This window comes from Delphinus delphis, chromosome 14 (genome assembly GCF_949987515.2).
Source record: "Delphinus delphis chromosome 14, mDelDel1.2, whole genome shotgun sequence".
Lineage (NCBI taxonomy): Eukaryota > Metazoa > Chordata > Mammalia > Artiodactyla > Delphinidae > Delphinus > Delphinus delphis.
Genome location: NC_082696.1, coordinates 517,664 through 588,682, shown reverse-complemented (window position 1 = coordinate 588,682; position 71,019 = coordinate 517,664).

Sequence of the window (71,019 nt, the reverse complement as noted above, 5' to 3'; positions counted from 1 at the left end):
CCGCAGCCAAGTCCGTGCCACGTGCAGCTACGCGGCTTCAAGCGTGTCGTGGTGATGTGCTGTGGGAGCCCTCTCCCAGAGCGCCCATCTCCCTCCAGAGTTCTGGTCTTCGCCGCACCGACCACCGGTGGGCACCCTGCCGGGGGGACAGGCAGGACCAGTGCAGCTGGGGGTCCGGGGAGGCGGCTTGGGGGAGGGCAACGGTGGGGCTGCGTGAGGCCTGGGCACCCCGTCTGCCTGGAGACGCTGCGGGCCCGGCTGGAGCGGTGGACATCCCGCCTGAAAACACCAGGAACGCGAACCTTTCAGTACCATTACCAGCCGCGCCCCCGCACCCCTCCTGCGGGCCCTCCCAGAAACAGGATGGCGGTGATGGGACCACGCAGTTTAGAGCCCGAGGAGGTTCGGCAGCCTCAGCAGGCTGAGCACCTGAAGGCACGACCCCGTAACCCCAGGGACCGTCCCTGGCGCTTCGATGGCCTGGGAGGGGCCCACACCACTGCCCTCACCCTAGTAGCTCCTAAGATAACTGAATGATACTCAGACAATATTATGTTTTAATATAATGTTAAAGAATATTAATAATTAGTAATAATAAAATAGTTGGGTTTAAAGACATTTGATAGAAAACAAGAAGCACTGGAATGAAACAGGAAAGGATGATCTTAAGTGAGCGGCAGGTTGATGAAGGGCGGGTCAGGGAGCAGGGGCCCCAGGCCCTGTCGGCACTGTCCACATTCCTCAACTGCTCAAAGCATCCACCCTCTTCCCTCTCCCCAAAAGCTCAGCCCTGCAAGATGCAGCGCTGAGCTTAAGACAGGCCTGGCCCAGCTTGGTCAGTCACTGCCTGCTGGGGGTGTGAGGGGGGGGCAGTTCTGGGGTGACCCCGGGGGAGGGGCCCCAGGGAGAGGGGGCTCCCACTGTCTGGGTCACTGTCCTGATTGTGATGAGGCATCACCGTCCCTCTCTGATGCTCCCCCTTGGGGGCTGCCTCCTTGCCCATCTCCTCCACCCGGCCTTAGGGCGTCCCTCCTGCAGCCCTCAGGCCCCTTCCCTATTGAACCTGATCTTTCTAGAAGGAGGCCTTCATCCCAGAACTCAGAGGTCCTGGTGTCTCTGGGCTGTGCCTGGGTTGGGTGGAGGGAGCCTACCCTGACCTTCCCGAAGGCCAGGCCTCTCAGGCCTGTAGTCGCTGCTCAGATGGTTGGCAGGCCTTCACCAATGCTGCCCCCGAGCCTAAGGCCCCTGCCAGCTCGTGACCCTGTCCTTGGTCCTCACGTGGAGGTGAGGCTCAGCTGCGTGGAAACCTGCCTGAAAGAGATCATCCCGCTTCCGGATCTCTGTCCTGTGCCGTGACCCTTTGGTTTAGTCAGTGTCGCCCCCAGCTCTGACCGTCACAGGCAGGAGAGTATGAAAGGGTGCAGTCTTGGGACTTCCCTGGTGGCGCAGCGGTTGAGAGTCCGCCTGCCGATGCAGGGGACACGGGTTCGTGCCCCGGTCCAGGAGGATCCCACATACCGTGGAGCGGCTGGGCCGTGAGCCATGGCCGCTGAGCCTGCGCGTCCGGAGCCTGTGCCCCGCCACGGGAGAGGCCCCAACATCTCACCTCTCACGGCCCGCATACCGCAAAAAAAAAAAAAAGTAAAAAAAGAAAGGGTACAGTCTTCCCTGAAGTGTTCATGGCTGTCAGCACATCATTTATGAGACTCCTGCCTTTCTGGTGATGACAAGATGTCTCACACATACAGGATCTGTTCAGCAAGCAACACGCAAGAGGGAATTAAACCTCATTCAGAATAACACAGGCACGGGGGCTAAACTGAATGAAATGCCCACAGTGTGCTGCTTGTGTTAATCGGGGGAAACGGCAGGCTCTTCGGGGGGCGCCCAGAGCCTGGCACCCTCCCCAGCTCCCCAGCCCCCTGGAGCCCCAAGGAGGGCAGGCCCCACCCCCAGGCTCTGCCCCTCCCATTAGGCTACTCGGCTGTCCGCTCTCCTTTGACTCCAGGGGCAGGCCTTGCTCCTGCGGGGTTTTCACCAGGAAGCCTGGGCTGTGATTTCTGACCATCACCGCGGTTCCCCTTCGAAAGTCCTCCTCAACTGTACCTGGCAGCTTAGCACCAGGCGTCCCCCTGCGGTCAGGTCAGCCGAGCACGTGGGCAGGGAGGCCTCAGTCCACGTCCAGCCACAGCCTCTGAGACGCAGCATCTCCTCGTCCACTGGGTGAGGCGGCCGCACCCTCACACAGATCACGGGACAGAGGCCCGGAAGGCGGTTTGTGCCTCTGGCTATGGGTTCAGCACCTTCCCTGTCAGCACGAGCCAGCTCCAGCCAGCTCCCTCTTCTTCCAAAGTGAGCCCGGGGTGGAGGCCAGTCACAGGCCCTTGTCTGCTGTGCACTCGTAAAAAGATGAACAATTATTGCACTTGAAGGAACCCTATCATCAACCAGAGGAAAAGACTATTTTCTGTAGCACGTGGACTCAGCTCTTATGACCAAATGACTACTTAAATCTTAAAACCCTAATCATTACCGTTTGCTCCCAAAATAACTGTCTCCCGAGTCCATATTTAGAACAGAAAACACTGCACTTGGAATGCTTCCCCCGCCCCAGGCGGCGTCTCTTCCCAGAGCCCCGCATCCCTGCTGGCCACTTAACCCCTTCCTGCCTGGGAACGAGTCTCGTTGGCAATCCAGACAAGGAGACAAGAGTCCCACAGTCTAGATGAGGGCCGAGGGCCAGCTCCTCAAGCCCCGACAACGGAGGGCACCTGGGCAGACGCTGGACCTTCTCGGGCCTCGGTCCCCCACAGACAACGTGAGGGGACCCTCTGCCACTCGAGGTGCATGTGGCCTGCTGGAGGGTGAGCTCCCTGAGGGCAGGGCCAGGGCTCTGTGGCCCTGACGTGGGGGGCAGGGTCAGAGTGTCCCGCACAAAGGCCCCGCCCCCTCTGGAGCATGTTCCATGGACGTGAGAGCAGGTGAGTGTGAAGCTCCTGGCGTGAAGGGCACACACGCCCGTCCTTCTTGCCCACGGCAGCGTCGAGCGATGCCTGACACCTGACGTTTTTCCAGGAAGCAGAGCAAATGCTGACTCAGAGCAAGTGACTCAGTCTGCTCAGGAATCAGCTTCAGCGGAGGCTGCATCTTCCCGGCAACGCGGAGGAAGCCCTGGGAGAGGCCCGGGGCCCACCTAGAGCAGCGGGCGGGAGGTAGGCCTGCGGCTGCTGCCCAACCTCCCGCTGCATCGTCTCCCCACCGGCTGCAAGGATCAGGCTGACTGCCAGCCCCACGGAGAAGGCCTTCAAGAGCATGGAGGGTGTCACCCAGAGGAATCAGTGGGGACTTGGGGCCTCTCTGGCTCTTCCCACCCGTCCTGGAACATCAGGCGTCTCTATGAGTTTCCACCCTCCTCGAAACCTGGAGGGGCTGCCACTGCCCCGTGGATGTCGGTGGAGAGCTCAAGAGTCCGGGTCGGAGACGAAGAATCCTCGTGCTGAGAGGCTGGCCTTTTCTTGTCGGGCTTCCCCAAGCCCTGTCCCCATCAACGATGCAGAGGCCACACCTGCTCGTACACACCTGTAAGGAAGCTGGGTCCTTTATAACACACTTGTCCCGTCCCCTGCTCCCCAGGGAGACACAAGCCTGCCAACCCTGTTCATTACACAACTTCCTTGAAAAGCAAGGCAGTCAGAGCTTCTGCTCGCAGGACCCACCGAGAATTGTGTGTCAACACCAAGATGCCCATCAGATTGCTGTTTTCAGCACTGTGGTGAAATACGGAAAATGATCTGAAGGCACAGCAAAGGGTGCTGTGCGGTTACAGGAATTCAGTCGTGCCCTTGTGATGAACTCTTAGACACATATGTGTCATTAAAAAGCATATTGTAGAAGTATGTTTAACAGCCTGGAAGAGTAATTAAAAATATACTCTGAAGTAAAAAAATAGGTTACAAGTTTAAACAACAGGCTTCCACTTTGGAGAGAGGAGAGAGAGGAGTGTATATGCAAGCATAGGAAACAAAACAAAATGAAAACAGAAATTATTTGGGGAAATGGGTTTTGTAGCGATTTCTAGTGTTTATCTTTTGCTTATCTATATTGTATATGCTAGTAAAGTATAAGAAAATGCATCATCTCGGGAAGAACTAGGTAAACAGGTGAATGTCTTTAAAGACAGAAGGCTGTTCTCACACAAAGACTCCACGATGGCCCCAAGCAGCTGAGCACCTCACCACCTTCTGCAGCTGGTGGGCAGATTCCACGGTCCCCCCTGAAGAAATAGCTTGACAAAGAGTTGGTTACAGTTGTCAGTTACGCTGTAGTCACTCAGGAAATCCTGCTTTTTCCAGTTTTTCTTATGTTCTCTGAGACAGGCATCATCAAGGTTCTGACCTCAGAAGCACGGTCACAGCTGGCCTGTAGCCTCCGCGGAAGGTCGGCGTCTCCCGAGCTCCCCTGCCGGTTGCCCGCCTTTCTGGACAGAAACGCCGAGATTGTTCTTCCATTTCCAAGGGCTCATTGCCCAAGCGCCAACAGTTTTAGCTAATCACAGAATCATAGCCCCAGAATTCAGAAGACATTTCCCTGAAGACAGAAGGGGGGAAATAAGTACTTTATGGAGAAATCCTAGGAATATTAACAAGTGGTGGAAATACCACCCGGAATTTGACTAAGACAACTTACAGCCGCCCTGTAACTTCTGTGAAGGGTTTGGGGGGGGGGGGGAGGACAAGAAGGGAGGCCCTGATGCCCCACGTCCCACCCTCACCCTCGCTCTGTCCATCGGCCCCTCTGGCTCACCACCCTGACACTGTGCAGCCCTACCCTCCTCCCACTGAGCTGATCCAGCTCGCTCTGCTGTAAAAGTTTCCCTCCGTTCGGCTGTCACCAGCTGAGTTCAGACCATCTCAAGTCACGTCGGGGTCACAGGCACCCGCCCACCTGTGCCGCTGGCACTGAGCCCCCTCCTTCACCCACCCCACCCTGCGAGTCCAGGCCGAACTTACCTTCCGTAAGTTCGACATCGATGTATCACCTTGTCTGTCTTCTCAAAACCCTTCAGAGCTCCCCATGCCTGCCGTCACTGATGCATTTCATTCATTACCCTTCGCGTAAGGAGTATAGGACCACCTTCCACCTCTTCTGCAAGCGTCCAGGTCCGCCCCCTCTGAAGCGCCAGCGCCCCCCCCCCGCGTGTGGCTTGCCCCCCTGCTGCATGGCTGCCCCCCTCGACTCCCTCGTAGTCCTCCCTGCCCCAAGGCTGCAGCACTTGGATTCAGGAGTCATTGAATTTCGCTCCTCTTACACGTCATCTTTCCTCATTTAATGATTGCTTTCACTCCGCGTTTAGATTGTGAATTCCTTGAAGAGAAAGACATACACCTAGGAAATCTCAAAAAATACGTGTTAAGTGATTGGGCCGGGCATGAAAGGCGGGGGAGTTGCCTCAAAAGCAGCAAGGCTGGTTTACCGGCCACAGAAAGAAGTAAAAATGTAAATCATGGACAAAGCCAATTTCGTGCATAATTGCTGAGAGAATACAGTACGATATGCTGAAATATAGGTGAGTTTCTATGAGGATCGAGAGAAAGGACGAAGACGCTGGGGGAGGGACGTGGGGCATGCAGGGACCCTGGGACCACTCTCGGGTCAAGGACCCGCTTTGATCCCATTGTTCACAGGCTGCCCTCTGCCTTTGTTCCCGGGTCAATAAACAAGAGTGTGAACCGCAAAAATCCTGTCCTCCGGCCCCAGCGCTCCGGTGGGAGGGGAGCGGAAGGGCGCGGACGCCGAGAAGCTCCAGCCCGAGGCCCGGGGGCGTGGCCTCGGAAGCCGGGAGGGAGGAGCCGGGGGCCGCGGCGGGCGGGGGAGGGTCCTGGGGAGCCCCGGGCGCCGGCTGACGGGCGGCGGGCGGCCCGGGACCCGTCCCCAGCCCTGGGGCGGGAGGCGCCCACCGCGCGCAGGCCGGGGAGCGCAGAGCGGCCGCGCGCAAGGGGAGGGCCCTGGGCCCCACGCGGCGCGGCCTCGGGGTGCAGAGACCGCACTCCTGCCCGGGCCGCGGGGAGGCCTGCAGGGCCTACCGGAGGAGCCGCGACTGGGCACCCGCACGCGGAAGGCTCTTAATAACGGGCGACGGCGCGGCGGATGCGGCCGGGGCCTGAAAAGATCTCAGGGCGGTTCAAGCTTTCAAAACCCGCAAAAAACGTTCAGCTCAGCTCCCACGTGCCAGGGGAAGGCCCTCGGGGCCCCAGGTCGCCCAGAAAGGGCCGCGCCCCGAAGTGCCAGGACGCCCCACCGCGGGCTTCCGCCTCACGCCGCGGGCCGCCGCAGGGCCCTGGTGAGAGGAGAAGAGCAGCTTCGGGCAGCTGAGCCCCGCTGGCGCCGGACCCTGGACCAAACTCGCCAGGCCGCGAGCCGCCGAACCCCCGCTCTCCACGTTCTTCACTGACCTCCTGTGAGGACTAGAGAGACCGCCGCCCAGCGAGTGGAGGACCCGGGACCCAGATTCGCAAGACGCGACTCCAGAGACCAGCCCCGTGGTACCTGCTCGGGATTCCCTAACACAGATCCGCCCCTTTTTGTCCTTGAGCGTCTCGTGCCCCCAGCTTGCGAGCGCCCATGCTCCTCCCCGTGCGCGTTAAGGGTTTGCCTCCGACCAGCATGACCGGGGGGCGGGGACAGGAGCACGGCCACGGACTACCCTGCCATCGGTCAGTGACTCCGGAAATAGCTTGGACGAGGGAGGGTCACCGATGTAAGGTGCGCACGGTTCTTCAAAAAGGTAAATGGGAACAATTCCAAATATTGGCAGCGATGCGGAGCAACAGAAACTCTCACACATCTTGGTGGAACCGAATGTGATACAAGTACATTGAAGAAAAGCTCGGCAATTTCTCACAAAATACACACCTGCCCTACGACCCACAATTCCAATCCGAGATGTTTACCCAAGAGAAGGAAAAATATGTGGCCACAAAAAGACTTGTAGAAGGACGTTGTAACAGCTTTATCCACAGTAGCCGCAAACTGCAAAGAGCCCCTATGGCCATCTCTCTGCGAAGGTAAGCCGTGGTACGTCCGTGCAGCAGACACTGCCTGGCAGTGAACACGGCCGGCAGCAACGTGGAGCTCTCACACCTAAGACCACTCGCTCTGCGTTTCCACATGACTGCAAGAGAAAATGAATCTATGACGGAAAAAAGTCGAGGGGGGTTGAACAGAGATGGTCTGGGAGGGGGCATGGGGGAACTTCTGGTCAGACCGGCACTGCCCCCCTCATGTTCACCCACCTGCCCTGCAGTCATCCACGGAGCTCAGTGACTGGAGGGGAAGCCCCAAGGGGAGAGCGACTCTTGAAAAGAAAGCAGCCTGTGATACCCTGTGGCCTCTGTTGAGTTTTCAAGGTCAGCCACGGTCCCCGGGCTTGCTAAGGTGTTTCCTGCTGCGTGGGGCCGCATCTCTTTAAAACTCATGCTCTGAAACTGCTCACGGGCTGCACCCCTGTTAACTGGGTTCACTGTTCAGTTATTATAAATCGAGGGATGGAATGTCTCTGAGAAAGACCTTGTGTGCATAGGAAGTCTCAGTATTCTCAAGACATCTGTTCTTCTCAACGTGATCTCTAAATTCAGTGCAATCCAAACCAAGATCCCAGCAATTTATTTTGTGGATACTGACCAACCGATTCTAAAGTTTCTATGAAGAGGCAGAAGACCCAGACTCACCAACACTTCAGTAGTGAAGGAGAACACAGCTGGACGATTACACTGCCCCACGCAAAACTCACCGTAAATCCACAGTAATCACGAGAGTGCGGTGCCGGCAGAAGGACAGACAGATACGTCACTGAATGGAACAGAGGCTTTGTTTTCATTCATCTTTTTCTATTGCTTTTGTTGCTCTGGTCTCTGTTTCTTTGGTTTCTCTTTCAGCTTTACTAACTGCTTGCCTTCTTGTCCTTTGGATTTGCTCTATTGATTTTTTTCAAAATTGATTACTTTATATTTTTCCACCATTCCTGTTTCCAGATAAAGGTATTTACAGCAGTGCATTTCTAGGTATAACTGAAGCTGTATTCCACACTGTGTGTGTGTGTGTGTGTGTGTGTGTGTGTGTGTGTATACATATAAAATTCCCTCTCTCTCTCACACACACATTTCTAAGTCTTTCTCTTTGTGCTGCCTTGTCAGAGTTCCTCGATTTGATCTTCCGTCTGCTAACTTTCTAAGCAAGTGTTCGAGTATTTTGCTGTTCATCCCATTTGCTGTCTTTGTCACGTTTACTACCATTATTTCACCCCTAATGATTCTACTTGATTCATTTTTATGACTTCATTCCACTTATATCTTCCCTTCCCTCTTTGAGGGTATTTACTCTTTATTTTACTGCTTACCTCCTGGAGGGTCCTATGCTTTTTTTTAATAAATTTATTTATTTTATTTTATCTATTTTATTTTATTTATTTTATTTTTGGCTGCGTTGGGTCTTGGTTGCTGTGCACGGGCTTTCTCTGGTTGCCGGCGAGCGGGGGCTACTCTTCGCTGAGGTGTGCGGGCTCCTCACTGCGGTGGCTTCTCTTGTTGTGAAGCATGGGCTCTAGGCGTGTGGGCTTCAGTAGTTGTGGCACGCGGGCTCAGTAGTTGTGGCTCACGGGCTCTAGAGCGCAGGCTCAGGAGTTGTGGCGCACGGGCTTAGTTGCTCCGCGGCATGTGGGATCTTCCCGGATCAGGGCTCGAACCTGCGTCCCCTGCGTTGGCAGGCGGATTCTTACCCACTGCGCCACCAGGGAAGCCCTCCTATGCTTTTTAACTGTGAGCCTGTCTGTTCTGGCAATGTCCCACATGTACGTCTTGTTCAACTTGGCATCCGTTCCTAGTAGTTGTGCTGTGGGGAGTCCAGCTCTCTTGGCCTGTGACCTCATATTCCCTCAAGGGCATTGGCTACCCTTCAGGTGAAGCCGCTGGAGAGGAGCCAGGACCAGCCATAGACCACGCCCCCAACAAGGAGGTGAAGAAAGGAGAGGGGCTGGGTCCAGCTTAGCCACCACCTGGGCTGCCTGTCCCCCAAGGAGCTTCCTGGGTGGAGACGTGGCTTCTGAGCTCGGAAGTATCACGGCCAGGAGGTGCTCCTCCAGGCCCACGTGTCCCGCTCAGGAGGGCAGGTGGGGAGGGGAGAGGGGACTGACAGCCCCACCGCACCAGGCGTAAGCTGCCCAATTCCAAGGCAATGGAAACAGGCAGTGGTGTTCACTGGCCATTTGGGGAGGTGCCAAGGAGAATGGCCCTGCCCCCAGCCCCTCCCCAGCCACCCCAATACACGCAGCAGTGCTGTTTCCCACTGGTTTCTCACCGTCTTTTGTTCCTCACATCCATACTTTCCTTCTTATGCTTTTCAGTAGTTAAAAGTCATACTGAGTGCCATCTTCTCTGCAACAATACCAGAACCGTGCCCAGTGCAGTAAGGTCACCACATGCTGAGAGCAAACAAAAATGAAGACGAACTCAAATATACCTCTTCACACACCCCCACCTGTGCAGCGGAGTGGGGAGCAACCACCCGCTCCGTCTACCTGACTGTTCCTGAATCCCCAACCCCTGGCGCACAGACTTGAATTGACATGAAATACGTGTAGGTGTGAAGGAGCTCCTCTGTATACACTCAGGGCAGGGTCTGCAAATAGTGTTCTATCTGCAGGTGATAGTCACAAACAGGTCCTGCCCAAGAAAGGACCAGGACGTTTAGAGTCGGCAAAAAGCCATCGTGCTGGAGACTTGTTAACGTGTTACAGATTACATGGCGCATTAATTAGGGAATTTGGTTGTGGGTTGCAGAAAAACAACATAAGCCAGCCTGAGAAAGCGAGAGTAAAGGGATCTGAAGAAGAGTTAACCCCCAACGAAGGTGGGTGCGCACACAACGGTACCTGAGATGCTAATTCACCCCAGGATAGGCTGTGTGCCCGGGGCAGAAGGAACCAGCGGGAGCCTGCAGCTCCATCACACATAACTGCAAACACCAGCAGGCAGTCCTCCCTCAGGGCCCGGCTCTGCGCCTTGGCCACACCCAGGGCCTCGCTCCTCCGGCCCTGGTCCCTGCCCCGGCCGCCACACCTGAGAACAGCACAGGTGGCCGCAGTGTGCGGGGATCCTCGGGCGTGAGCCAGTGCCCGGGCTGGACCACTCCACTCTATTTCCCTGCCCTAGTGTCCCCATTGGACACTTGCTGCTGCTCCTTACTTAGTGAGCTCCCAGGCATCGCTGGGCTGGAGCCAACCCCACCAGGTACGCAGCCAGGATGGCCCAGCCCAGTGGACGGGCGACTGGGCGCGCGGACTGGCCACCCACGTGCCGTCGGTCTTCCAGCTGACCGCCCAGCGCCACGCTGCCCGCTCCTGCGAGGCGGAGGTGACGCCCCCCGGGCCTGTCCCGGCACTGCCATTTCCACGCTTGTCTTCGCAGGGAAGACGCCCACCTCCAGGACGGCAGGAGCCCAGTGGGTTTTACTGTAGAACCGCGTCCTGAGTGTTTCCTCTTGCGGGGCCCCCAAGGTCATGGTTTGGTCGGAGGGGAGGGTCCAAGTGAGAGGGCTCTGGACACGGAGTGGGGACGGCGTGTCCACCTTGGCTGTCGGGCAGCAGCCCCGCTCGGAGGGGCCTCACCGGGCGGGAGTCCGGTGGCCACCACGTGCCGAGAGCGGGGACGGGGTCCCTGCTGCTGTTGCTTGCTGACCCAGCTCCCGCCGGAGCCGACGGATCGGGACACACACAGAGCTGCAGGGATGACGGCAGCACCCGCGACACCCGGGAAGAAGCAGCGCGCGCCGGCGGTACTGCAGGAGCAGACCCGGACGCGGATGCCCTGGCACACTCCCCGCCCCACACCTGCCCCCTGCTCACCTTTTCTTTGCTCTAGAAAAGTGGAATTTAAGGTCGTTTTTATTCAACTGGCTCTAGTTGACCACTGATCACTGCCTCAGCCTGAAGTGCTGGGACCAGTCACACGTCTGACATCTCTACAGCCCGTTTTGTCTACTTTTTTGGAAGCAGGGCCTCACTTCACTAGTGCAGCAGCCCTGAGATAGCACACACCTGTCATCCTACCAGTTAGGAAGTTGAGGGCACAAACGATTTGCCCCAGGTCACGAGCAGCCGAGGGGAAAACTCAGGTAATGACGATTCAAATAAAAGCACAGGGAGCCCTGCCCACCCAAGCATCTGTCCAAGGATTGAGAGGCTCCTTCAAGACAGCGCCAGACCCACCTACAGATCAAACCTCTAGAGAACTAGAGGACGGCCGGGCTGACTTCACCCTCTGCCTGGCTGCCAGCGGGTGCGGAGAACACATCCTGTCCTCGGCTGTCGGAGGAGATGGCACATGGAGACAGTGAAACGCTCTGTATCCGTATTCGGAGACGCCTCCTATTAGACCCGCAGGAAAACCCGTAAGCACTCCTGTGACGGCGCAGCGACTTCCAACCGGAGGAGCGAGTGGTCTGCCGAGTGCGGGGAGAGTCTGCGGAAGGGCTGGTGGGGCCGGGGCTACAGGGAGCACACAGATGTGGAACCCAGCACGAATCCACACAGCGCCTGCAGCCGAGCTGCTGCTGATTACAGGGCATGCAGACTGGGCTTGCCTGTTCTCCGCCCCGCTGCCCCAAAAGGGGCAGACACAGGGCAAGAATTCCAGGCCAGCTTCCGAAGGATCCAGATTCCCCGGCGGCGGCAGCAGGGGAGAAAGGTGCATTGTGTGGGCAGAGGGGCCTGAGATAGGACCTGCTGTGTTTGCGATCAAGTGACTTAAGAGTCTGCAGGCAAATTAGAGGAAAAACTGGCTTTGTAACGTCAATTAACACACTTAGTTTGAAGGCATGGTTGAGACAAGCTAAGAGCAGGGGCAAATCCCCGTCCTCCTGGTCAGCAGGAGACGGTCGCCCACCCGGGACGACCAGGCTCCGGCACAGGTTGACTGAGGAGCTGCCATTAACAGCCCTGCAAGCAGGTGGCTGGGGAGGGGACGGTGACGAGGGGCTCCCTGCTGGGTAGCTGCCCCCGATGTGTATGGGGCCCAGCCAGAGGTGCCCGACGGCAGAGACAGGTGTGGTCACTGAAATATTACCAGCAAAGCCCATCTCTTAGAGGCCGACTTCACTGCAGAAAGTACAGTTTTGCAACGATGTTCCCATGGGTTTCACCTCTATCAGACTGAGGGTCCTCCTCCCAGGCCAGGGTCTCTTCCCTGAACACAAGCCTGTGAGGACGACCCAGAAGGCTCTGCTCTGAGCCCTGGAGATTCCTCTTTCCTGGAAATCTCAAAACAGCCAAGAGCGTTTTGTTGTGTCCTTCGAAAAAGCTGATTTTTTTCCCCAATACGGAATAATGCCTAATGTTAAACATGCTTTTGCAAACCAAGAACCCCACTCCCACCCCAGGAGCAGCAGCCTCTCCTGTCCTCCGGAGGGTCCCGACCGGGGCGCCAGGCGGGCGGCCGGTGGTGCCAGACTTGCCCGAGGCCCAAGGCCCTTGAAGGCCTGAGACCAGCATGACGCGGAGAGGCCGGGAAGCAGCCCAGGCGCGCGAGCACCCACCAGCTTAAAGCCTCTTCCGTCACTGCACCTCATTCTCGTTTGGGGGCAAAAACAGCTTCCAGCTTCAGCCACTCACCAGAGCCACAGCCTCTGAGACCTGCATCCTGGGTGAGTCGGAGCCTCTCAAGCCCCTGGTGAAGCGAACATCATGTGTGTAGACGCAGAGTAGTGGAGGCGTAGACACAACTGTGTGCTCAGGTGGGCCATCGGCCAGCAGAATCCCCGCCACGTGCACGCGTGACAGGCAGCGTCACCCACAGAGAAGCTGGTACCATGCAGACCCTGAGACGGGTGGGCACCACTGGAAACGCTCAGACACCATCATGCTGTGGCAGACGCAAGCCCCCAGTCGCCGAACCCCGGCTTGGTGGGCCTCGGAATCTGCTGGTCACCAACCCCAGGGCTCGCACCCAGGTCGAGGGAGCCCTCACAGCCGCAGCCTACACCTCCACTGCACCGGCCCCCCTGCTCTTGGCCTCCTGCAGCCCCAGCTTCTGTCCCCGAGCCTCCCAAATTCTCAAAACTCACAGTCAGCGAAGCTCCCCCATCCCGTCGCCTCCTCTCACACAACCTCCATCTGCCTTCTGGGCACCTGCCCTCTGGACTCCACCTTAAGCCAACGGTCAAGGCAAACTCCCCAGCCGCGGGGCCACGCGTGCCCGGAGCCTCCTTCCCAGGGCAGCCTCTCATCCCTCCCCACGGCCCTTCCAGCCCCCTGGATGTCCAGACGCCAATCTATGGCTCACCTGTGCCGGGCCCTCCCTCCTAACCCCGCATCCCCACATGCACCGCGCCCCACCCCTCATCCAGGGGACCCCGCACGTGGCCATCTCCCTCACCTCATCCCCAAAGCCCCCAAACTCCCCCTGAGCCCTCTGCCCCCCGCCTGCACACACGGCACTGCCCGCAGAGCCCTATGCCTGCTCACGTCCAGCTCTGCTGATTCCTGGCCCACACCCACCTCCCTCCATCACCCATCACCGTCTTCCAGTGTCATGACGTCAGGAAAGCCTTCCTGGGTCCCGGCTCCGCCCTGGGCACCATTTCCCCTCTGAGTTCCCTCTTAGGACTCCGGCATTTTGTACCTTGTAATTTGTTATTTACATACAAGTTACAACCCCGTGCAGGCAGAAGCTGGGCCTTACTCATCTTTCTAAGAGCAAAACAAACATCTGTCTAATCAAATTTAGCACCAAACCCAAAGCATTATTTTAAATCTCCTTTTAAGATGCACGCAAGCCAGTGGTCTGGGCCAGACAGGAGGTCAGAGTGGGCAGGACCCAGACAGGAGTTGGGCCAGGATTCTAGCCCAGCTTCCTGGGCCTGGTTCCACATCTGTCAGGTGTGAAGACTGGACTAAGTGGGCGTTTCCCAAGCTTGAGGTGTGAGTCACCTGGGATCTGGCTGCAATGCAGATTCTGATGAAGAAACTCTGGGGTGGGGCCTGAGACTCTGCATTTCTAATGAGCGCCCAGGTGATGGGGGTACTCCTAGTACTGGGACCACACCTTGAGTAGTGAGGAACCTTCTAGAACCTTCCAGAGCTAATGTCCCATGAGAGGCAAAAGAAAGTTGTGGCCAAGGCCTCGACTCCAGAGTTTGCATCCCAGCTCTTACGACCCGGTGACCTTGGGCAGGCCCCTTCGCACCCCTAAACCACAACGTCCTTACTGGAAACAGGGACTAACGCCCTTGGCTGCTGTGATAAATACAGAAATAACTCACATAGAGGCTGGCCCTGTGCTTGGCTGGGAAAGGCCTCTGCAGACCAGCTCTCACCTTGATTTTGGGAACTCCTCATCTCAGCAGCCTCCTTAGTCCCAGGGTGCAGACAAGGACGCCCTCCACCCCAGGGCCAGGTCTCAGGGGCCACCCGCCAGCTCACTGCCCCTCTGACCAACAGGGTGTCCGGAGTGTCCGTCCTTTCTCTAGCCCAGCTCCGAGCGCCTCCCTGCCCTCAGCATCTCTGTCCTGGGCAAGAGGCCATGAGCTGCAGGAACAGGACGTGGAGGAGAAAGTCTTCTGTTGTGTAAACACAGCCCTGGGTTTGAGGTGGATGAATTCAGCCAAAGAGCCAGCGCCATGGTCGGCGCCTTTTAGGGCAGGGCACAGAGTTTCTGCAAACCAGGCCTCTTTCCAGAGACGGCGCCTGACACCCACAGGAAAGAGAACGAAGGCTGTATTTCTGATGCAGCAACCACACACAACGAGACTCGGACTACAATGTTGGGAACTCGGCTAAAGTGCTCACAAGGTCCCTCCTGCATCCAGGCCTCGCCAGGTGCCTCTGCTGGAACAACGAGCAGGGTTTAAGCACCTAGGATTTCCCACCTGCTGTGTGCACATGCCCTGCACATCGTGCAGGTCGGGAAGCACAGACACCGCGCAGCAGTGGCCCGGCTGGAACAGGCACTCGATAAGCAAGAGTCATTAAGGACTTAGTCTGCACGGTGCTCCAGTAACACCAGTGAGTGCCTTCTGCTTACACTGGTGCTGGCGCGGTCCACACTGCTGGTCAGCTCCACTTGTGGAGACACGCAGAAGTGAGGGTGTGTTTCCGTGCAGCTGTGCGAGAGCACAGAGCACACCATTCCTGGTGAGCTAGAAGCCCACAGATTTCTGTCTGTGCCACCGGGACGTTGGTGATGTGGGATGCTGGAGGCCACCCCTCGCCCTGCAGGCAGTGGCTGTACTCAGGGCCACCAGGGCCAGCACAGCCTGTGCTGGGGCAGAGTCCCAGGTACAGCAGAAAAGCTGAGGCTACGAGGAAGGGGAGGCTGAGGCTCTCCCCAGACTGAACGACCCAGATGCTGACAGGGAGGCCGCTCCCAGGAGCGCTGCAGGCTGGAAAGGCCTCCATTCCTGAGAGAAGAGGTGCCTCCCAGGCGCCACGCCGGGAGAAGCCCTGCTCTTGGCTGTGGCCCCTGTTTTCCACTAACCGTACGTTTCCCAAGCATTTTCCACCCACACGCCCTCCGAGGATATTTCTGTCAAATGAACCTAATACTTCCTCCAGTTAACAATCCAGAACGAGGTGCCCCCGCCCTTCTGAGAGCCCACACTCCCCAGCTGCAGCCCGGGGCTTTCCAGGGTGCAGGACCCCGATGGCAGGCAGGGCTGGGCTGCTTCCACAAGATGCAGGAGGCTGCTTCCCATCAACGAGTGGGGTCCGGGAAGCCTGGAGCCGTGGGAACCGGCTGCCGGGAGGTGCCCCAGCCCCACTCAACAGAGCCCACAGGCCCTGCTGGGCATATCTCACTGCAGCCCTTGGCCCTGCCCTGTGCCCCCTCCTCGTAACCCCCATGGGGCCCCCCAGCTGGGGCTTTCGGTCTGACAGCACCGTGCAGGTGTGTGGTTGACGCTTTCGATAACAGACGACGGAACTGACCTTCCGACAGTGGGCACGACTAGGCAGTTTAACGCACGTGTAGATTTGAGTAACCGCCGTAATCAGGATCCCGACTCCCAGTGGAACCCCCTGCAGCCACGCTCCGCCTCCCCCAAAGCCCTGCCCACTGGCCTTCCCCTCTAGTCTGGTCTCGTGTCTACTTTCCTCACAAATGGAAGGACGTGGTAGGTAACCTCCAAGTCTGGATTCTTTCACTCAGCAGAACGCCTCTGCGTGGCATCCACATTGCTGCACGTGTCGGCACCGTCGGCTGAAAAAAAAACAGCGTGAGAGTTGTGAGTTAAGTTTTATTTGGGGCGAAATGAGGACTATAGCCCGGGAGACAGCATCTCCAGTAGCTCTGAGCAGCTGCTCCAAAGAGGTGGGGGAGGAGTCAGTGTATATGTGATTTTGGTGAAGAGGGGGTCTGTGCAATCAAACACACATTTCTGCAGAAGGTCACGGCTAGTCACAAGGCATAGATGTCACCATTAACGATTTTAGTGCTTTTCTACACGTGAGGAGATGCAAGAATTGAGCTCATAAAATCTTCTCCTGAAAGTATCTAACTATCTGAAGGCCTGTTCAGCCAGTTTTTCCCAGAGCACAAGTGCCTCACTCTGCTCTCCACCCTGAGCTCCTTTCAGGGGGTGTTGAAAGTCAGCGGTGGCGGCAGCTTGCGACCAAATCCTTGTAGAAGCAGAGGGCAAGCGACAATTTTTTGTTGGCAGCGTCCACTGTTCCTCACTGCTGAGTGGTGTTCATGGTGTGGATGGATCACAGTTTATCTCTTTACCCAAGGAAGAACATTTGAGTTGTTTCCAGTTTTTGTCAATTATGAATACAACTGCTGTAAACATTCACGTACAGGGGTGACCATAAGTTTTCATTTCTCCACAGTAAATACCGATTGCTGAATCATGCGGAATGGCCGCGTTAAACACTAAGAAACCACCCTTCTGTGTTCCAAAGCGGCTGATCCGTTCTGCATTCCCACCAGAGACGCGTGAATGATCCAGACCCACGTCCTCATCTGCACTTGGTGTTGCCAGTATTTTTTACTTCAGCCATTCAGATGTGTGATGGGATCTTTGCTGAATTCGTAACTTGCAAATATTTTCTGCCACTCTGTAGCTTGTCTTTTCATTCTCTTCACAGAACAAAAGTTTTTCATTTCAATAAAGTCCAATCCAATGTTTTTAAAGGATTGTGCTTTTGGTGTCATGTTTGTTCAAAAGGCTATTCTCCATTGAATTGCCTTTGAACCTCTGCCAAAGTCTCTTGGCCTTGCCTGTGTGGGTCTATTTCTGGACTATCTATTCTGTTCTGTTGATCTATATATCTATCTTTGCCAATCTCATACTAAGTTACCATAGCTTTTAAAATTGGATAGTATGATTCCTTCAACTTTATTATACTTTTTCAAAATCATTTGTCTATTCTAGTTTTCTTGTTCCATATAAATGTTAAAATTGGCTTCTCTATATCTACATGCAAAATATGTCTGGGATTTATAGTGGAATTGCATTAACCATGTAGTTAATTTGTGGAGAATTGACATGCTTACTACATTGAGTTTTCCAATTGATAAATATAGTATGTGTCTTCATTTATTTGATTTCAGTAACATTTTGTAGTTTTCAATATGCAGATCCTATACATATTTTGTTAGATCTGTGACTAAATATTTCACGTTTTGGTGATCTTATAAGTGGTATTCTTATTTTAATTTCAGTTGTCATTATTGATTTCTACTCTAGATTAGGATTTATATATATATATATATATATATATATATATATATATATATATATATATATATATACACACACACATATATACATTGACCTTGTGTCTTATAAGCTTGCTAAACTCACATATTAGTTCTAAGAGATTTTTTTCTGTGTATTTCTTGGGGTTTTATACGTAGACAGTTACATTGTCTATGAATAGGAATAGTTTTATTTCTTCTTTTCCAATCTGCATGCCTGTTCCTGCCCTGGCTAGTGCTTCCAATACAATGTTGAATAGGAGAAAGGAGAGTGGACGTCCTCATCTTCATCCCAATCTTGGGGTAAAAGCATTAATCAGTCTTTCACCATTAAGTATAAAGTTAACTGTAGGTTTGGTTGTTTGTTTTTGTTTTTTTGTATCTGCCCTTTATCAGGATGAGGAAATCCCCTACTGATCCTGGCTTACTGAGAGTTTATCATGAATGGATGCTAAATGTTGTTAAAAGCTTTTAATGTATCAGTTGATATGATTATGTAGTTTTTCTTCTTTAAACTGTTAATATAACAGATTATGTTGATTGATTTCTGACTATTGAACCATCCTTGCATTCCAACAATAAGCTTCACTTGGTTGCAATATATCTATATCTAAACATGGATTCATTCACTAATTTTTTTTAAGGATTTTTGAACCCATATTCATAAAGGATATCGACCTGTAGTTTTCTTATACTGTCTTTGTCTGGTTTTGGTATCAGCATAATGTTGGCCTCATAAAAGGGGTTGAGCGATTTTTTTCTCCTCTTCTGTTTTCTGAAAGTTATTTTTGTAGGATTGATGTTTTTTTTTCTTTAAGTTTTTGGTAGGATTTGACAATGAAATCATCTGGGTCTGGAGTTCATAGCATTCTGCTTATCCATTTAAGGTTTGCAGGTTCTGTACTGACACCTCCTCTTTCGTTCCTGATATCACTATTGTGTCTTCTCTCTTTTTTTCTTTGTCTTTGCCTTTGTTCTTGTCAGTATTGCAAGAATTTTGATCAGTTAATCATCTCAAAGGGCCAGTTTATGGGATCATTGGTTCTTCTAAACTGTCTTTATGTTTTCAATTTTATTTCTGCTCTTATATTAATTCCTTACATTTATTTTGCTCTTTTTTTCAAATTTGTTACATTTGAAGCTTCACAATAATCTTCTGTTTCGAGTTCTTTTTTCTAATACAAACATTGAATGCTCTACTTTCCCCTCTAAGGATTGACTGCAACCGCAAATCTTGATATACTGTATTTTCATTTTCATACAGTTTTCTAATATTTCCTAATTTCTCAATATTTTGTAATTTCTCTTGAGACTTCCTCTTCAACCCAAGGATTACTTAGGAGTGTTTTGTTTGATTTTAAAGTATTTTGAGATTTTCATGTTCTCTCTTTTTTATTGACTTCTAGTTTAATTCCATTAAGGTCAGAGAACATACTTCGTATAATTTCAATTCTGTTCAATGTCTTAAGGTTCATTTTTTGACCCAGAATATAGTCTGTCTTGGTTGATGATTCATGTGCACTTGAATATAATGTGTTTTCTATTGTTCAGTTATGCTACATAAATGTCAATTTGATACTGTTGGTTGATGTTGCCGTTCAGGTCTTCTGTATCTTTGCAAAGTTTTTGTCCACTAGTTCTATCAATTATTGAAAGGAGAGTGCTGAGGTCTTCAATTATAATTGTATATTTGTGTATTTCCCTTTCAGCTCTGTCATTTTTACTTCATGTATTTTGAAACTCTGAAGTTAGGTGCATACACTTTTAGGATTGTTACGTCTTCTTGGTGAATTGGCCCTTTTATTATTATGTAATGTTCCTCTTTATCTCTGCAGATTTTCTTTGCTCTGAAGTCTACTTTGTCTAATATTGGTATAGCCACTCCTTCTTTTAATTGATGTTTGCACTGTATATGTTTCTATCCTTTTACTTTTAACCTCCCCATATCATTATATTTGAAGGGAGCTTCTTGTAGATGACATATAGTTGGGTCATGTTTTCAACCTTTCTAACAATCTGCCTTTTAACTGCTGTGTTTAGATTATTAGCATTTAATGTGACTATTAGGTTTGGACTTAGAGCTACCAGTCTCTAATTTGTCTTCTGTTTGTTCCCTATGTTTTACACCCTTCCACTTCCCCTTTCCTGCGTTCTTGTGGGTTATTTGAACTTTTTATAACTGCATTTTATCTATTGTGTGTTAACTATATCTCTTTGACTAGTGTTATTAGTAGTTGCTCTAAGGATTACAATGTACATACTTAACTTTTCACAGTCTAATTAGAATCAGTATTTTGCCATTTTGGGTGGAAAGTAGAAATCCTGCCTCATATAGGGTCCTTTTACTCTCCCTTTTCTTTTTTTTTATTTTTATTTTTTAGCCACTCTGCACAGCATGTGGGATCTTAGTTCCCCAATCAGGACTCGAACCCACACCCACTGGATTAGAAGCATGGAATCTTAACCACTGGACTACTAGGTAAGTCCTTACTCTCCCTTCTTTATGTTGTATTTCACTTGGGTGCACCAAAAACCCCGTGAGATGGTGTTATGAGTTTTGTTTTCATAAACATACTTTAAAGAGCTCCAGAGGAGAAGAAGAATCTAGTATATTTGCTCAGGTACTTACCATCTCTGCTGCTCTTCTTTATGAACTGGAGTTCCATTTTCCTCCTGGTGCCATTTCCCTTATGTCTAAAGCACTTACTTTAGCAATTCTTTTGAAGTAGGTCTGATGGCAAAGTTCTCTTAGTTTTCCTTTATTGGAATATGCCTGTATTTTTACCTTCATTACTGAGGGACAAAGAATTCTGTGTTGATAGTTTTTTTTTCTCTCAGCGCTTGAAAAATATTATGCTGCTTCCTTCTGGACCTCAAAGTTCCTGATAAAAAAGCCACTGTTACTCTTATTGTTTTTCCCTGTAGGTAAGGTGTAGCTTTTATCTGGCTGTCTTCAAGGTTTTTTCTTTATCTTTAGTTTTCAGAAGTTTGATTATAATGTGTCTTGGCATGGATTTCTTTGAGTTTATCCTGTTTGGAGTTACTTTTCCTCTTGAATGTGTAGATCTGGGGGAGTTTTCTTGCCAAATTTGGGGAATTTTCAGTCATTACTTGTACGGTTGGCAGAATTCTAACTTGGCCCCCTGATTCCTGCTCCCTGTTCTATACTCACCTTCTCACAGTTATTCAATCAAACATTAATCTAGGTGCTGGTGTGTAGGGATTTTGAGCTATAGTTAAAGTTGAAATCACCTGACTTTAAGAAAGGAAGATTGGGACTTCCCTGGTGGTGCAGTGGTTAAGAATGCGCCTGCCAATGCAGGGGACATGGGTTCGAGCCCTTGTCCGGGAAGATCCCACAGGCCGTGGATCAACTAAGCCCATGTGCCACAACTACTGAGCCTGAGCTCTAGAGCCCTCGAGCCACAACTACTGAGCCCGTGAGCCACAACTACTGAAGCCCGCAGGCCTAGAGCCCGTGCTCTGCAACAAGAGAGAAGCCACCACAATGAGAAGCCCGCACACCACAACGAAGAGCAGCCCCCACTCGTTGCAACTAGAGAAAGCCCGTGCGCAGCAACAAAAGACCAAACGCAGCCAAAAAAAAAAAAAGAAAGAAAAAAAGAAAAAGAAAAAGAAAGGAAGATTATCCTGAATGAGCCTGACCTAATCAAGAAAGCCATTAAAAAGAAACTGGGCTTTTCCTGGAAACACTGGAATCATAATTGGGCTTTGATACAAGGGTGATCCTCTGTTGCTAACTCTGAGATGGGGAGGGGCAGGAACACAGGCAGCCTCCAGCAACTGAGAGCAGACCCCAGCAGACACCCCACAAGGAAGGTGGGACCTCGATTTCAGCCAGGTGAGACCCTGAGTAGAGGACCCAGCCAGGTGAGCCCAACTTCTCACCCACAGAGAACAGGACAATAAATGGTGTTGTTTTAGGCCATTAGGTTTGTGGTAATCCATCACCTGGCAATAGAAAATACTTCTCCAGACATTTCCTTCCCTGGGCTCCTTCCTCTCCTGCTGGGACCCCATGACACAAATGCTAGACCTTTGGTCATGTCCCACAGGTCTCTGGGGCTCACTCCTTTTTTAAAAATCTTTTTTCTCTCTGTTGCTCAGCTTGGATAACTGTATCTCTCTTCAAGTCCACCAACTCTCTCCTCTGTCAGCTCTGTTATTGACCACATCCTGAGAGGTGTGTGTCTGTTCATTTCAGTTCACGTATTTTCAGTTCTAAATTGTCCACGTGGTTCTCCTGTATACCTTCTGTCCCTTTGCTGAGACTCCCCACCTTCCATCCGCGAGTGTTTTTTAGTTCTAAAGTGCCCACGTGGTTCTCCTTTATACCTTCTGTCTTTGCTGAGACTCCCCGCCTTCCATCCGCGAGTGTTTTTAGTTCTAAAGTGCCCACGTGGTTCTCCTTTACACCTTCTGTCTTTGCTGAGACTCCCCGCCTTCCATCCGTGAGTGTTTTTTAGTTCTAAAGTGTCCACGTGGTTCTCCTTTATACCTTCTGTCTCTTTGCTGAGACTCCCCACCTTCCCATCCGTGAGTGTTTTTTAGCTCTAAATTGTCCACGTGGTTCTCCTTTACACCTTCTGTCTTTGCTGAGACTCCCCGCCTTCCATCCGCGAGTGTTTTTTAGTTCTAAAGTGCCCACGTGGTTCTCCTTTATACCTTCTGTCTTTGCTGAGACTACCCGCCTTCCATCCGCGAGTGTTTTTTAGTTCTAAAATGTCCACGTGGTTCTCCTGTATATCTTCTGTCTTTGCTGAGACTCCCCGCCTTCCATCCGCGAGTGTTTTTTAGTTCTAAAGTGCCCACGTGGTTCTCCTTTACACCTTCCGCCCCTTTGCTGAGACTCCCCGCCTTCCATCCGCGAGTGTTTTTTAGCTCTAAAGTGCCCACGTGGTTCTCCTTTACACCTTCCGTCCCTTTGCTGAGACTCCCCGCCTTCCATCCGCGAGTGTTTTTTAGTTCTAAAGTGCCCACGTGGTTCTCCTTTACACCTTCCGTCCCTTTGCTGAGACTCCCCGCCTTCCATCCGCGAGTGTTTTTTAGTTCTAAAGTGCCCACGTGGTTCTCCTTTACACCTTCCGTCCCTTTGCTGAGACTCCCCGCCTTCCATCCGCGAGTGTTTTTTAGTTCTAAAGTGCCCACGTGGTTCTCCTTTACACCTTCCGTCCCTTTGCTGAGACTCCCCGCCTTCCATCCGCGAGTGTTTTTTAGTTCTAAGGTGCCCACGTGGTTCTCCTTTACACCTTCCGTCCCTTTGCTGAGACTCCCCGCCTTCCATCCGCGAGTGTTTTTTAGTTCTAAAGTGCCCACGTGGTTCTCCTGTATATCTTCTGTCTTTGCTGAGACTCCCCGCCTTCCATCCGCCGAGTGTTTTTTAGTTCTAAAGTGCCCACGTGGTTCTCCTTTACACCTTCCGTCCCTTTGCTGAGACTCCCCGCCTTCCATCCGCGAGTGTTTTTTAGTTCTAAAGTGCCCACGTGGTTCTCCTTTACACCTTCTGTCTTTGCTGAGACTCCCCGCCTTCCATCCACGAGTGTTTTTTAGTTCTAAAGTGCCCACGTGGTTCTCCTTTACACCTTCCGTCCCTTTGCTGAGACTCCCCGCCTTCCATCCGCGAGTGTTTTTTAGTTCTAAAGTGCCCACGTGGTTCTCCTTTACACCTTCTGTCTTTGCTGAGACTCCCCGCCTTCCATCCGCGAGTGTTTTTTAGTTCTAAAGTGCCCACGTGGTTCTCCTTTACACCTTCCGTCCCTTTGCTGAGACTCCCCGCCTTCCATCCGCGAGTGTTTTTTAGTTCTAAAGTGCCCACGTGGTTCTCCTTTACACCTTCTGTCTTTGCTGAGACTCCCCGCCTTCCATCCGCGAGTGTTTTTTAGTTCTAAAGTGCCCACGTGGTTCTCCTTTACACCTTCCGTCCCTTTGCTGAGACTCCCCGCCTTCCATCCGCGAGTGTTTTTTAGTTCTAAAGTGCCCACGTGGTTCTCCTTTACACCTTCTGTCTTTGCTGAGACTCCCCGCCTTCCATCCACGAGTGTTTTTTAGTTCTAAAGTGCCCACGTGGTTCTCCTTTACACCTTCCGTCCCTTTGCTGAGACTCCCCGCCTTCCATCCGCGAGTGTTTTTTAGTTCTAAAGTGCCCACGTGGTTCTCCTTTACACCTTCCGTCCCTTTGCTGAGACTCCCCGCCTCCCATCCACGAGTGTTTTTTAGTTCTAAAGTGCCCACGTGGTTCTCCTTTACACCTTCCGTCCCTTTGCTGAGACTCCCCGCCTTCCATCCGCGAGTGTTTTTTAGCTCTAAGGTGTCCACGTGGTTCTCCTTTACATCTTCCGTCCCTTTGCTGAGACTCCCCGCCTTCCATCCGCGAGTGTTTTTTAGCTCTAAGGTGCCCACGTGGTTCTCCTTTACACCTTCCGTCCCTTTGCTGAGACTCCCCGCCTTCCATCCGCGAGTGTTTTTTAGCTCTAAGGTGCCCACGTGGTTCTCCTTTACACCTTCCGTCCCTTTGCTGAGACTCCCCGCCTTCCATCCGCGAGTGTTTTTTAGCTCTAAAGTGCCCACGTGGTTCTCCTGTATATCTTCTGTCTTTGCTGAGACTCCCCGCCTTCCATCCGCGAGTGTTTTTTAGCTCTAAAGTGTCCACGTGGTTCTCCTTTACACCTTCCGTCCCTTTGCTGAGACTCCCCGCCTTCCATCCGCGAGTGTTTTTTGGTTCTAAGGTGCCCACGTGGTTCTCCTTTACACCTTCCGTCCCTTTGCTGAGACTCCCCGCCTTCCATCCGCGCGTGTTTTTTAGCTCTAAGGTGCCCACGTGGTTCTCCTTTACACCTTCCGTCCCTTTGCTGAGACTCCCCGCCTTCCATCCGCGCGTGTTTTTTAGCTCTAAGGTGCCCACGTGGTTCTCCTTTACACCTTCCGTCCCTTTGCTGAGACTCCCCGCCTTCCATCCGCGAGTGTTTTTTAGTTCTAAAGTGCCCACGTGGTTCTCCTTTACACCTTCTGTCTTTGCTGAGACTCCCCGCCTTCCATCCGCGAGTGTTTTTTAGTTCTAAGGTGCCCACGTGGTTCTCCTTTACACCTTCCGTCCCTTTGCTGAGACTCCCCGCCTTCCATCCGCGCGTGTTCGCTTGTCAGGATGTTCGCATAGCGGCTGTTTTAGAGTCTTTCTCAAACAATTCCGACATCTCCGTCCTCGTAGCACTGAGATCTGTTGATTTGTTCTTCCCCATGATAGTTGTGATTATCCTGATTCTCCACGTGCCAAGTAACATTTTATTATATCCTAAACCTCTTGAGCATTGTGTCATGAGACTTTGAATCTTCTTTAAATACTCTGGAGAATGTTATTTTTGAGTTAGCCGGAGGTTGAACTGGCTCGCTGGATTCAAGCTACAAGCTCCAACCTGTCTTCTGTGGGCTGTGGTTCTAATGTCAGTTCAATTTTCAAGCTTCTGCAGGTCTGTTGCATGTGTGCCCCACACACAGGCCAGTCTGGGGCCAAGTGCCCAAAGGACAGACAGGACGGAGCAGTGGCATTCACGTGCCCTCCTGTCACCTCAGCCCTCAAGACAGAAAGGAAGCCCCCATTCTCTAGAGCACCAGGTGTGGAAGCTCCTTCTGCTGTTGCTGCCACAGCAGCTACCGAGGGACAGCCTGGGGCCAAGGAACAGAAAACATGAGGACAAGGGAAAAACAGGGTTTCGCCACGCTGAGTGGACATTAGGAGTCGCGTCTCCTGCTCCATGAGCCAGGATTAGAGGCTTCTGGGTTCTTTCCGTCTGTCCCGTGTCCACTATTCAGCTTGAGGCTACAGTCAGTAAAGATGGGGACAACAGAAAGGAACAAAGGTAAGCTCACTGCCAGTTACGTGACTTACTTTTCAGAGTCCCTCACTGCTGCTCCAAGCCCCTGTCAAGGTCAAGGTAGCTGCAGTGAGCAGCAGTGGCAGGGCGGGTGCAATTACTCCATTTTACCCAGAACCAGACCACCAGAGACAGTTTTGAAAATTGGATTTTGGTGCAATTATTTTCTCATTGACTTGCATGGAAACTGCCTTTATTTTCAGTTCTGGTTGGCTTATAAGTGGGGAGACTCCAAAGGTTTTAGATTTGGTTTCTCTGTCTCTTGGGCTCTCCGTAAAGCAGTAAACAGACATCCACATGTGCTGGAAGAACAATTCTTTCTTTAATAAAACCCTCATAAATCCTTTTGCAAACAGAAGTCCACTTAATGTGAATAATTACAGCCTAATCCATTTTGCACACTAGGTACCTAAATAAAATAAGACTTAGATGAATAGTCGTCCTCTAGACTAAGTGAGTCTTTCTGGCTGAGACAAAGTCAATTTCATACGCATTTTTTAGTTTGTGCACGGATATCCTGCAGAGTAAAGGATCAACCCAATGGTCTAATGCACAGGTCAGCAAACTATGGCGTGTGAGCCAAATGTGGCCGGCAGCCTGTTTTTGTAAGTAATATATTATTGGAACACACACAATTGTCTATTTCACCTACAACAGAGACTATATGGCTTGCAAACCTAAAATATTTCCTTTCTGGCCCTTTACAGATAAAAATTTACCAACTCCTGGTCTATAGACTGTAAAAACTGTAAACAGAATTCTATACAGGATATAAATAACCTGACCTGCTAGCACCTGCCTCCTATTTCTGCACCCAAGGCAGACATTCCTAATCAGTCCCTGCTCCCCCTGCTGCTGAGCGATAGCCTCCCTCAGAATCCTTCTACACTCCAGGTAGCTCCAACCCAGTTATTTAAAATTAGCATATCAGACGAAAACCATCTGCCATGTCTATTATAGGCTATGGTTGGAAGAAAGCAGCTAAGTAACAGAAAAATCTAAATGTGACTTGCACACCTAAAGGCAGAGGCAGATCAGATTTTGGAGCGCCTGAAACATATAACCTGGGAGCCCCCTCTTTAGGAACATTCAAAATCATGAATATAAAATTCCTACAGGGCCTTAGAAGGGCCTGTGCAAGTGAGGGGCTGGGAAGTGTAAACTTCACTGGCTTTGTGGTAAATCTGTCTTGTTAGGCTCTGAATGTCCCAAACGCTTGGCACCACCCCAAAACTCCTACACCGACTTTGGGGTATGTGGTCCCCAGCCTAACGCGTTGCTCTTAGCATTTCCTGGTTGGCTCTGATGCACGTGTAGGAAGAAGAAACTCCGACGTGAAGCAAGCAGGAGTAACACACGACCCGGTCTGTTGAATACGGCATCTGGTAACATGGTCATCTTAATGCAGGCTTCCAGCTAAAATGACTATAGCTGTGTATGTGTGCTGGACCCACGCTGCACTCGGGCACGCACTCTCTGGCTGCCCAGAGACCACAGTGACGCTGAGACTGGCAGAGAAGACTGTCTCTTGAGTCAAATCCTTAGCCCCCTTGAAGGCGGAACTGAGTTCTCAGCTGACAAGGCTTCTGGAGGCCAGGAGCGCCCAGGACCCAGCCAGAGGGCCTGGGAGCCACCCTTCTGGGAAACTGGCAGTACAGGTGCCCGAACTTACCCTCTGTGCCCAGTCAGAAGAAGAGCAGACCCTACAACCAGCCAGAAGGAGAGCCTAGGGTTGATTCAGCACCTAAACATACAATTGTCAACTGATGGATTAACCATGGTCTCGGCTTTGCCTGCGACTCATTTTGTGAATGAGTAAATCAGTTTATCACCCTGAACCTCAGTTTCCCCAAATGTAAACTGAGAATAATAAAAATATCTTGCCTCTGGGTTTGTTCCAAGGATAAAATAAAATTGTGGACATGAGGATCCATGATGACTATTCAGATGTGAACAAGGAAGAGTACAAAGATGCCTCTGTGATGCTGCTTCTCAACTGTTGCCTGAAACTTTTATAACCTTGAGGTGAAAAAAGCCTTCCTTGGCATACCAACTGAGAATTCACAGATAAAAAGATGACAGATCTGTAGGCAGTGACCTTTGTTGAAAGAGAAAACAAAAAAGGGAAGATATTCACTATTTGCAACTTAGATGATGTGGTAGCCAACCTCAGGGCTGGCCCCAGTTACCGACCCTTGGGGTTCACCCCGTGTAGCCCCCTCCCACACTGGGTAGGGCTGGCCTAGGTAATGGGCCGGACACTTGGGAAATGGTGGAGTAGACTTCCCAGGCTAGGTCACAAAGCTCCGCTGAAAGCGCCCACTGTGGAGGCCGCCGCCAAGTAGACAGAACCCTCAAGAGGACGGGAATGAAGGCCCCCAGCCCACGGCATGTGAGCATGCCACCCTGGCCACAGACTCTGCAGGCCCAGTCACAGAAACAAGACTGACGGATATGAAAAGGAAGTAACAGATATAAGACATACAAATTAATAAAAAAGCAGCAGAGTGACAGAAAAATGAACAAAAGACATAAACTGAAAATGGATAAACAAACCTATAACCACAGAAAAGATGCTATAAACTCACAAACAGTAAATTAGGCGCAATGTGACATGCCATCAGAGCTGGCTGGCAGATGGCTGAAGGTACATCCCTGTCCTGAGGAAGCAGGCCCCGCCTCCAGGCCTTGGCCCCGCCTCCAGGCCTTGGCCGTCTGACTCGCTTTGGCCAACAGGACGCCGGCAAGCCAAGGTGTGCTGAGTGTGGGTTTTGCCTTCTGGAGGGTGAGAAGCTTTGTGGCGCATAGCCAAACCCCTCAGGTGAGACTCCTGGGACGCCCCCCGCCCCGCCCAGCCAGTGGCACTGTGTGAGGTCCCCAGGTGAGGCCACCAGAACTGCCCAGCTGAGCGCAGCCCAAACGGCTCAGAAATAAAATGGTTGTCATTTTAGGCCACTAAGCTTTTGGTTGGACTGTTACGCAGCAAGAGACTGATAGAGCGAGACAACTTTTCACCATTATATTAACGTGCATTCATTAAGTTAACTAATTCATTAATTTCATTCATTCATTCATTAAGGTTATTAAAAATCGATATTTTGTGGTGTTGAAGTGCTTAAATAAACTGGAGCTGTCACCAGTGGGAGTTTAAGTTGGTGCAAATCTGTTTTGACGACCCATTTAACAGCAGCTATACAAATGTTAAAGGTCACTGCTCTTGACCTGGCAGCTCCACTTCTAGAGAGTCAGACCCACGGGAGCCCGGGGCGCTTCAATTTACAGCAGAGACCCTGAGGCCCAGAGCGGTGATGAGGGCTGCCTGAGGGCACACAGATGCTGCCCAGGCCTATGTCATTCTGGACGCTTGCGGGAAGACCTTCTTCTGCTCATTACATTTGGGACAAGAGGGAGAAAAACCAGTTTGTTCAGGAAGGTAAAACACAGTTCTCTGCAGGTGACCACCCCTCCCGGAGCCCGCACCGGGCCCAGGCACTGCCCCCCAAGGAGCTGCTCCACTTCCCCAACTCCCCATTCTTAGGGAGAACGGGTTACTGCATTAGGGGTTCACTTCACATTTGGGGGCAGCACGTCGCACCTCTTCAGTGTTCTCAACGCTGTTCTGAGCAGGACCTTGCAGGAGGGCCCGGGTACGCCGAGCACGCCCGAGCCCACTGGGCTTCTACGCACCTCGTCGCCCCCACCCCTGTCCTCCTGGTCCTGCCTCATCCCCTATGGTCCCCCCGCCCGTGCCCCTCATCCCCCTTTGCCCCTCCTCGTCCACCTTGGCCCCTCTTGTCCTTCCTGGAAGCTGGAGGAAGAACAGGCGTCCTCACTGGCGGGGTATGGAATGGACACTCGGGTCCAGCCACGTGCGGGGCGGCCCTCGACTCCCGAGGTCTCGGCTTTCTCTGCCCCGATCTCAAAGGTGTCTGATGGTGGGGAACGGGGTTCGGGAGAGCACAGAACCCTCCCTCCTCTCTGTGGGGTGTGCTGTCTGGCCCGCCCACCACCGCAGTGTGGGCGGCGTCCAGCAGACGCTGCAGAGAGCGCACGCTGTGGGGCGGGGCCGCGCACGCACACAGTGAGTGGCGTACGCGCACAGTGGCCCGCGCCCAAAGCGACGGTACCCTCAGGCTGTCCGCACTATCCCGCTGAACCTGCACAGGCTCAATGCTCTGGGCTCCTCGGGCTCCCTTAGCCGCGGGGCCGCCAAACAAGCTCTCCGTGGACGCCGTCCTGCGCAGCGTGCCCTGGCTGAGCACGTGTCCCCTTGCCCTTCCTGACGTGCCCCCACGACGACGACGTCCCCAAGACGACGTACCCTCACGATGACGTCCACCCCCCACGACGACGTCCACCCCACACGACTACGTCTCCCCCCACGACGACATCCCCTCACGACGACGTCCCTTCATGACGACGTCCCCCCCCACGACGACGACCGCCCCCGCAAAAACGACACGTTCCCCCCCTACTCCCCCACCCATGCGCACTGGACAGCAACAACCCTAAGGACACGCTCTGTCCTTCCTGCGCCCAGGGCCCCTGGGAAGCGCCTGGGGGACTTGGAATAATCCGTGCAGCCGTAACCAAACCAAAGCCTGAGCTCTGAGTCCCACCAGCAAAGCCCCGAAGGTCCTCCTGGTAGCGACACCTGGCGCCGCGCCAGCGGCTGGGATGCGCCCGCGGCAGGCGGGTCACCTCCTGCAGGCTGGGGGCCAGGTTGGAATCGGGCTGCAGCGAGCAGGTCCTGCCCTGGAGGGACTTGGTCCTCCGTCACACTTAGATTCCTCCTCCTGAGGCGACGCTGAGACCTCAGGCCCCAGCGGCCTCTTCCCTCGCGCTGTAAGAGGAAGTGAGGACAGACCCCTTGGAGCTCGGCAGCCCCTTTACCTGTCCAGGCGGGGTCTGAGGCGCTCCACCCCCGCCTTCCTGCTTCCAGCTTCGCACGGGGCCCAGAGCCAGTGCGCCCCAAACACGACCCGACGAGGCTGGACGAGTCTCCTCCGCCCCGGAGCGTCAAGACAGCAGTGGGCCCAGGAGGAGCCCGGACAGGCGGGTTGGACGCAGGGACGTGTGCGTGGAGGCTGCACGACTGTGGACGCTCTGGCTTCATACCCAGTCCAGGAACCCAGAGGCCCCAGAGCTCATGATGAGGGCGAGCCTCAGCAGGAAAGAAGGCAACACTTGCAAGCCCCTGAGGGAGGTGTTTCCCTCCACCAGAGACCTCGGAACATGAGGGGGCGGCCACCTGCCCTCAGAGAGCTGGAAGGGGGAAGAGCGCTGCTGGGCTTCCCTCTGCCCTCGGGACACAAGGAGGCCTGAGGTCCCCACCGTGGCTCCACGTGGCTCCCCTCCCGTCTGTGCTGGGCAGGGAGGGGGCCTGCATTCTCCATCTCCCGAGCATCTTCTAAATCCTTCTTCTCTTTCAAGCCCCAGAGGAGGATTCCCCCCAGCCCCGCCAATAAAACCTTGTCCGGCAGGAGCCCACCCGACCCTCAGCCCTGTCTCCCTCTGCCTCGGGTGGGCTCACTGCTCATATGATGCTTGGCCCCTCCCCACCGGCTTAGTCAGGACGGAGTATCTGCCCGCACAGCCCCCTCTCCAGGCTGCAGACTCCGAAAGGGTGGAGACTTCATCTGTCTCAGCTGGTTTTGTCTCCAGCTCTGTATAGACACTCCTGTGAGTTAACTGACCCATCCACTTATGTGCCTCCTTTCGGCAGTCCGCTGCACTGTCCACGTGGAAGGGATGTTATCCACCCTCTGAGCTGCCATCAAGGTGCTCCACCACCTGGGTACCCAGCGCGGTCCCCAGCTAACAGCATCGACTCACCTGGGAGTCTGTTAGAAGTGCAGAACCAGGGCCTCCCTAACCTGCTGTCAGTATCTAAGTAACAAGTTCCCCGGGTGATGTATGTGCCCCTTAACTGCTGAGAAGCGAGGTCTGCAGGGTGCTCACCCAGCACACGTTAGGGGAGGACATCGATTTACGCTGTCCACGGGCATCGGCGCTTACACAAGGCGTGGTGTTCAGTGACTCTCAGTGGAAGGGCTGGGGAACCACGCTCCAGGCATGACATCGATAGTTCCCTGCACGGTGCCAAGTCCAAGTGCTACTGGATTCTGAGCAGGGAAGACTAAGCTCATTGCTGAAACTGGAATTCCACGTTGCGCATAACCAGGGGAAAGGACACAATCTCTCCCTGTTGTTACAGCATCTGCTCCAGCCTCTATCACTTGGCGCCTGTGATGCGTGTGCCCTTCACACCTCATGACTGTGCATCTCAAGGAGGGAGGCGGGTGTCCTTGGCCATCGCTCTTAGGATCACTCCTGCGCCACAGTCCCTGCTGTGCCTGCAACCCCTCCCAGCCCTGAATCTTCTCATCCCGGATGATGCTGGGTTTAACCACAAGTCCTCAAGTGTCCAACACGCATGCTGAACTGGTACTCTCACTTGAGTCTCATTTTAGAACAAGCTCCTTGTTTTGAATTCTCCTGAAATTTATTGGACTGTTTTCTAGTTTTGTTAAATAATATTGCTAATGGCCAGGCCCGTGGGTGAGAAATCATAACATAGGATAATAAATCCTCCACGGAGAGAGGGAGTCTCAGGAAGACAGAGGACACCCACCAGGGCACTCTCACCCCTGCGACACTTGATTCTAGGCGATGCTTCTTACTCCCTCTGACCTGACTGAAGACCTGTCTTTGAGGACAGTAGGACGCTAGCAGGCCGTGAAAAACGCGCAAGTTCAGCCCCAAGCCCTTCCTGCATCCTAAAAATACAGCCGATTCCTGCAGCAGCTATTTTGGAAAAGGGACAACAAACTGCTTCCTCAAGATGAAAAGGCCCCATGGCCATAAACAGGATCTCAGACCCAGACTCTTGTCAGACGGAGGGTCAAGGCCCAACTCCACACGGAGACCCTGGGAGCTGCCATCTTTCCGGGGCCAAGGGTGGGGGGAGGGGTGGTGCCTCTGTTTTTCTTAGTTTTATTTTGTTTTTAAATATAAACTAACTCAGAAAAGGTGGGGCATGAAGAAATATGTGGAGACGGGAGAGGAGGAATTGGCGAGACTTTACGAGCTGAGTCCTGGCTCGGGTGCCTGTCTGGACGAGTTGCGAAAGCTCCTTTCTCCCCATCCACAAACACTGTCAGCCTTGCCCTCAGAGCCTGGCGCCTGGTCTCTTCTCATCTAGAAAGCCCACTCACTTTGAAACTGGGGCTCAGGGACCCCGAGCAAGTCGGCGTCAGATGTGTGTTCTTCACACGAGATCTCTCCTGAGATCTCCCTGTGTTTCCACCAGACGTGACCCCCTGAAGAGGGAGCTGGACTGAGCCAAAGGTCAGGCCTGTTTCTTTTCACAGAGAAAGCCCTCTTCTGACATTGCTCCAGGGCCTCTGGGATACTGGCGTGCCTTCACGTGGCTTCTGAGAGAGGTGAAGACAGAGCAGATGCGGCTGCCCCGTCTCTGCCTCGGCTTCACAAACCATAGAATGAGCGCGCCCGTGGGGAGCGGGCTGAGACCTATAGGGTCACACCCGTACTTCCTAGCGTTCTCTTGGGTCCTGCCCAATGAAAGAGTTGTTTCACTTTTCCGTGTTTCTGTCTTGCCATCAGTAGAGAAAAAACAGTGATCACGGCTCCCAAATTTCCTCATGCACACAGAGAGCTACTGTCGCCTCCCAGCCAAGCAGCAGGTCAGCGTCTGCTCTCTTGTGCAGATTCTCCATCTCCAAAACAAGTCCCGGGCCCCCCCTCAGCGGACCCGCCCTCTCTTCCTCCAGGAAGTCTGGGAAGACCTAGTCTATTTCAAGAACTCCTCTGGGGTCCACCTGCTCCTGACCAACCCTGGGGGTTGAGAAGTTCTGTCTGCTTACAGAACTGTTTGGTTCCATGGGCGTAGCTCTCCAGCAGTTTATGATGCATGCAGCAATTTGCACTTGGTGTGCTTAGCCTAAGGCAATAGTCCCCCTAAAGAAAAAGGTTACGTAGAAGATGTCCAGTCCAGCACTATAACAGACAGTGACCCTTTAAGAAGAAAAGAAAAAAATCCTAAATGTTACACAGCAGTTTGTAAAGGCCCATTATCATTGTGAAAATACTGGGAATCAAAATTGAATTTTCTGGAGATGAAAACAAACAGGTCAATCTAAAAAAACTGAAATGAGGATAGTATTGGCCCTAAACGCTAGCTTGGCCAGGTGATCACGATTAACGTCATTGGTGGAAGCTGTAATAGGGTGTGATGAGAAGGCGCTTCTCTGTGGCATTCTTCCCCAGAACTCGTGACGCCAGTACAACCATGAGAAAAACATCAAACACACATCTAGGAACGTTCTGCAAAACCCCCGACCAGGGCTCCTCAGGACTGTCCAAGTCACAAAAAAGACTGAGGAACTGCCACGGCTCAAAGGAGCGGAAGGAGCCACGGCAGGGCACCGTGGTCCCTGGATGGGATCCGGGGAAGGAAAAAGGACTTGAAGGGAGAAAAAGTGAAATCCAAGTAGTCTGGAGTGGAGCTAATGGGCCAGGCTACTTCCTTAATGTTGACAAATGTACTGTAGTCATCATGTAAGATGTCAAGAACAGGGGAAGCTGAGTGACGGGTGCAGGAAACCTTATGCTATCTTTGCAACTTTTCTGTAAATCTAAAATTATTCCAAAATCCTGTTTATTTTTTTAATGGTGTTGGCTTTATCAACAGCAATACTAGGTACCTAAAGAAGCAAACTACCTATGAAGTATGAGGCTAGAATGAAGACACTTGCAGGCATGCAAGGACTGAAATAATGATCTTCCCAAGCACTCTCCTGGTGCTACCAGGAGAGCAAAATGAAGGACTAAATCAAGAAAGCGCCTGGCACGGAATCCAGGAAGCGGCACGCAGCCAGGCGGAGGAAAGTGCTGAGTCAGAGCCCTGCACCAGGCCTGGGGGTTCTAGGCAGAGCAGGGAGGGGGCAGGGCCAATAGGTGTGTGTGTGCTTTGTGGAAGACTTACTGCCGGGCCTTTGAAAGATTTACAGGAACATTTGGAAAAACAGAATGTTCAGTACATAGAAATCTAAAGAAATAAAATTGTAGCTCAATTAGTAAACCCAGGAAAAACCAAAGGTTTACAAGAAATGTGATAATAATATACTACCTGGCTCAGCAGTAAAATACATAAGCTGGTTATTGAAAATTGTGATGTAATTATAGTGAGAATCCAGGGAAAGGATCATGTTAGTGTGAGAGAGGTCAGTCTTCCACCAGCCTAAGTGGAAATGGACATTAACTGGGTAAAGTTTGTAAACAGCATATTATTTAAAAATGGTTGTTTCTGGGGAGCAGAACTAGGGCGTGTGGAGAAGAGCAAAGGACTGTGTTTTTACAGAAGTCTTCTAATACTTTTTAGAGAAATTGTATGTATGTATTTAATAATATTTTAAATTTAAAAAATGAAAATGTTTGGGTTATAATGTTGAAAGAGAAAAGCAAAACACTCTGCATATGTAGATTATCAGAATTAGGGCTGGTGTCGAGTGGCGACACTGTTAACAGCCTATCCATTCGGGTTGCTGGCGCCCTGTTCTGATGGCTGGGGACTGTTCTGATGGTTGGTACCTATTCTGATGACCTGTGCCCCTTTAAATGGGATTTTTAATAACCTGTTCACCAGACCAAAACTATGGAAAACATAGCCTTTTTAAATTTAATTCTAAAAATAAAATGTTTGAGGGCTTCCCTGGTGGTGCAGGGGTTAAGAATCCGCCTGCCAATGCAGGGGACATGGGTTCGAGCCCTGGTCCAGGAAGACCCCACACGCGGTGGAGCAACTAAGCCCGTGCGCCACAACTACTGAGCCTGCGCTCTAGAGCCCGCGAGCCACAGCTACTGAGCCCACGTGCCTAGAGCCCGTGCTCCGCAACAAGAGAAGCCACCGCAATGAGAAGCCTGTGCACCACAATGAAGAGCAGCCCCCGCTTGCTGCAACTAGAGAAAGCCCACGTACAGCAACGAAGACCCAACGCAGCCAAACATAAATAAGTTAAATATTTTTTTAAAAAAATAAATAAAAATAAACTGTTTGAGGAATGCAGTAGCTTTTCACCTGTATGTATATGTGCAGATGCACATGGCATTGAGGAGACACAACAATCAGACATGACTTTTGGGGACCTCCCTGGTGGCCCAGTGGTTAGGGCTCCGCGCTCCCAATGCAGAGCGCCTGCGTTCAATCCCTGATCCGGGAACTAGATCCCACGTGCGCGCCGCAACTAAGAGTCTGCATGTCGCAGCTAAGAAGCTCGAGTGCCACAACGAAGATCCCCACGTGCTGCAGCTCAGAGCTGGAGCAGACTAAATAAATAAATAAAATAAATATTAAAAAAAACTAAAGTCTAAAAAAAAAAAGATTTTTTATAGGTAACGATTACACGTCGTTAATTGTTTTATGCCAATATATATCCTACCAAACAGAACGGTTTCATAAGTAACTGATTTTACAGTAGTTGCCATTGTTATTCATTTATTTTTATTGAAAAGGTATTTTCTGTAGTGGAGGAAATTCCCCGAACCCCTGACTATAAGCCCAGCGGCCTCAGTAGCCCCCCCGTCTCCTGCCAACACCTCCTCCCCTTGCCCCTTCGCGGGGACGGTGAGCCCCTCGCCCCGGGGGACGCGCCATCCCCACAGCGCAGCCCGCGGAAGTGGGCACCCCTGCCGGCCTGGTCCCGGTGGACGTCCCCAGTCAGTGCCCGGCACCGCTCCGGCCCACACGCCCGTTCCTGGGCAAGCTCAGCTGCGAACACGCCAGGCTTTCCTCTCCCGTCCTTAGATGGCCAACCAAGGCCAGCCCTCTCGTGGCCCTGCCTTTCCGGTCTCATCCTTACCCCACAGCCCCTGCGAGGAGCGGTCCGCCGGCTTCCTCTCCTTCCCGCCATCCTACTTGTTCTCAATCGGTTGTCTTCCGGCTTCGGCCCCGTGGCTCCATCCACATGGCTCTCCGAGCCTGGTCCACGGCACCTGCGGTCGGGCCTCGGTCCTGGGCCCCTGCTCTGGACCGCGGCCGCAGCCCCTGGACCCTGCCTTCCCACTCCCTGCTCCAGACGCGCCCGTTCCCCTCGCCCACAGCAGCCCCTCCACTGAGGACCCACCCTGCGTGCACCTGCCCCACCCAGACTGGACCTCCTCCGGGGCCCCGTGTGCTCACACCGAGCCCGCCAGCCGCTCCGCCCAGCCTCGCGACAGCAGCTCCTTCTGCCCTTGCCAGCCGCCCACACACCCAACACGCCAGAGAACCCCGTGGCCTGGCCACGTCTGGCTGGTACTGGCCCGTCTACCTCGTGTCTTCCTCTCTGGAAGGCCAGCCGCAGGTGGATTGAGACTGCTGTTCACTGATGCGTCCGCAGTGCTGAGGAGTAGCGCCCGGGATAGAGCACCCAGCGAGGGTCCCGTGAGCGCTTGTGGGGGGCGGCGGGGGCGGAAATCAGAGCCCTCTTTTTGCCCAGCTCTTTTTAAACTTCTGGTCCCTCAGGAAGCGTCCGAGGCCCCCAGGACCCGCCCGTGGTTACTGTAGGTCCTTTTTGTCTGTTTCCATTTTTCTTAGAAGCCACCTTCCCTGTCGTCTTGAGAAAGGCACAATTAGTCACATTTGTACCACTCGTTCTGCAGTCGCTGAGCCCTGATAACACTTTTGAAAGCAGGCGCGTCTCCTCGGGAAGGGGGAGGGGCACCGTGTCAGAGCAGGTGGTCCCAGTCTCTTCTTAGAGCCCCATCTTGTCTCCTCCTCCGTCTTGGAGGTCTGGGCAGCCTGCCGCATGCTGACCCACAGGAGGAAAAGCCCTCACGGAGACAGGGAAACCCGGCTCCCTTCCCTTCTTAGAAGTCAAAACCACCTGCGGGTGCAGTGTGGCAGGCTCATTCCACGGTGGGGCGACTTCCCTGCCCACCCACCCGAAACCTCCGGGGTGGAGATTCCGCTTCTACCCCGAAACCCGCCGCAGCGAACCGAACACTCTTGGCAGCATCGGGGCCCCCTGGAAAAGTACCCCCAGGCGGTGAGCCTGAAACTGTGGGGTGGCGCTTGCAGTTCTTTAAAAGTGCAAAACAGGGCTTCCCTGGTGGCGCAGTGGTTGAGAGTCCGCCTGCCGATGCAGGGGACACGGGTTCGTGCCCCGGTCCGGGAAGATCCCACATGCCGTGGAGCGGCTGGGCCCGCGAGCAGCGGCCGCTGAGCCTGCACGTCTGGAGCCTGTGCTCCGCAACGGGAGAGGCCACAACAGTGAGAGGCCCGGGTATCGCAAAAAAAAAAAAAAAAAAAAAAAAAAAAAAGTGCAAAACAGCCCAAAACTGGGGCTCGTGAGACGTTCCTAGAAGCCGGTTGCGTCGTTTAGGAAACAAACTGTGGAAGGTGCAGCTCTGAGGACCACGACCTCTCCCCTCTCTGCTGAGGCTGGAGGGTCCCTGTGGCCTGGGTCCAGGCCCAGCCCAGCGGCAGGGCGGGGGTCTGTCCAGGCAGCACCAGGTGGCTGAGGCCTCTGCAGGGTTAGGGCGAAGGTTGGCTCCAGAGTCCCAAGTTCCCAAAAGGACGACGGCGTCGTGGGAAATGCAGGCTGGATGGGCTCACGTGTACGCACGTGGGCACCTGGGATGTCAGCTTACAGGGAGTTTGCAGTTTAGGTCACTCTCCCTGGGGGAAGGAAAGGGCGCCGCTGGTCAAGGGTGAGGTGGGGCCGGGCTGCAGGCCCCCGTGGACGCTGACGCCTTTGAGGAGCAGCGGCTGGGACCCAGCGTGGAGCCCAGATCCACGACTCCGGCCCCTACCAGGCTGAACGCTCTCCCGCAAATTCAAAACCAATTTTGAGGCCAGCGTTTTTCAAATTTCCTACCCAGATATTCCCAAGCATCTAAACACATGCCATGTAGTCAAAATATCTGGGTGTTTTTTTAAAACATTAACATCTTCCTCTGAATATCAGGATGCAGCCAGGATGCAGTAGGAGTGCGTCCATCTACTCGGCAGCAAGGGGCCTTCCCTGGGTTTGTGTGAGAGCGGTGAGCCAGGGCAGCAGCTGTCGGACAAGAAGGAAACTCTGCAATAAACACATCGCAGACTCCAGAATGTTCCGTGACATCATCTGCGTAATCCCCGGTGTGCGGTGAAGCCAGCCCAGCTCAGCTGTGACCGAGGCCAGCGGGTGGGGCAGTGACAACACGGGTCCACTGCTGGGAGGAGGGACTCAGCCAGCCTCCACTGCCGCCGCCCCGGGGTTCGCCGTTGGGCCACGTGAAGATGGAGCAGCGGTGACTGGGGTGGAGATGAGGGACCACCGGACACGGGTGCCCCTCACAGAGGCAGACGCCCTTTGCTGGCGCGCTGACCGCCGGGCTCTGTTGCCACGTTTGCTGTGAGCAGGTAAAAGGGGGTAAGACGGACAGACAGCAGTCCCCGGGCGGCACCAGTGCCACCTCGGCAGGCACAACCCCAGAGCCAGAAGCGGATAGCTTATCAAAATGTCCTTCACATCTGCCATTTGCCAGTTTGTCCATGTCTGATAGGGCCGGAATTGTGGAATTAGAAAAGCCTGGATTTTCTTTATTAATGTAGATTTGATTTACAATATTATATGTTTCAGGTGTACAACATAGTAATTCACAATTTTAAAGGTCATACTCCATTTGTAGCTATTATAGAATATTGGCTATATTTCCTGCGCTGTACAGTATATCCTGGTAGCTTATTTATCTTATACATAATAATTTGTACCTCTTAATCCTCTACCCCTATCTTGCCCCTTCTACCCACTGGTAACTACTAATTTGTTCTCTATATCCATGAATCTACTTTTGGTTTTGTTTTATTCACTAGTGTGTTGTGGGTTTTTTATTCCACATACAGGTGATATCATATGGTATTTGTCTTTCTCTATCTGACTTATTTCACTTAGCATAATACCCTCCACGTTCTTCCATGTTGCTGCAAATGGCAAAATTTCATTCTTTTTTACGGCTGAGTCATACTCCATTGTGTGTGTGTGTGTGTGTGTGTGTGTGTGTGTGTGTGTGTGTGTGTATCACATCTTCTTTATCCATTCCTCTGTTGATGGACATGTAGGTTGCTTCCATATCTTGGCAATTATAAATAATGCTGCTATGAACATTAAGGTGCATGTATCTTTTCAAAATAGAGTTTTCATTTTTTTCAGATATAGACCCAGGAGTGGAATTGCTGGGTCATGTGGTAGTTCTATTTTTAGTTTTCTGAGAAACTTCCATACTGTTTGGCATAATGGCTGCACCAATTTTCCTTCCCACCAACAGTTTATGCGGGTCCCCTTTTCTCTACATCGTCTCCAACATTTGTTTTCTGTGGTGCTTTGGTGATACCCATCCTGACAGGTGCGAGGTGATACATCATTGTGGTTTTGATTTGCACTTCCCTGATGATTAGTGCCTGCTGGCCACCTGTGTGTCTTCTTTGGGAAAGTGTCTATTCAGCCCTTCTGCCTGTTTTTAATTGGGCTGTTGGGTTTTGATGTTGAGTTGTATAAGCTGTTTATATAAGCTGCATATTAACTCCTATTTGGTTGTATCATTTGAAAATATTTTCTCCCATTCAGGAGGTTGTCTTTTCATTTTGTGAGTGGTTTTCTTTGCTATGCAAAAGCTTTCAGGTCTAATCAGGTCCCATCTATTTATTTTTGCTTTTGTTTCCTTTGCCTTAGTGGAATTTTTTTAAAGAAAAGAAACATTTGTATATTTTTCTAAAAAAATTATGAGTAGTAAATTCCCCTGAGGAAATGCCGCTTCCCTGCTAGTGCAAGAGCAGGGCTCTGGGTAGCGGGAAATAGATGTTGTATAACCCAGCCTTGCCCTGGGGAATGGATTGCCTAATTGCCTCCTGAAAGGTTTAAGTGTGGAGGATTCATGGGGAGCCTGGAGAAAATGACACCGGCTGTTTGGTGATTGAGTTTGGGGAGCTGGGAGGCTGTGTGCATCCCTGAGGGCTGGGCCCAGAGACAGGCAGCAAGCCCGGCGGCACAGACAACAAGTGGGTACTTAGGAATCCTGCGGAAGGAGCACAGAGAGCCATTTGGAAGAGGAGCACTTCGGGGTTTTATCTGTTTTTGTTTCTGTGGCTTTTTGTCGCTGGGCCAGAAGAACAAGGGGTTCTGCCTCCCCTCCCGACCCTGAGATCCTGGGGCAGCCTTGGGCAGCCTCGGGCCCTGGCCGGAAGGGCCAGCGAAGCCCAGCACGAGTGTCCCAGCCTCGCCCTTCAGCTGAGCTGAAACCGAAGTTGGCTTCGCCCTGCGCGCCAGGTAGATTTGGGTGGTCTTCATTTTCGAGGTGAGAAATGGGGACTTTCTTCACTTATGAATTATTTAGATGAGAACTTACTTTATACGGCTAGGCCGGCCTCAGTTGGTCCCATGCACTGGGGAGGCCGGGTGCAGAAGAAGCCCCCCCAGCTTCAGAAAATGCTCCATGGGGATCAGTCCCTGTCACCCCCGGTCCTTGGAGCCAGTGTTGTCCACTCCGTGTCTGCTGTTTGCTACGATGGACCTTAGGTTCTGTCCTTGGCCTGTTCCTCTGGGCCAAGCCTCAGGCAGCTCCGCTGAGAGAGGCCCAGCAGGGATATTAGTGAGGAAAGGGTGCTGGGCCTGCCGCCCTCGTGAAGCAGAGGCAGCCACGTGTTCCCTGGAAGCACCAGTTTATGTCTTCGGGCAAGGGTGTCCCCTCTTTACAAAGCACCTTCTTCCCTCCCAGGCCGGCAGGCCGTCTGGACGTGAGAAGAGCCGATCCACCCTGCCGGTGCCCCCGGCTGCTCCTCCTTCCTGGGTGCAGCCCAGCGCGTTCCCCTGTCCCTCAGGACGATGCAGTCGATCCCCCCAGTGGTGCCCAGGGAGCCTCAGCCAGGTCCCCGGTTCAGGGGTCAGAAGCTGGCGTGGGGCTCAAGGTGGATGCTGGCAAGGGTGGAGCCAGTTTCCATGGCGTTTCCTGAGCCACACCTGCAGCGCACCAAGCCCCGCCCTCAGGGAGGCCACTTCTGCAGGACCAAACTCCGCCGAGCTGCCCCCAGCCTGCCCCCGGGCCCTCCCGCTGTGCCTGGGTGAGCGCCCAGCTCGCCGTCCACACCCTCCTGGCCCCGCTCTGCCCGGCCTCAGAGGGCTGCGCTCTGGCTGGCCTGGCGGGAGCTGGGCACTGACTCCACTTGTGACTCCATCCTGGCGTGTTCTCTCTGTGGACCGCTTCACCATTAAGAAAGGGAAGAGCTTCAGCCCTGTGGCACGAATTCCTGACACATTCGACGTCCTAATTATCCAGGATGAATCAGCAGCTCTGCCCGGCAGGGCGCTGGGAAGCCTGGGCTGCCAGCCCACCGCTGGAGGACTTCAGGGAGAGCTACCTCTGTACCTGGGGAGGCCCCAAGTTGACCCCATCCTAGAGATTCCTTCTGTCCATCTTATTTGTGTCACTGGGGGCTAGAGGGGAGAGCGAAGCTGGCCGTGAGATTTTCATAAGAGGCTCGGGTTCCAGAAATGACTGCCGTTCCCTGAAAGTGAGGCCTTTGATGTGGTTTCCACTGTAACCTTGAATCCCCTGGGACAGCCCTCGTGCAGGAGTGCATCTCTGAGAAACTAGCCTGCCCACAGCCCCTGTGACCGCCTTGGTCTTTGCTGCTCCCCCCTTTCCTGCCCCCGTGTCCTCCAGTGGTGGGGGTCCCCAGTTTACTTGCGAATCCACAACCAAAGCCCAGAAAGAAGAAGGTTGGGGAGCCCTGCCGAGGAGTGACGCACAGGTGTGCCAGGTGCACTGCTCGAGAGAGCGGCACCTCTTCCTAAGTCAAGAGCAGCAGGTGGAGAGGCCGGTCCACGTTCAGAGGCTCTGTGGGTGCCCACTGCTTGCCTCCCTCTGCACCCTGCTTGCCCGTATCAAAGGGGGTGCTGTGATCAACTCCCACCCCGTCCCTTTGAAGCCCCACTAATCTCCCTTTTCACCCCTCAAGCCCGTGTGCTGGCGTCGGTACCCCTGTGGGGTGTTGGCCACCAGGGACACGAGGGGCCCCAGCTGGTCTTGCCTTGTTCCCATCACCCTTGTCCGTCCTGTGCAGTCGGACTTTCTCCATCCCCTCCATCCCCCTTGTGTTGTCCCCAGGGCCCCTCCTCTGACCTCCTGTGTCCTCACAGCCCCAGGCTCCTGCAATTTTCTGCCGTGTGCCCACAGGTTAGAGATGCCCACACTTCCTGGGCAGGGCATGGCGTGCAAGCCAGACCTCTAAGGAGGGAGGTGATCCTGCCCAGGCTTCCTCAGGGCTGGTGCCTGGCGCCCTGTGTACATTCTGGGCCGCAGCCCACCCTGAGCATGCAAAGCAGCCCTGGTGGGGGCCGCGTGGGAGAGGGTGAGAGCCTGGTCTCCCCTCCTCGCTGCTGGGCAGATCCTTTTGGGACCACCGAGCCAGGAGCATCCCTCCGCTAGTGAAGCAGGACCTTCTTGGCCGTGCTGTCCCTCCACTGGGGGAGGGAGAAGCGGACTCTTCTAATCCGGCCCCAGGGCTCCTGAAGACCCGCTCGTGCCTCCAACAAGGAGCTGCCACTGTGGTCCGCACCAGCGCCAGGCCGACCTAGAGCCCAGCTCGAGCCCCTGTGAGCGTGGAAACCGTGAAGGTCCCACAGGCGAACACATGGCTCGGGCGGAGGGGGAGGCACCGAGCCTCTTTTGGTCCATGTCCAATCTTGTAAGTTAAGGAAACTGGACGAGTCACAGCCCTTTTCGTAAGTTCTCAGTCACAGACATCTTTACCTGTTCCTCCAAAGCCATGTTCTGGAGCCCAGTACAGGGAAGCCGTGGAAGTGACCTCACTCACCCTCACGGAACAGGGAGAACTGACCAGAGAGATGCCCCCAGAGGACCCGGAGCTGCGACCCCGCGTCGGAGGACCAGGCCAGGTTCTCGCTAAGCCCCGTCTCCCTGTCCTGCTGGGACTTCCAGAGAAGCCAGCTTCACCTGCGGGGCCCTGGCTGACCTCACGCTCCTTCTAAACCTGGGCGTGAGGACGCCTGAGGACCCTGGGGTGCTGCGGACACGGGACTTCTTTCCTGTCTGCTTGTCTCCTGTGACCAGCATCGCTCGTCCTTCTGACTCTCCCACACCAGGCCCCGCGGCTATGCTTCTGCGTCCACAGAGACAAGCTGTCACGTGATCAGAAGAGAGGGGACAGAGGGGACAGCTCTGCAACTTTATACGGGTCCTGCTGAGGCGGAACTCCGTGGCGAGGTGGGCGGCTATTTCGGGAATCGAAGGGCTTATGACCACAACTGCTGCATTCAGATGGGTAATTCAGTGGGTGAGGGGCTGGCTGACAAACTTACTACAATATGGGACCCATTTCTAATCAAGACAGAGGACCAGGGACACGATGTCTGGCCATTTAGGGTATAAAAGCCTATTTCAGGGAAGTAATTATAGGCTTGGGATAGAATCTTAAACCCGAAGAATAAGAAATCAACTTATAGCCAAGATAAAGTGAGGGCTAATTGGGTACCACCTTCTAAGAATTGGGTATTCATTTCAGAAGAAGAATCTTCCCAGCAGTGTCCCTACAGGAGGCCCAGCCGTCCATCCGGGTCAACGGGTTGCTGTCATGAACCAGGGGGAGGCTGAGCACCACGAGGGCAGGTGTCGCGGGAGGGAACAGAGGGGGCGCCTCCGAGGTCCTGAGCCACGTGAGCCCTGAAGGAGGCCGGCCTAGTGGGGTGTTTGCGCAGGTGATGCTGGACTCACACCGCCGGGTTGGGTGTAGGCGCAGCACCCGCCTCGTGGGGTCTTGTCCCCTTAGCTGCTCCCAAGAGCAAGCAGTGGTGTGGGAAGAATTTTCCAAGGGTACCCTCTGCTCGGGGCCGCCGCTGCCCCACTGCCCTCTCACAGCCCAGCCCCGCTGGGCCCCCGGGCGCGTGTCCTCGGGGAAGAGGTGCAGGGCCCCCGCACAGCTTTTCAGGGCTGCCTGGAGCCTGTCAGCAGGGGCCTGCCCTCTCCTGTGCGGTCAGAAAAGGGCTGAGCGACGCCGACAGGACCTGCACTGGGCCTGTGCTGGGGAAGGGGCCTCTCTGGACTTCAAGGGTCCCCAACAAGAGCTTCACACTTGGGACAGAGGAGAGGCAGCCCTCATCCATGTCAAGAGAGGAGGGATGCGGGTGGGAAGAGAAGATAAAAGCTGGGAGAAGGTGCCATGTGGACGGAGAGGAGGCCCTGATTCCGGCCACCGTGGCTCCCAGGACGGGTCTAGTCATCCCGACGGAGCTGGCTGGTCATTCAGATTGAAGTCAAATCAGTTCACACGTGGAAAGGATCAAGCAGGTCAGTAATTTGACTTAGGCCCTCATCATCTCTCTCCTAAGCCAGCGCAAGCCTCCTAACTGTCCCTGTTTCCATCCTTCCCGGTCTGCCAGGGCCCACCTGGGCCAGCTGGGCCCTGCCATCTTGAGGCCCGCAGGCCTCCCATTGCCACTTCAGACTTGACCCAACTTCTGATTTACGCAGCAGCTGCTCTCAGAGGTGCCCTGCACCAGAGCCCCCGGGAGACGCGTGAAAGCACAGACGCGAGTCCCCGCCTCCTTCCACAGCTGCCAGGTCAGAATCTGTCCGTGTCCCGCTTCCTGTTGCCACTGTAACAAGTTATCACACTTAGCGGCTCAGCACAGCACCGCTCACCACCTCACAGGTCTGTAGGTCAGACATCAGAAGGGGGTCTCCCCTGGGCTGGGAATCAAGGTGGCCACAGGGCTGGCTCCCTGTGGAGGCTGTACGGGGGAATCTGGGCTTTTTCCGGCTTCCAGAGGCCTCTCTGCCTACAAAGACCGTCTGTACTGAGTCAGATGCTCCGTTAGTCCCACGCTCCCCACGGGATGACAGGTGACTTGCCTCTGCCTCTCATAGGCTTCGCTGGTCGTTCAGCTGCTTGGGAGCCACGCTGAAGGAACCTTTGCATCGAGGCCCAGACCAGACCAAAGATCTACCCAGTGGCATTGCTGGGTGACCACAGACCTGGACACCCCGTGCAGGCTCACCTGGCCGTCCCCAAAGCCATCTTACCAGACGTCCACGTCCTTGCACAGGCTGGAAAGCAGGACACCCATGCGGCCCCTCTGAGCGAGTGAAAGGAGCTGATTACAGCCACCGGGCAGAAGCTTCAGGGCCCCGACGGCCTGCTGAAGGCTGTCCCTCGAGCCGTCCTCCCGGGCCACAGATGAATGTCCCCAGACATCCGTGTCCTGACCCCTGGAACCCGGGAATGTGGAATTCAGGGTGCTGGTCCAGTGACCCTGAGGTGGACAGAGTCCTGGGCTCTCCGGTGGCCCAGTGTGATCACAGGGTCCTTAAAAGTGGAAGAGGCAGCAGCAGAGGAGGTCAGCGATGTGAGGGGGAAGGACTCAGTCCTCCAGTGCTGGCTTCGGAGGCGCAGGAAGGCCCACGAGCTGAGGAAAGCGGGCGCCTCGAGAAGCTGGAAACGGCCCTTCGATGGATACGAATCCTCCCCTGGAGCCTCCAGAAAGTGGGCAAAGCGAACCCCAGGAGGAGCAGCATCGGGCCCCTCAGAGAGGAGGGGAAACGGCTTAAAAAATAAAAGGCTTCACACTGACTGAGGTTTTGAGACATACAGATCAGAGTCTGTGAAAAGTGTGCTTGCATTTTTTCACATGTGCAATGGACTAATTGTCAGTGACCGTAGTCTGCATTTGTATCTGTATCTGGCATTTGCAACGCACATTAACCTCTAAGAACGTGGAGGTTACACATGGGGCTTTGCTGGGCAAGGCATTCACTCAAGGTTGCCCGGCTACCGGTGGTCTGGCAAGAGGGATGCAGCTTCCAGCACAGCACAGACAGACAGACAGACGCTGGAAGGGCAGACAGATGCTGGAAGGGCAGGCGGACGCTGCAGGGCAGGTGGACGCTGGAAGGGCGGGGACGCTGCAGGGCCATCTTGATTACAAACGCAAAGGATTGTTTTCAAAATTAAACTCATGCTCCACGTCTTCGCAACAAAAGCAGTGAGGATGTGAGTGATTCCCCGAAACTGTTTTGTAGAGCTTTACCTGAGTGGATGCCCAGAAAACCCCGTAACAGAATGACTGTTTGGGAATAGCCTCCGGAAATCCTACTGGAGGGGGATGGGGCGTGTAACTAGAACACGAGTCTCCCAGAAGCCTGTCCTCCCTCTAACCCTGCTCTAGCCCAGTGCGTCACGCCAGCAGGGCCCACGCTCTGGACCTCCTCTCCTCACGGCCACAAATGCCTCCGCGGCGACGGGCCGGCTGTACTGTCTGCTTCGTCACCTGCTCTTTAATTGGGAAGCCCAGTGTCCAGGCCCACGGCACTGCCCCCACCGTCCACTCCCCCGCCTCGCCAACCCTGCTCCCTTGGTGCAAGCTCCTAATTGATTAAACGGATGATTGATTATCGGGCCCGAGCCATGTGTTCTCCAGACACCCGTTTGCTTGGAATGGACAGAGCGCGGCCGACATCCATCACCGCCCGCTGCCCGCAGACTCGGAGCCAGGGACTGCTGTGGGCCCCGCCGCCGTAATTGCCGCCAGCCTCCCCTGAAGCAGGTGCACACCCGCCATCAGTTTTGCTGTCTTGATGTGAGCGTCCTGCCAGCCGGCCACTGTCAGATGCTGCTGACGCAGGACTCGCTGCTCCCAGCCTCCCAAAGCAGCCACCCTGTTCGGGATGCCTGGTGACGGTTCCGTCAGGGAGTGGGGAGTGAGGAGTTCAGGTGCCTCCTGGTCGCGGGGCTGCTGGGGGACATGTGATCCGCTACTTTCTTGCTGTCTGGTGAGATGGAGTGGTGACTCCAGCTGGGTCCTGGGAGCAGTAGGATCAGTTTCCCCCCCTAAACTGTGGCCCTCAGGCTAAGATGCTATTGCCCAGGCAGCCCTTGAAAGCCGGGGTTTCACTTCACCCCCATCTGGACATGAGAAAGTAGGGGGGAAACGGGAATCCACTCAGTCAATCCAGCCACACGAGGCCCTTTATTTTGTGCAGCCTGGGAGGCAGGCATAGCGTCAAACGGGAGGTGGGGTCAGTGCGTGACTGTTACACACAGTCCTGAGACTCCACGTCTGGAGGCTGATGAGGCCCTTTCTGCAGGGGTGCGTCCATGGCCTGTGCTTCCGGCATCTTTCTTGCTTCACCCATGAATTTCCACGAACTTTGTGCTTCTTTAAAGTGAAGCAACAATTGTAAGGCAACTACAAAGCTACGGGGTGCAAAAGCATCTCTGTTTCTACAATTTTCTCCTCGATCTTTTAACGGTGGCTGGTCTCCCTCAGGGCCACGTTGGAAGCAATATTTGTGCTACTCAACTTTACAAGTCTTTCGAAAGCAATAGGCCCAATTTTCATAAAACATCAATTCCCTCTCTTTTCGCTCAGCCTCCATCATTTTGCTTCCCAGTAAGTAAATCTCATCAGTGCAGTAAAGCGGTCCTAGACGGCTTTGGGACCAAGCACGCTGCTTCCAGCTGCATACAAGCAGCTCGAGACGGCCACGGGCTCCGCAGGCCAGCTGGAGGTCCTGCCACAGGAAGGCCAGCCTGGGACGAGGCCAGGCCTGCCCTGGCGATGCTCAGCGGGCACCCAGGAAGAGCGGCACCCAACTGGGTCACGACTCAGGCTGAGAAGCGCAAGGTACATCCACTGCGTGGTGATCGGCAGTCAAAGTCGAGTCCCAAGACACCGCCGTTTCCCTAAGACTGAAAAATAAACCAGAAGCCCCAGCGTTCCAGAGCCCCGGCGCTCCAGAGCCCTTAAAGCGAATTACACATTCTGGACATTTACTTTATTTGCGTTTTTTTTTTTTTTAAGCTGAAGACATTTTCAACTTAAAAATGTGTATAATAATGTATTGTGCGATGTACACATCGTCCATTATTGTATATAATTAAAAGCTTGAAATAATAAAGCCGCCCACGTGTGACTCCCACGCGGACGTAGCATCTTGTCGGTAACTCCCAGATGCTGACGGCGGTCCTGAGGGGTGCACCTCGGGATGCTTCCACCGGGAGGGCGTGCTTGGAGCAAGTTGCCACCCTCACCGCCCACACACCCCTCTGGGTCCCGCCAACTGGCAGACCAAACCTAGCAGCCTTTTTAAAAAGTTCTCCTGTCTACAGCACGTTCCACGTCAGGTGCTGAGTTGAGTATCCGTCAACGTCCAAAGAAGAAGCGTCTTCAGGAAGCAGAAGTCCTCTGGTCTTAAGTGAGGACCGCTATGCCATCCCCCAGCTGCCACCTGTCCTTCCAGGCCCAGAACAACTCTTTGAGCCACAACCAAATCCTCTGCAGGTTCTGCCCCCAGGCCCCCAGGCCGAGGTTCCAGCTGGACCCTGTGCTGAGGGACAAGTGAGGGTGTGCTGTTCAGGGGGGCCCCCAGGGGCAGGCTGTGTGGACTCAGACCCACTCTCCCGGGGTCGCATTCCCGCCCTCCTCCAGGAGTGGTTTTTGTGTTTGGACAGAGATTTTCCAGAAAGAACCTAAGCCGGGGACCACCCTGCTGGTCGCCCTCCCAGCATCCCGGCTCAGGTGGAGGTGAGATTCGCTGGTTAGAGCGGGGAGCATTCCCATCAGGCAGGGACGCCTCCCGTCCCCTCGCAGCAAGAAGACGGTCTCGACAGGAGCAGGCGGCCATCGGCCTGGCCAGGAAGGGCCTGGAGTCGCCAGCGTGGGTCTCATTAGCCCCCCGTGGGGAGCCGGCCTCCTACCGCCTGACCCCTGCCTCCGGCTCGTTCTTCCACAGACTAATTCCCCAAACTGACAGATTTCAGAGCCTGGTGTGCCCAGGGTCACTCAGTCACACTGCGCTCTGGTCAGTGTCAACGCGGGCTTTACCGGAGCAGGGGTTGCGGTGGGAGAAGGGGGTCCACAGGCCCGGCACGTGCGAGCTCAGCCCGAGCGGGCGGCGTGGGGAGGACGCGCTCCTCACTGAGGACACGGCCACGCCGCAGTGATGCAAAGGCGCTGAGCTCAGCAAGATTCCCGAGCACGCGGGAAGTCTCCCGGGAGAAGCGGTTTCCAAATGAGGGCGCTGTGCCTGGAACAGTACCTCGTGTGTGTGTGACACACACTCTGCAGAAACATCTTTTATGTCTAGGCACCTGTCACCTGAGGCTCCCAAGCTGTCGTGTAGCCGGCGGGCGAAAACCTTCGTCTCCTTGTCTTCAGTGGAGACCGGCCACACGGGGCGGAGTCGCCACCAGCCCAGGTGGGCTGAGGGCACCATCCGCTCCCCTTCCTCAGGGCCCAGCCCCACCACCTATCCCGTCGGAGGACTCGTGGCCGGGCCCCCGGGGCTGATGACGGGGGTGCCAGGTCGGTACCAGCAGCACATCAGTTAAAGGCATTACACTGAGGGCTTCTGAGGGAGCTCAAGGCTCTGCTCAACTGGGATCTGAGACACGGACCCACAGAGACCCTGGCAGGTGCCCAGAGTAAGGACCCCAATGGGCAGCAGCTCCGGAGGGACCCTGGAAACCCGTCCTGGGGAAGGTGACCAAGGGTCCTCTGAGCCAGCGGCCCCTGCTCCTGCCAGAGAAGCAAAACCACAGAAAAACCAGGACAGGCTGCTCACCGGGCCAGCAGGACCCGGAAGCCCGGCCTCACGTGTGGAAGGCAGCATGTGGTCACCTGGTCCCTGTCCTCTCGTTTGTCTAATCGAGCAGCCCCCCGTCTGGCCTCATCACACGGGCGGGGGCCCGGCTGGGCTCCAGGGCTGGGGTGCAGGCCTGGGCACCGGGCTTTTGAACGTTCCTCAGGGTTCCAGGCTGCAGCCGGGCTGAGCGTCCCTGGCCGAGCAGACCGCGCGTCCGCACAGCCTGGCACATCGCGTGCCCCCGAGAAATGACAGCCGCTGCGGGTGGGGTGATGTTAGACTTGGGCGCATTCGTGTGCGGGCACCATACTGAGTCCTTTAAACACAGAAGCCCCAGTGCAAGCCTGAAAGCACTGCTATTGTCCCTAATCACAGATGCAGACCCTGAGGCCCAGGAGTGCAGGGCCCGCGGGAGGCCGCTCGGGGGTCAATGGTCCGCCAGATCCGAGCTCCAGGTCCCCTTGACCCCGAGCCCATGCTCCCCACGCCGCGGCTACCTGTGAGGCTTGACCCTCGGGTCACAAACGTCTCTTCAGTCATTTCATGCTGCACTAAATCATGTCTTGGCCTGACCTCTGTCTATTTTTTTATGAACCTACAATTATAACTGTGTTCCGTGAGTGTCGCACACGTATTTTGGTACCTGTGCATCTCTATACACACATATACGTGTATTTGTATTTCTGGCGTGGCCATAGAATGTGCTTCTCCAGGCAACAGGAAGATCGGGTCAGCACAAAGATGTCTTAATGCTGCTTTTTTAGGGCCCCTACTTGAGTCTGCTGCCTGCATATCCACTTGCAAGGCATCCTGACTTCGGAACGCGAGCCCACAAGTGCTGCGGCACCAGCTGTCTTAAGCCTGAGTCTGCTCCGCCAGAAGGGCGGCATTAGATGTCCTCTCCCTTTACATATTTTCATTTTTGTAACAGCATTCCTCGGCTCAAAGCTGCCGTAGGTGGGTGAGGAAGGAGCGATGAGGGGCTGGCCTGGAGAAGAATGAGAAGACCCGTGCCACCTGCGGGACCTGGGGCTCGGAGCCCCAACTCAGGCAGAGATGTGAAGCAGTCTTGTTGGCCGGGACTGCCACTCCCGAGACAGGACTGGAACACGACGGGAGCCCCACTGGTCCCTCTGTCCCTTCTGGAGGGATCCACACACACGCACGACAGGCGCCCCATTTCCACAAATAAGGGCCAAACCACCAGCAGCCCAGTGGTGGCCCCCCAAGAGGTGCTCCTGTCTCCTCGTGGGAGCCCTGCTCCACCGGGCACATGGAGCAAGGGGCCTGCACACACGTCGGGTCTCGCTCGGAAGCTTCTCCCTCCTGTTGGGAGATGACCCCCGAGGCTCCACACCTCCACACGGCTTTCCCAGGCGGCCACATCCCAAGCTCTGGGACCTGTGTGCCATGTTCCCTGGAAAGGGGGGATTTACGTTGCTAATCAGCTGACCTGAGACGAAGAAAACTGGAGACCCCTGATGCTGCTGGCTCCGAAGACGGAGGAAGGGGCCAGGAGCCCAGGAACACGGTGCCCCCAGAAGCTGGATGCGAGGCCCAGGAGGAAATATGGACTCTCCTCAGAGCCTCCAGGGGGAACCAGCCCTCTGACTCCTTGATTTTAGCGCAGTGAGACCCACGTTAGAATTCTACCCCAGAGGACGGTAAGTGGATGAATTTGTGCTAATCTGTTAGAGCAGCAATGGCTCACTAGTTCAGTCCCACTCCAAGGAGAAGTTCAGAATCTGAGGGAGGAATTGTAAAGGAGGGTTTGTGAACGAGAAACGCGACGAGTGGGTTTCCAGCGGTCACTTCCAGAGTTTCATCTCCTTGTGCCGACTGCATGGAGTGATTTGGAGTGAGGTCAGCCTTGAGGGCAGTGCCGTGCCCTTCTGACCCGTGGGGTCAGAGTCACCAGGGGAGACCCCGGGGCCCTCTCCTGGCACCAGCGACCCAAAGGGGTCAAGATAACTTGACCCTGAGAGACTGGGCCAGCCTCTGGGTTCCGCTGCTCACAGGATGGTGGGAGGGGTCACATGGGACGCCCTGTGCCTCCCAGACACCCCGCTGTGTGTTACCGGAAGCACTGTCCCACGGCGGGGACCAGGGGCGCAGCCCCTCATGGGCCGGGAATCGCGGCTGTCTTCCTGCTCCAGCTCCACGGGCGGCCTTCACGGGGCTGTGAAGAGCTTCTGGAAACCCGGGTGTGGGGGACCAGGCAGGTCACGTGGGACTCGGGCTCCCACCTCCCTTCTCGCTGTCTGTCCATGTTCATGACTGGGCAGGACCTTCCGCAGGCCTGGGGTCAGCCACCCAGCCCAGACCCTCAGCCTGGGCGTCACACGGAGCCTCTCTTGACCAGGACATCGCAGACACACACGCTCACAGGGGCACGCACACGCGTGCACACCGAGATGCACATGCCCAGACACACGTGTGTGCTCACACACGTGTATGCACGCACGCGTGCCCACCCTCACCCTGCGGGCTTGCTGGCTGGGCTCCAGAGCAGGGCCTGGCCCACGGGGAGGGGCCAGAAGACGCTTGGGCACTCCAGCCAGTCCCGTGTTTGCACTACCCTCTGCTGCTAACCCACTTGCTGTAAACTCCAGACTTGGTTCCGTAGAAGGAAGGAGAGGCCTGAGCTCACGCCAGCTGCTGTGGAGGACGAACAGGAAGCTCTGTGCCCTCACTTCCCCAGACGGACGGCTGAGGATGGCATTTACCACCGGGGAGAGCCTGGGACCCCCTGGACGTGCCTGCCCCCCGGAGCAACACGCCAGCCCCTGGGGCAGGCCTCACTCGCAGGCAGCCCCGCTGGGGGGCTCCGGGTGTCTGCACGGCGGTCCCCAGGCAGCTGGCGGCCTCCTCGCCTCCCCCGAGCACGGCCCAAATCTACCCGAAGGCACCCGGCTGCACCCCGGCCTCTTCCTTCCTCACTGGGAACCTGAACGCAGAGGCCGTGTGTGCTGAGCTCCTGCGGAAAGCGCCTGGCACACACGGCCTGAGGCGAGATGGCAGCGTGATGCCCCCCCAAGCCCCCCGCCCCTAGGAAGCCACCACCTCTGAGGCGGCCCAGAGGCGGATGGCAGGGCCCCGGGAGCTCCCGCCACCGAGGGCTGAGCCCGCAGGCCTGGGCTGCACAGCGGCCGGCACCGCGGTCGAGCGGGCACCTTGTCTCCAAGGCTGGTCCACACCGACCACAAAAACTCGTCTCCTCGGCACTGGAGTCCTCAGGGAAGTGCCGCTGAGCGTCTGTGTGGGAGGCCCCCTCCTCTCAGGACCCGCCTGACAACCGTGGCGAGGCTGTGACCCAGTTCTCGGGGGCAGGGGCGGGCGCACAGCCATCCAGTGTCCGCTCCATCGCACGAACGGTGGGCTCTGATGTGTGGACCCACCTTGCAGATGAGGAAGACGGGGCTTTGGGCGCATGGACAGGAGACGGGCCCCGCCCCCGCTGACTGCAGCTCAGACCCCTCTGCACCGTGGTTGGCTGCCCTTGCTGCCTGGGAAGCAAAGCATCATCCTGAGGATGAACCCGAATGCACCAGTGCTGGGCAAAGCCCAGAGCACAGCACACTTGCAACCCTCACGGCTGTCAGTGTTACCGCTGCTACAGCGTCCCTGCAGGGGACCCGCCAGGGGCTGGACCCCGCCAGCCACAGAGGCCACTTTGCAGGAAGAGAGCTGGCGTCAAGGGCTGGGCCCCTCCCCTCCTGGGTCTCCGCCCTCCTCTAGGAGAGAGGGACCCGCCAAACTGTTCCTGCTGCACTTGGAGGAGCCGTGGCGCCTACCCACAGCCACTCCGTCCCTGGCCCTTCCCTGCGGCTCCACCGGCCTGGACGGCTCCTCTCAGCACCCTGATTAGAGCAGCAGGGGCAACTCAGCACCCTGATTAGAGCGGCAGGATCACTTAGCACCCCAATTAGAGCCCCAAAGAGTTTATTCATCACAAAGGCGACCCATCACCTAATGATAGAATCACACACGTGTAGCACTAAATAGCCTGTGTTATTCATGGTTTTCTTGGCAAGGACCTACCTTTGTTTGAGAGAAGTCGTATTAACCTGGATCCCAGTACTTCAGACTCTGTGCTCACCTGAGAAGGATGTAGCAGAGAGACCCGCTCCGTGCCCGCCCCTGCCCCGAGTCAGCCGTATTCGTTTCTCAGGGGAGATGTGGTGCTTTGCTCTAGTCCCGTGAGCTGCCCGGGAAGATGGAATGTCTGAGCCCAGGTCGCCCCTGGGGCAGTGGCTCATGAGTCAGGAGAAGAGTAGCCTCCAAACACGCCAGTTACCTCTGCTTTCCTAGAGACGGGACTTCAGCTTACCTGGGGCAGAACTAAATGCCCACAGCCTTCCCGCGTCACTGAAGCGCACGAGGGAAGGAACATAGACAGGGCGAGAGGCGGGAACGAAAACCAAACTGTAAGACCAGACTCGACAGGTGGGTGGTGCCCGTGAGGCCCCGAAGAGCAACGCTCTGGGCTGTCAGCTAGCTCTGGGCACGGGGGAGACACTGAGGCAGGTGGAGAAGGGGCCCCACTCAGGCCGCACAACAGGGCAAGGGGAAGTGGGCTGAACCCAGAGCAGGCAAGTTTCCCCTTGTCAAGGGTCAGACCCTGAGGCCCAGCTGCCCTGACTGGAGGAGCGTCACAAGAACTCTCATCTCCTGGTATCACAGGACTTGTCTCCCAGACCAGCTACAAGTCTCAGCTAAGTCGACAGTACTTACTGATAGAACTAGGGTGGCAGGTGCCCAGCAGCAGACATCCTGCAATTCAGGTGAGATGTTTGGAAGTCACATATCAGCTCCAGGCTGTAAGCACCAAGTTCTGCAGATGCCAGAAGCAGTGAGAATTGCCATTGGAGACCTCCATCCACCCATCCCTCCACATGCACAGAGCTGACTTGGAGCCACTCTGAGACTTAAGACAGCGATCAGCAGAGGATAAAGAAGAACAAAACCCAGGACCTGCTCCTGAAGCCATCACATGGGGGAGGAGAGGCCCAGAGGCCCCATCACGTGGGGGAGGAGAGGCCAAGAGGCCCCGTCACGTGGGGGAGGAGAGGCCAAGAGGTGTACATCTACAGTGTTGTGTGGACTCTGTCCCTCAGGTGGGACGTGGAGGTGTAGACACCCCTGCTGTCCTGTGGGCTCAGCACTCAGGCGAGCCCACTGTGGCTCTCAGTGGGTGTCTGGCGCACACCCTGGGCTCCGGTGGCCTCTGCTGCCTTTGTTTAGATGGTAGAGTTCATGTTCTTTAGGACCCATGATTTCCAACCCACATGCCTGGGTCTCTCGTCTGCTAAGGACCTGCATCGACAGGTTTGGTCTCCACGTGACAACACCTGGGCCGTCATAATGGGGAGCGAGACGGAGGCGCGGGAAGCACGGCTTCAAACCTGTTGGCCCAGCCCCTGGGATAGGCGCTTCCCAGCCTCCTCCAGGGGAAGGGCGCTCCCGCCCCCTCCCCGTCTGTCTGCTGCTTTCCTTCCCCTCCTCTACAGACACCTGGCAAACATGGACTGAGGGGAATTTAGTGAGGAGGCAAGGAGGCGAGGTCTCAGAGTCCCCTCTGGATGGACCACGTTGCTTCAGCGGATAAAGGCCCGGCCGCATGCAGATCCTATCCAGATGGATCAGTGGGTCTTCTAGCCACCACCGGGCAAGGTCTTGGCCTTACAGCCGCTTCCCCAGCAGGCATTGACTTAACTCTCTTCCTTACTGGTTTTGCCCTAAGCGTTCACTGCCAGATTTCCCAATTTTTCTCTAAAAACTAACGAAGTACTTTATTATTTTCCCCAAGGGAAAAAAGTTTGAAAGTAGCAAAATGATTGTAACTGAGCAATTGTATTGTGCCAGAGACTGATGACTAATTGACAAGTACTTTCACAGATTCAGTTTAACAAGACGGCAGGAAGATTGCTGAAATACTTCCCTTCTTCTCTCTTCTCTTTTTCAGCCGTATTTGTGGGGAGTCCTGGGAGCTAGGAGCTGCACAAGGGCCTGAAGGGAGGTCATGGCTTCCCCACGTCCCAGGCCTTGGAAGTGCTGTCTTGCTTCCCGTGTCCCCTCCCAGGGACAGTCTCATTGCAGCATCGCATCCCCCAAGACCAGTTTTCAATTCGCTAAATAATTTACCCCCAGCCTCCCTCGGCCTCCCTCCGTCGGAAACACACCAGCTGACTTGTGGAATCAAACAGTCCTTTCTTCTCTCCCTGAGGATGTGAAGCTCCGTAATCTTTCACTGACCAGCTCTGTCCCCTTATGAAATATTCATTGCCTGGAAGTGTCCCCCTGGAGAGTGGCCCGGCCTCCTTCACCCCCCAGATGAGAGAGCGGGCGGGGCGGTAGGGAGGCGGGAGGGCTGTGTTTGTTTGGGGTCCGGTGCCCTGTTCAGCCAGTGCGGCCGGGCTCTTCGGAGGCTGCCCCCTCCCCCGACTCCTCAGCTGCCTCTGCGCACAGGCAGCCCGATGAGTCATGGTTACCATGAATATTTTAAGGAGGTCTTTTCGGTGTTGCTGGATGGGTCGCAGCTGTAATGCAATCCACACCATCACCACCATTGCTTCCAGGGAACCAGGGAGACATGGCAGCTGGGGAGCCCGGGCCAGGGGAGGGGAGGGCCGGCAGGGGCCGGGCGGCTCGGGTGCGGGGCGGGCTGCAGGCCTGAGAGCTGCCCAGCGCTGGAGGGGCGGGAGCAGATGACCAGCCTCCCGGCGGTGTCACGCCGGCCCCTCCCGGTGAGCCCAGGAGGTCAACTATGAATGTTTCAGAAATGCATGTGTAAAAGAGAGCAAGAAAGAAGAACCAGTGTTAAAACTCGCTTCTTCTGAAGCTCAGAGACCTCAGTTCAAGGAATCTCCACCTACCCCGAGTTCCGCCTCCCTCTTCCTGGCACGTCTCAGTTTCTATTCCAACCGGAAGAGAAAACGCTGCCCCATAACCACCACGGGAAGGTCTGGCTCCTCGGTTCCCACTTGATTCGCACCCAGATGAGATCCGACGCGGCAGAGGCCGGAGGCCCGCTAGCCCCGAGCTGCCGCGGGCGGGGGCCTCCACCCAGGCGCCAACCTTCTCGCCGAGCTCAACCCGGAGCCGCGTGCGGACGGACCCCAGCCGGCACTGCCCAGTCTCCTGCCGTGCGGGAGCACCTGGCAACGTCCACGAAGCTCCCTCAAGCCTGAGCACTTGATGAGCCTCTGGAACGTGGCGGTTAAATCGTGAAGAGCCTTGTGAGCGTGAGGACCACCCGTGTCCACGCAGCCGTCTGTCCATCCGGAAGCCAGGCGGAGCCAGTGCTGCCTGTGCGTCTCTCTGGGCCTCCACAACAGGACCACAGTCTGCGGCCGACTCACACTTCTGAAGGCCTCGGACGGCGGTCCAGGGCCTGCCCCGAAGGCTCCCGGGGCCCCTCTCCCGCCTGCAGAGCGCCGGCTGCCCCCTGGGGGCCTCCACGTCACCTTCCTCTGCGTCCAAATTTCCCCTTCCGATAAGGACCACGGTCCCGGGCGAGGGTCCACCCAAGTCCGGTGGGGACACTGTTTCCAAATAAGGTCCCATTCTGAAGGACCGGATCAAGACATCAGTGTATGAATTGAGGGGGACACAACTCCGCCCACAACAGACCCCGTGTTTGCCCACAGGCTGCTGGACGATGTGCCTTCCGCAGCCAGGGGATGGGGCTGGGGTCCCCTCACGGCACCCCAGGGACCCCACGGCCCCTCAAACCTAGGCAGCACCCACGCCTTCTCAGCACACAAATGCGCAAGCTGCTTACGGATATGGAGTGGGGACGCCAGCAGTCCCCCCCGCGAGGGGCTGGGCTCCAACAGCCCCAGCCTGGGCCGAGAGCAGCCGCTGGGAGGTGGTCCAGCGCATCTTCACGAATTCTCGGCCCCGCCACACGGGAGAGCATGGAAGGCGCTGGGTCGCTGCGCGTGGGCCCCACGCCTGCCCGTGAGCGGCCCCAGCGCCGCCCAGCCCCACTGGAGGCAGCTCTCCTCCACTGATCCCTGCGCTGTCTTCCGAGTTTGTCTCAGAGCCACAGGGCAGCGACCAGGAGACACGGGGATGGTCGCGAGGGCCCCCTCTCGGGAGGCACAGAGGCCGGTCCCGGCAGAGGGCACCGTGCCCACCCTCTCAGGGAGTGATGGCCACTCCCCCCAGTGCTGGGCACCCGCCGGGGCTGCTTTCTTGTGTGGAGACGCAGCCCATCGACAAGCGCACTTTGGTCAGGCAGCGAGGCTCCTGGCAGCCGACAACGTGGGGAGGGAGGTGGGGCTAGGGTGTCAGGGCCTCTCCGACCGGTGACGTGGGGGGAGTGAATGACGGGGGAGGCCAGCCCAGGGTCCAGGGAAACAGCCGCTGCCAGGGCCCAGGTGTAAGGACAGGGAACCAGAGGGGGCTGGAGAGGCTGCGGTTGGCCCCGGGGGACCACAGAGTTTCCAGGTGACAGCCTGCGCTGGAGAAGGCCCTCCAGCTGCTCTGTGAAAGCTGGATGGAGCGGGTGGGGAGAGGGGCGCAGGAGCAGAGGGACAGCAGGAGACCTCTGCGGTGATCCGGGGCGCTCGCGGCTGGCCTGGTCCAGACGACGATCCTGGTCGAGGTGGAGGAGAAATCGCATTCTGGTCGTGCTCCCGTGGCCGGTTTTTGCTGCTGGGCTGGACGTTTGTGCAGGAGCCGAGAAGCACCGAGGGTCCCCCCAAGCTCTCAGCTCAAGCAGCCCCGGCTGAGGCTTGAGGGAGGTTGTAGGCTGTAGGAGAAGCAGACTGGGGACGTGGGAGCCGGGACTCCTTTGACCTGGACCATCTTAGTGCGGGCAGCTCATCAGGCATCCAAGTGCAGGTGCTGCGTGGGCTGGGGGGTGGCATCCTGGGCTGGGGAGGCAACCTTGGTGCTCATCAGACTGGGCGGCTCTGAGGGCCGTGGGGCTGAACGAGACACCCCGGCAACGAGCCCCAACGAGGAAGAGAAGGCGGCTCAGACGGAAGCAGCGAGGCTGCGCTGGGGGAGACGAGACCCAGGTGGGGGGCTGTGAATGGGCGGGGGCTCCAGGCCTGACCCACGTGGTGCCCTGATGGGCCTGGAGAGGAGGGGTGCCGGCCGGCTGGGACCTGCGTCAGGAGTCTCTGCACCAAGAAATGTTGGCCAAGATGCTTCTGTCTGGAGGAGCCTGGCTTTTCTCCGCTTTACGCTCAAGCGTCCATCTCTACTGCTTTTGCACGTAGGAAAGAGCAGTTGCTGAAAACAGGCCCGGCCCAGCAGCCTTGCTAATTAATCCCACCCACTCTCCCCATCTTGAAGGCCTGGGCCTCCCCTCCCCACAAACCCAGCCCACGCTGCTGGGCCGGCCCAGCTGTGAACACACACCCCCCCGCTTAAAGGGGCTTTGCCACCAGGACCCCGCATGACAGTGACGGGTCTCTGCCTCCAGAGCCTGGGTCACAGGGGAGACAAGCCTAACCTAAGCAAGCCCAGAGAGGGAGCGAGTCCTGGGCAGGTCTGTGAGGAGTTGATTCGGGGTCGGATTCGCGTGCGAAACAGCAGATGCTGTCTGGGCATCATGCCAACCCCTGACTAGTCTGGACGAGGCCGAGAGTGCAAACCGCAGGGGCCTTGGGTCCGGGGGCAGGGAAGCCACTGTCCACGGTCTCGGGAACAGACAGGTCGCAGGGGCATGGGAGGCTGGCAGCTGCCCCCTTGGTCCAGATGCCACCCAAATTCTGTTTGAATCTCTGGGAGTCGCGGGACGCTACACGGCCACTTGGCCTGGCAGGAGCTCCCACCCCCTCCCGGCGTCCTGCCCATCGCTGAGCAGCTGCGGCCTCCGGGGACAGGACCAGCACACTCACCCCGCCGTGTGCGTCGTTTTAACCTGCTGCTCCACAGGACAAAATTACTCTCAGCAACAATCATGAGATGAAACAAACGATAACAGTGGCCAGAAAAGAAACAAGGACAGAAATCTTCTGTTATTAAACTGCATATATAGAATCACACCAGTAAAGTTTAAAAAACTAAAATTAAAAGCTGATAAAAAGTAAAACAGATATTACATTGCTAAGAAAGGAAAAGTCATAGATGAACACTTCTTGATTATGTGAATGTCTCTCTTCACCAAAGGGGCACACTGGCAGTACACCCTGGGCTCGCTGTTTTAACCCCCGGGGCCACATTCCAGTGGTATTGGAGTGACGGGCGCCCCTGCTCCGTGGTTTCTGTCGCCGTTCATCCTGAATGTAGAATTTTGAATTCAGAACTACTGGCTCACGGTGGTAATAAAAGCAAGCCAAGCTTTCGCTGGCTGAATTGTTTCTAAATTCTCTCAAGACAGGCCCCCGCCCTTGCGCCGAGGCCCCAGAGCTTCGCCGCACAAGACGGCCAGCCCCGGGCAGACCTGCCAGATGCCAGCACCGCTGGTCAAGGATGGACACTTCTCACAAAAACCAGGGCTTTGGACAGGCTGCCAACTTACACTAAAGCACGTCTGTTCTCGAGGGTGACCCGGTCCTGTCGGGCCCAAGGCACTGCCTATAGCCCGGTCCATCCGGCCAAGTTCACATCGTCTCCAGGTGGGTCCCGAGCTCCATGACCGGTCAGTGCAGTGAGAGAGGCACCTATAGGTGGCCACGGGCAGGGGACACCTGGGTCATAGGTGGCCATGGGCATGGGGAACCTGGCCTTGCTGTCCAGAGGTTGTGGGCCTGACTGCAAAGGAACCTGCTTGTCAAGAATCCGGTTCTTCCTGGTCACAAAGGCTCTGGAGGCTGCTGAGGGCTCTCCTTGCTGTTGGTGCTGATGCCACCTGGAACGAGCCTGCCTGTGGAAGCAGCCTGGCCTGTGGACTCAGGAGGGACGAGAACCCAGGCCGATGGTTTCTAGTGGTGTTTCTGAGAGGGCTGAGGGTCCCCGCAGGGCCTCCCAAGGGGAACTGCCGTTCAAAACAGGAGGCTTAATGAAATGGTTTTTTCTCTCCCCAGCCAGGCAGCGGGTGCAGCCTGGGGGCTCCTGGGAGGTGAGGGAGGGCTGGGCCTTGCCCCGGCTGTAAACAGCTATTACACTGATCAAAGGAGCTATGTGCACCTAATTACAGAGCTTAAAAATGAAGGAAGTGCAAGGCTTTTGCCCACGACGGGGATAAACTCGGACTTAAGGTAATCCGTCGTGACAACGGGGGCGGCTCCCATGGTCATGTCCTCAGGCTTCCTGTGCCTACCCGGCCGCACTTGTCAGCAGGGTAGGACCAGGCAGTGGACGCTCCAGCCTTGGACGGCCAAGTGTTTGCTGCACGAACAGCCACATCACGTGAGAGGAAGTGAGATTTTTCAAGATTCCAGTGAAGGGGACAAACCCTCACGCTTCATTGATGGAGATGCCGCGTTTGGACCGAAGGTGAAAACAGCCGGAGCCCACGTCCAGGTAATGAGGGAACAGCTGGGACGGACAGACTCCCTGTCTCCAGACGGCCCTGTCCAGGCAGGACCTCCCCCTAGGCTGCCTTCCAAGCCCACCTCCTAAGGGGCACCACGGGGCTGAGGGAGAGCAGAGCCTCACACTGGCCTCGGCGGGGCCAGGAGAGCGCCCCCAGACCCTCTGCTGCAAAGAGAGAGGGGACGGGGGCCCGACACCCCCCCACCGGGCCCACCAGCACGTTGACGACTTGTCCACTCCCAAGAGTTGCCTCTGGTCGGGGGCTGTAGGCCCGTCCAGTCCCCAGACCTCACCTTGGCCCAAGGACTCTCAGTCAGCCCGGGGCCCGGTCCTCCCGGCTGCCTCCCCATGCTTCACAGGCATTGCCCCTGCGGTTCCCTGCCTGGATCCCACCTGCCGTCCGCCTCCCGAAGGCCTGCACTGGCCACGCCGCATCTCTGCGCCCTGCAGCCTGTGCGGGGGCTTGTCGAAGGAGCTGGGAGCAGCCGTGCCTGTCTGCGTAGAGGACCCGGCCCCAGGCAAGGACAGCAACAGTGGCCCCAGCACTGGGGTCCTGAGACCATGACGAGGCGGAGCTGTAGCAGCGTATCAGCCAAGGTTCTCCGAAGGAACACACGTGTGAGAGACAGAGAGAGTTATTTTAAAGAACGGACTCACGTAGTCCTCGGGGCTGACCAGTGTGAAGGCGGCAGGGCAGCCCAGCAGCCTGGACCCTCAGGCAGGACTTCTATGTCGCAGGCTTGAGGTAGAATCACTTCTTTCCTGGAAAAACTCAATTATTTTCTCTACTGTCTTCAGCTGCTTGGGTGAGGCCCACCCCCACCGTGGAGGGTCGTCTGCTGGACTCAAAGTCCACCGATTCTAATGTTGCTCTCACCCAAAAATAACTTCACAGCAATTAGACTGGTGTTTGACCGAACACTGGGCACCATGGCCCAGCCGGGTGGACTCGTAAACTAACCACCCCTGGGACCGTAAGTCGCTCACTCAGTGGCTGGCCCTCGCCGGGAGCCCGTCCGGGAGCCGCACGATCTGCCCAGCCCCGCCGACACCACAGGGCTCGCTCCTCCCCAGGGGTCCCCGACCACCGCTGGCTTCGTTCCGTATCAGCACCTCATCGGTAGCTTCGGGGTTGACGGTCCTCTCAGATCTGTGGCTCTCTGTACCATCCCCTTGCCGGACATGCCACCCCCGGGCCCAGGCTGCTCTGCAGGGGCTCAGAGAGCAGTGAGTGTCCCGGGCCCCAGACGAGCAGCACCCCCAGGCCACACCCACAACTGGCTTCTCTTAGGCACTGACCCTGACCTGACTGAAGTCTCCTCACTCAGCAAGCACCTGCCCGGGAGCCGCGCCTTCGCAGGGTGCAGAGGAGAGAAGGACGGGGGCCCAGACCCAGGGTTGCAGTTGCTGTGTGGCCGCCAGCTGGTCCCCGGGCCTCTCTGGACCTGTTGCTTCTTCTCTGCTGAGGGCAGCAAGATTGCGGGGAGGGCAGTGTCGCTAAGGTCCCTACAGCCCAGAATCGCGTGGTTCTCAGCCTTTGTTCTTGGAAGGAACCCTTTGGATGAGTGGGGACAGCTGCAGTCTGGACACGAGGGTACAGCGCCTCCTTCTGTGCCCATTGGGCTGCCTCAGGCCAAAGGGCGCCTTCCAGGGAAAGGGCGCGTGTTCAGCGGTGACTGGCACGGGTAGGATGCCGCCACGGTGGTGGCTGGCCGCTGAGCGCCCGGCACGTCACCTGCCGGCAGAGAGTCCTACCCGCGCAGAAACCCAGAAGCTGGAGTGGGTGTGCCCATCCCGGAGGACCTCCCCAGCAGGAGCGGTTGGCGTCAGGCCCGGAGGAGCTGGTGGGCTCTTCTCATCACGCGCGCAAGGAGAGCCCTTCCGCCCGTCAAGCAGCGGCGGCGGAGATGGATGGAGCAGAGGGCCTGGAGGCGCCAGCTGTCCTCACTCTTCCTCTCAGGGTCCAGCAACTCTTCCCAACCGCTAACCCCAAGCCCAGCGCCAGATGTTTGGCTGCAAACCGCACAGAAGCACAGCCTCCTCGGGTCTCCTCGGGCGTCCCCTTGATCCATGGCAGCCGGACACGCTCGGCTTCTCAGACCAACATCTTGTGGCACCCTCTGACACCCATTTCCCTCTAGACTGGTTCCCTCAGCTCTGCCACAGTCCCCACAGCAAACGCCTCATCCAAGGACACTGATTAGTGACCCGCTCCTCTCACGGAACCCACACCGAGGCACCAACCCGCCATTATTGATTTTCGAGATTGGATGGCACTGTGCCAGGTGCTGGGTGCGCACAACCCGGCTAGATGATGTATTTATCCTTATTATGTCATATAATAAATTGTCATTTATTATGTTCATGGTCCAAAGCATCTGCCGTTATTATTTCTACGAAGCACTCCTTTGGATATTACTGTAATTGTCTTTAAAAAGTTACTCAGATACAAAGCGTTGGTAAAGAGGTAGAGAAGCTGAAACTCTCACTCACCACCGTGAGAGTGTAAATTGGTACAACCCTGTGGAACCACTTGGTAGTATCCGTGAAAACAAAACCTTCAGTAGGTGCCTATCTGATGATTCAGCAATTCTGCCCTGAGGTATAGACCCATCAGACAGCGTGTTCGCGGGAGTGCTTTTTAATAGCCCAAAGCTGGGAACCACACAAACGCTCATCATTAGTAGAGGGATAACTTGTGCTTTCTCTTCAGCAGTAAGAACCTCCAATGGCAGGCACGAACAGGCAGAAATCTCACGTACTGTGAGGGAAAGAAACCAGACACACAAAATATGTATTGTCTGATTCTAGTCATACAAAGTTCAAAATCAGGAAAAGCTAATCTCAAGGTTAGCAGTCAGGCTATTCAAGGCTGAGGTGGAAGGACACAGTGACAGAGTGGAGAAGCGACAGGCTGCTGGGAAGCGGCCGCTGATGACTATCCCACTGTGCTCACTGGAGAACTTCACTGGGTTTTGCACCTAAGATGTGTGTATTTTTCTCCTCAAAACAAGTGTTTTACCCCTCAGAGTTACTCTGCTTTATCCTTATTTCATTTTATTTCTGTATTTCTCTTCATGTCCTAAAAATATATGAGCTACACCTGCCTTATCATCCTTCTAATAGTGTTCAGTCATAGTGGGCAAGTACATCTGTGCAATTCTCTTTGTATCTTTCAGGCCAAAGGACATTGTGCTCTCAGGTTCTTCATAGAGGTCTTCTGATGATGGTGGTGATGATGGTGATGGTGGTGATGATGGTGGTGATGGTGATGGTGGTGATGATGGTGATGGTGGTGATGATGGTGATGATGGTGATGGTGGTGATGATGGTGGTGATGATGGTGATGATGGTGATGGTGGTGATGATGGTGGTGATGATGGTGATGGTGGTGATGGTGATGATGGTGGTGATGGTGATGATGATGATGGTGGTGATGATGGTGGTGATGGTGATGATGGTGGTGATGATGGTGATGGTGGTGATGGTGATGATGGTGGTGATGGTGATGGTGATGATGGTGGTGATGGTGATGGTGGTGATGATGGTGATGGTGGTGATGGTGGTGATGGTGGTGGTGATGATGATGGTGATGGTGGTGATGGTGATGATGGTGATGGTGGTGATGATGGTGGTGATGGTGATGGTGATGATGGTGGTGATGGTGATGGTGGTGATGATGGTGATGGTGGTGATGGTGGTGGTGATGATGATGGTGATGGTGGTGATGGTGATGATGGTGATGGTGGTGATGATGGTGGTGATGGTGATGGTGATGATGGTGGTGATGGTGATGGTGGTGATGATGGTGATGGTGGTGATGGTGATGATGGTGATGGTGGTGATGATGGTGATGGTGGTGGTGATGATGGTGGTGATGGTGATGGTGATGGTGGTGATGGTGGTGATGATGGTGATGGTGGTGATGGTGATGATGGTGATGGTGGTGATGGTGGTGATGATGGTGGTGATGGTGATGGTGATGGGTGATGGTGGTGATGATGGTGATGATGATGGTGATGGTGGTGATGGTGGTGGTGGTAATGATGATATTTATCTCAGAACATGTGACACAAACAAATGGATGATATTAATGCTTGAATTATTAGATAAAAGATATAATTAAAATCAAAATATTAGTATTTTATGCCATGTTCCCAGTCCCAGACGGATTTCTGGGGTACGATTCACATAAGCGCCCCGCGGTGGGCCGTGGCGCTCTCTTGGACACTGCGGCACGCCCCCTCCTGCCCCCAGCACCTGTCTGTCAGCATCGGCTGAGGAGCAGAAAGGGCTTTAGACCCTGCCACCCTCTTGTAAGTACGTGAGGTCTCGTCCTTGGGGGTGGCTCTGTCAGGTACAAACATGCACCCACTTCAACAGCCAAGGAACGCCCCCCTCATTTCCATCTCCCACTTGGTTGTCCAGAGGGCTGAGGAAGAAAGGAGAGGACAAGACCAGAGGGACAGCCCCCAAAGCCCCACTGCTGCCAGCACTTCCAGCAAAGCAACAGGCCCCACCGTGCGACTGGGCTCATTTACATGAGGAAGTGCTGCAGGTGTGTCTGCAGTAAACAGAGGGGAGTAATCAGGGCCAGCCAGCAAGGCCGTGGCTGTGGTGACCGCCTGCTGGAGCCACGTGAGGGGCCGCTGACCCCGAGGCTGCAGATGGGGGTCTGCCGCCACCCTCCTGAGCCTGGGCGTCCTCATGGCTCTGGTGAGCTTCTCCACCAGTGTTTTTTGTCTTTGTCTGTGGCAGAGACTCCACCAGTAGCTAGAGCGTATGGCAAACAGGAGGGGACTTTTTCTCACTTCCAGAACTTACTGCAGCCGGGACAGTGGGCAACTCACCCCCTCTCTCCAGGTCTTCGTCTTCCTCTCTCAACCAGAAAAGTTAAATAATTAATGACTTTTTCTCCAATAATCATGGAGTATCTCGGGGATGTTTATGGTGTATCTATGCTTTTCAGAAGTTTAGGAAAGGTAATTGCTGTTACTCTCCTGCAGCAAATAAGGGGAAATAAGTGTATCACCCCCTTTAAAATAGACCCCAGTCAGTCGTCAGGGCACCTTCTCCAGGAAGCCTTTGCCGATGTCCATTCCTCCCTCCCTGGAGGCTGAGTCCACGCCTCCCCCTCGCTCAGGGGGACACGACGCGACGCAGAAACCAGACTCAGCCCCCCACGTGCTCTGTCCACGTGCTCACGGCCCACAGTGCTGCTCTCGGGAGAATGCTGCATTTGTGCACAAACAATGAATGACTCGGGGAATCTCAGGGCCCCAGGAACACCAACCACGCATGGGGAACTCAGACCACACGACGGCTCCGTAGTCTCAGGTATCTTATCATCTTGTTGTCACCAGCAGGCAGGCAGGCTCGGCCCAGGGAGCAGCGGACCTGGCGGCTTCCCCCACCAGCTCAGTGCCTTCCGGGCCCCAGCTCAGCAGTGAGCCCGGGAGCCTGGGCCACCGACTGACCTCACCCACCCAGAGCCTCATTTTCCTGGGAAAATGGCAGCAGCCACCTGAGCGTCTGGGGAGACATGAAGAGCTCGGGGAAGCACCGAGTCAGGAGCCTGAGGACCCAATGCCAGCTCACTGCTAAGTCAGAACCCAGGACGCGGTGAGCAGCTGCGCTCACCATGGACACGGGCGCGCCAGGCACCGAAGCCACTGTCACGGCCATGTTAACTCCTCACAGCACAGCAGCGCGCCATGCCCGCCTGAGAGCCGGGGGGCCTCGCCAAGCGCTCAGACCATGAACTGACCTGAACTCCAAGGCTGGGCCCCCGGCGGGCCCCGGTCAGGCACAGGAACAGGGACGAGCATCTGTCGGAAGGCGCGAGACGTCGTCACCACAACAGAGGGCAGGTGACTGGCAGCCCTGCCTCCTGTGGGACGTGGTGGCCACACGCAGCCTCACGGGACGCAGAGAGGATGGCGCTGGGGCCCCCCTCTTCCTGCGGGAATGTCTGAGGACAGTCCCTCAGCGCTCGGTGTCTGCTGTCTGGGTCTGGACAACATCCCGAGAAAGAAGGGCCCCCCGTGACAAGCGCTTCCTGTCTGTCCTAGGGAGCTCCCGGGTCTGCACAGGCGGAAGGCACACGCCAGCGCCCGCTCCCCACGTGCTGCCCTTACTGTGTTTTCTCGCCTCGGCAGCGCCCGAGCTCGAGGCCTGTGTGTGATCTATCTTCACGGGCCTCACGCGGCCCTCGGCACATGGCAGGTGTTGGGTGAGTAAGGACACAGCTGAGTGGCTGGAGGGGCACCCAGGATCTGACCTTTACATTAGGACCGACTCACACATGGCCCTAACTCCAAATCCCCTCCACAGCGAAGGTCTTGACATTGTTTCCCCGAAGCCACAATCTCCTCCTCCTTCCTCAAGGGCCAGCACGGCGAGGAAGCTCCCTGCGGCGACTCAGGACGCCCGTTCTCACAGCGGCCAGAGGGGGTTAGAGGAACGGAGAGCCGCTGACAGTCACACGGGCAGCAGCCCATCCCCTTGGCCGTGCAGCCCCCGTGGGGCACCGACCAGCTTCGCCCTCCCGGCGCCTGCAGCTCCCTGCTCTGCACGGATCTTCGCCTCAACCCCATCAGTTTCCAAGGCGCCCCCCCCAGGACCAGGTCCGCCCTCCATCTCGCCGGCCTCGCTCCTCTCTTCCCTGCCCACTCTCACGTTCCTAAGAGCCCCTCCCATCTCCTTCCTGAGGCCCTGAACCGTCCTCCCTTCAAAGCCCAGCACAGCCGGGCTTGGCTCTGCACTCAGCGTAGGTGGAGACCTTTGGGGATGGTGATGAGGCCGCCCGTCCAGCTGTGGTCACAGGGCTACCGGAAGCCACTGCGCCATCAGCTGCCTCCCGGATCATGCCTGGAAGGGCCTGAGCACAGTCTCTGGGGACCCGTCTCCCCATCTTGCAGTGACGCAGAGGGGAAGCACCCCCTCCCGGGAATCCTCACTGGAGGCTTGGTTGTGGCCATTCCGATGTGCCAGCCCAGCTCCCACTAGGAGAGGCAGCACCGCTGCAGCTGCGACACCGAGTCCTGCCCCATCAGTCCTGCCTGGCCACACCCCAGGGGCAGGTTGCTACTGAGCTGCACCTGTGGCCACAGGCCCCACAGGTCAAGTGGAGCCCAGCAGGGCAGAGTCCTGCCCCCCGCACGAGCTGCCTGTCCTCCACGGCCGGGTGGGGGCTACGCCAGCCAGCTCAGGGTGCCCTCCTCCACCCCCTGGGGAGCTGGGAGCATCGAAGTCCCCAGGTGGGAATTGCAGACACAGGGGACCGCGGAGCACCCAAGGGTCTCGAGGACTTCGCGGGGAGAAGGACTCGTGAGCCAGAGGGAGGCCCAGTGAGGCTGCTGCCCAGACCGCAGCCCACGACGTACTCACGGGGACCTCGGGCTGAACCCAACCACGTGCCTGAGTGTGAAGGCCCAGCTTTGTCATAAGCCACCCGGCCTCTCCTGCGTTAATGCTGATGAAAACCCAAACCAGCTCGCCCCGGGAGCCAGGCCAGCACCCGAGCACACCGCCCGCCCCACGCGGGGCAGGACAGCAGCCGCTCCACCGACCGGCAGTTCCAGGCCGGCAGCCTCGTTTACAAAGGCTGCAGACGACCTGAGCTCCTCCCAGCCAGAGAACACACCCGGACGCACCCAGGTAACGGTGAGACCTGCACCCCAGGTGGGGCGAGCAGGAAACCTGACCCTCCAGCCCCGCCCTGAAAGTGAGTCAGGACCCCTGGCTGGTTTCCTGGCCTCTGTGACCAAACGCTCGGGTCCACGTTCCAGAAAATTCCCGCGTGTTTGCACATATGTCGTATGTAGACAGGTTCCAGAAGCAGTGGTGGGAGCCCGCTGACCTCCAGGACTTGGTCTGTCTGGAGAGGCTGGGAACCCCCAGGTAAGCAGGAAGCACACTTACTTCGGTGGGGGGGGGGGGGGGGCGGGGGCACACAGAATCAGGAGCAGCGGCCGCGACACCGGCGGGGGGTTTCCAGGAAGACTGGAGACTGCTGGGTGGGGGCCGGCCAGGGTGACCTTGGGGCAGAGAGATGCAAGTCATCCCCGCCCGCCACCAGGCCCAGAGAGATGCGCGGATGCTGTTGAGTGAGCTCTGAAGAAGCAGACCGACCACAAAACATGTTTGGCCCCAAAGGCAAAGTTCCAAAGTTGACTCAGGGCTGAGAATACAGATTAAAAAGAGAAACCATACCTGGAACCTACTAAGATTTAAAAAACAATAATTTTACTCTCTTCTCCTATTTTAACTTGAGAACCACAGACTTAGCTCTGCAGATCTCAGCACCCTCCGTCCTCGGTGCACCCCTTCTCAGTCTACCACGTGTGCCCGCAGCCTTGGGGTCCCTCCTGTTCCCGCAAACTGACCACATTCTCTGAAGATCCGCCTCCAGTACACGACCACCCTGAGCAGACTGCGGCACAAGAATAACTGCTCCGATTTTCTTATTAAAAAACAAGAGAGAAAGATACACAAAACCAGTCACCTGGACTGTTTCACAAGCCTTATGCAACTTCAGTGGACTCTCATGCAGAATGCCCCAATTCGGGGCCTTTTGCTAAATTCTGCTCAGCACGAAGGAAAATCATTTCTCACCTGTTAATTCTTTGTCATTCACATTCTATTTCTTCGTACCCCTCCCCCACCCCCCCAACATTACAAACTTGCCTTTTTCTTACAGGCAAAAGATTTAAAAAATACTACTTTGTGACTTCTGTAAAGGTCTCTCTTGCCTGGAAAATATCTTCTCAACAACTTTGCAAACCTGCGTGAGGCCGTCCTGCTCCAGCAGGACAAACTCCATGACATGTGCCTCACTGCGCCCACACTACAGGGCCAGCTTCCACGCTGGTGTCACCACTTGTTCCAAACACACAAGCCCACTGCTCACAAAAGGGTCTGTAGGTCACACACAAGGGCATGAAGTAATTAAAGAGCAAAGCTCTGGGTGGCCTGACCCTGGGGGGCGGGGAGTCACCCACAAACTGTGAGTGTGAAGAAAGAGGAAGTCATGTCCAATGACACTGACTTCAGACATTTTCTCACCATAAGTCCCAGAGAGCTGTACCCCACCCCTTCTCCCAACCCTGGCACCGGGAGACCCAGCGCAGGTGTTCCGGGCAGCTGCTCCAGGTGCTGGCCCACGACGGGTTCACGCGTCAGTTGTGGAGCAGGGCAGGGAGCTGCAGAGCCAGGCTGACAGGGCATGTGTGCCTTTACCTGAACTCAGCAACTGTGGGGACTGCAGTCTCTGGGATTTTAATATCAGTTATGATGTCAGTGGCCATTGT